Here is a 70,244-nt window from a genome sequence, read left to right as displayed (position 1 = left end):
CTCCACTAGTCTCTTTGTTTCGTATAATCTCGTGTAATCAATCCTGATTATGTTTATAGGGTTTCTGATAAAATTGACCGCCTCAGCGCCTTATGTATCCGATGCGATGCGCCATTGGTTGAGGTCTCTTAAAGCTCAGGACCGCAAGAAGATATTGGCCTACGAGCAGAAGGAGGCGGAGATGTTGGCCCTCATGGAGAAGGAGGCGGGGATGTTGGCCCGCATGGAGACGGCGAGGTTGGCCCGCCTGGATACGGCGAGGGAGATGGAGACTGGCGGCCCTGCTGGTGGCGCGTTTGGAGTGACCTCTTTCACTAACTTCTTCCCCAAAGAACGAGGTCTCATCTTCTATTCTACTCTGTTATCTTTCTCTCTCTCTCTCTAGTTACTGCCTCGTCTTAGCTTCTCAATTGTTTGTTTGTTTGTTTGCTTGTTATTTTTTCAGCATCAAAGATGCTGCAAGCTTGGCCTATGCTGGAATCTTCCTTACAAGACTTTGGCATTTCAAGCTCTCTCAATAGCGTATGTGTGTGTATATATATATATATATATATATATATATATATATATATATACTTTGCTTTTAAGTTTGTTTGTCTTCCTTTAATTGATTCAAACATTTCAACCTGTGATCAGGCAAACAATTCCATCACCGTTTCAACAACCGCAAGGACTAAGGACGCATATGCTATTGACAAGGCCCAGTGTCTGCTTGAACTTTTGTCTGCAACTGATGTTCCGCCGTCCATGGTATACATACTGAACATTCTTTGTTATTGTTAATTTGTTATCTCATCTTTAATAACTTTACATGTATATTTGATAATGTTGTTAAGGTGTACAAACCTTCTTCTTCCAATTTCATTCTATCACAGCACTTAGTAATATTGGTTGCTAGGTAGACAGTATTCGCATTTACTTTTAATAATTAGAATATTCATATTGTAAAACATTCAGTGTGTCTGCCTTCATTAGCCTCCTCTCTCCTTCTCATTTTTTTTATTTTAATTTTTATTCTCTTCTACCAATTTTCCGACTTGACTGTGCAAAAATTTGGATTTTAGGCATTAGAAACATTCACTGGCAGTAGGCAGTACAGCCTCGTTAAGATCGGGGACATATGCTCAAAATACGGGCTCCAAAAGGTGGGTGTTACAGGCATTTTCTTCTGTTTTTTCTTTTCATAGACCAAGTGTCTTCAACTTATTTTAAAAGCATGTTATATTGGAACCTTTCTTGAGCAAAGTCTCACACTTTTCCTTTGCTGGTGTCTTCTGTTATGTGCAGGCGCAATATCTTCAATGGTTGGAACGCCCCTTCCATTTCCTAGAGGTGTGTGAAGGGATAAATCATGCTTTGTTCATATACCTACTTAAAATATCAAATGGTAGAACGACAAGAGTTTAGAAAATATCTACAGCATTGCATTTCAATAGACGCGTCCATGTTAAATTCTGTTGTCTAGCTGTTTCTCTGAGTATTTCACAATTCAATTGGCATGCAGGTGCGTTCCACAGTGTATCCCTTTCATCTCTTTCTTAACGTAAGTTTGCAGATCCTTCGTTATTATTTTAAATTTCCTGTTCTTGTCTTCCCACATCCAGGGTGAGTGAGAATTCTTGAGTTTAATGGTTTATATTCTGCTTGTAAATGATAGGTAGACACAATTACTGCTGTGTCTGCCGTGGGCGATTCATCTACACTACCTCGCCTCAGCCCTGCGGAGTATTTAGAAATTTGCATTACCAGTATTTTGCCTTCAGTGGATGATATTGGGGACGAGATGGAGGAGTCTTGCCCTTTGATGAACGAAGGTGACCTGCTTGAAGCTTCCTCTCTATATTCCTTATTGGATGAAAAACAAGGTGCTTTTCTGTCTTGCTCTTATGTTGTTTTGTTTGTTGTTTGGCTGATCAGCTATTCTGATCCCTCATATCTATTATTATCATTATTAATTCCTTCTAATCAGTGATTGTAGACATAAGATGGAAATAAATAAATAAATTGCTTACATGAACTTTACACCTTTAGGTGTTAATTGGTTTGACATGAACCTTGAGTTACTGAACCTTTTTACTACTAATGAGTAAATTATATATGTTCTGACCAAAAAATGAAACTAATTACGTTCGAGTGAAATAGTCCCTTGTATGTTTAATTGTTTTTCAGTCTCTAGTAGAATCCATATCCATGTCCTCTTATGGAACAATTTTCCATCTTTAATATCACAACTAGATGCTGGTCTCGGTACTATTAATTTGTTATTGGGAATGTATTTGTTACTGATCGGTGTTTAAGTTATTTGCTATTATTCTTGCTATTATTCAAGAGAAGAGTTCTCCTTTCTTACCGGACTCTGCATTTTTGTGTTTTTCAGCAAAAAGGTTACAAGAGACTTGGACGTTGGTGGAGTCTTTCTTAAAAGAGTATGGTATTTCATGCTCTCTGAATGTGGTATGTCATGATAAATGCTTCTTATTATATATATATATATATATATATATATTTAAGTTTGTGAAATGGAAATCCTCTTTACTATGGTTTGATGTGTATATTGAAATCATTTGGGTAGGCTGAGCGTCACATGACATTCTCAACAAAAAGAAGGACCACAGAACCATATATTATTGACAAGGCTTGGTGTCTTCTTGAACTTTTGTCAACAACTCATGTTCCAGTGCCTGTGGTATGATTAAGGAGCTATTCTATGAGTTCAACAGTTTCGTTGTAGTTGCCTAGTTACTGGAGGGTATCTTAGACTGAAAGAATAGCATTTTGATTTCAGGCAATAGATATAATAGATGGCAGCGTGAAACATGATTACATCAAGATTGGTTTTCAAGAAGGTGGGCTTTGCTCAATACATGGGATCAAGGAGGTGCGTATTGCATAAATTTGGAGCAGTTGTTTGTCTATTTTTGTTTAAGCAAATCTAATTTGATAGTCAATTATAATTTATGTTGTGATGCTGGACCTTTTGATTTCAGCATTTTTAGTTTTGGAAGTTGGTGGGTTTAAATTTTTTGGGATGTTGTGGATTTCCCAGAGGATTTGAATTGCTTGTGTTTCAGGGGTTCTGTTTCCCACAAGAATTCTCATATTTTCATCCATCTCTCATATTCTTCTTAAAGAACTCAAAATAAAGCACCTCTGGAAGAGGAACATAAGGATTTGCACATGTTAACAACTCCCTTTTGGGTTAAAGCTTGGAATATACCGCGTGTCACTTTGAAATGATTAAAATAAGATAGTCTTAGCGTGCTAGTACGGAGCTAGGCCAAGTCGTCTTAATTAGTAATGCTGCAGATATGCTAAAGCTCACTTTTTTGGATGTTCTTATCTCTATTACGGTGTGCAGGAGGAGTACTGTAAACGATGGAATTGTCTTCGCTGGTCACTACATGCACTTTCAGAACTGAAGGGTTGTGATCTGTTTCTTAATGTAAGCGGTTAGCGGTTTGTTCAATTGCATTTGTGATTGTGTTGTACATTTCTTTTTCTTTTATTCTCACAAAATTTAGTGAGAAGTATACATTTATTGATTTTGAATGTGCCTACAAATGAATAGGCACACACTGTTACTGCTGTGGGGACTTCACGTGAAGTAAGTCGTTTGATCAGGTTGATTGTGGAAGACTGCATCATTTCCAATGTGTGTCCTGCAACTGCTGCCAGGAATGTGAGTGATAACTTATTCGAAACATACCGACCACCTGAAACCACAGAGGACCCACACGTCGCGCACATGAAGATGAAGTATGACGGCATGGCTGAGATCACCTGTTTCTGTAGGTTATACGCTAATGGTATGTTTCTCTGAAAGGCAAAACACACTTACAAATGGCCTGTGGCAGCAATTGTAGTTATCCAATGTATATTGGGTTCATCTCATATAAGTAAAATATTACTCTTGGATAGTAGATATCATATGGAAAAGGATAGTGATTGTGCATATAGGTTTAATATTCTGGTATGGGCTTTGACTACTCCCTCCAATGCTTTGTGTCACTGATAACAAAGTTTACAATGATAACCAAGTTTTGATGGTGACATTTGCCATCTTGGATCTCCGTCTCTTGAGCCTCCTTTTACAATATTAGCCGTTTTTAGACTTACACCTATAAGAACGTATCTACCGCTCGAGTCCACAAAATACGACCGTATTTTTTTGTGGTTTCCATGTTCTGTAATTATTTCTTTGTTTCATTTTTGCATGTGAGATTCCCTAGCTATTTGAAAATTTTGTGATTCAAGTAGAACACGTTCTCTGTTGCTCATGAGCCTTTGCATTGTCCTGCGCAGCGACCGTGTTGGAAAAAGATTGGCAGATGTTGCAGTCGTGTTTGAAGGATTACAGCAATATTTCATGCACACTGGTTGCGGTATGTCATGAAAAATGCTGTTTATTAGCAGTTATTATGTTTGGTTATGTCAATTTGTGTTTAATTCAATGCATTTCACATTATGGTCAGAACGACTGTGGCATGACGGTCTCAATAGTCAGAAGCATTGGGGATTCAGATATTGTTGGGAAGGCTTGGGATCTTCTTCGACTCATGTCAGCAAGTAAAGTTCCGGTTCTTTTGGTAGGAATTGTGATTCTTTGTTATGGTTATCTCTTATATATTAATGATCTATTCTATAAGTTCAAATGATTCAAGTAATTGCTTAGGTATAATCAGGGTTTCATTTTTTCCGCTTCTTCGTTTTGCTTGGAGTACTTCCAAGTGTATTTTTCAAAGGAATTGATTTTTTATTGGAGCTGTTTTGTATGAGTTCCTAATTTGAGATCACAACACTTTTATTTCAGGCAGAGATGATACTGAAAGGCACTCTGCAGTGTGTCTTCATCAAGACTGGGTATGACGGTGGCCTTTGCTCAAAAATTGGGATCGAGATGGTCAGTTGTATTGCCCTGCGTAATCTTCCATTTTTCTTTTTGCCTTGTATTTAAAACTGACTGGAATGTTTATTTGACCTCAGAAAGGGTTGGCAGTATTGAGTTGAGTAGATATTTAGATTGAAATGAATATGCTTTCAGTTTTAGACATCTTCATAGATACTGGATATGGGAACGGTCACTTTACAGAGTTTTCTGATGTCTACCGTTTGATGCAGCGTCAATTTTATCAAGTACTGCTGCCACGTCTTGAGTGCATCTTGAAGGTTGGTAGAGTGATATAAGTTTCGTTTTACTGCTTTTTCCACTCATACCAAAATAAAGCATGGAAAGATAAATGTCAAGGCAAATATCTTCACACATTCTATTCTTATATAAATGCTATTTGTGTTTGTTTTCCTCTGCTAACAACATAATTTTTGGATGCAGAATGCTGCAAGCCGAGCAGGTTGCAAGCTTTTGTTCAAGGTAAGGTGGATTCCTTTGTGATTCTGATGGATTCTTCATTGTGCTTGGTGGCTATGAATCTGATTTATTTCACTTTGTGGATAGGATGAAACTATAATTGTGTTGGGGAAAGATCCTGCAGTCTTAAATTTGTTCGAGATGAGTGCACGGAAATGGCTGGAAGAACACAAGGATGATAAGGATGATTATGAAAGTCGCAAAGATTGAAATAGTTGTTTTTATTATCTGCCTTTAACAATAGAAAGAGTTGTTTGTCTAGAGATGGCATTATGAATCTATGATTGTGTGCTTAATTTGTTACATGTCTCCTCGTCCATGCAACAATCCCTTAAGTAATCTGAGCATACCAGTGAGCTGTGAGAGCCAATGATAAATTTGGTATCCTACATGTTTTTCTTTCTTGTTTTTAAATTTTTCAAGAAGACATTAAGATTTCAAATGCTATTATTACTTTTTTTGGTGCTGCAATATACTTGGTTCAGGAAAGGGAAAGGGAAAGGGAAAAAAATTAATAAATATTTGTGGAAATGTCTACTCGGCTTTGTTGATATTTTGCCATTGTAAATAGGCCATAACTCCAAGCGAAAATGTTCACCTGGTCAGTTATTGACCAAGAAAATAATGCTCAACCACCCTTGAATGTAAATCCAATGGCACAAAGAATTATTATTAAGTTGAGGTGTTTTGTTTTCCACATTTCGATGTAAATCTAAGGGTTATTGAGCATAAATTCTTTAGTCAACAACTGACCAGGTGAAATGACCTAGCCCAGCCACCACATCGCTCAACCCAATAGATTGATTGATATGTACAATTGAGAAGCAATGGTTTATTCAGAAACCTGATACTTTTCTGTCTAATATTAATGGGTTTTGTGAGCGATTCCAACATATTCACACGATGCCCGCCCTTAAATTGCGTAGTCCTACATCTTTACTACTATAGAGCCAACTCCTCTCTTTTAGTGTCAAAGGATTCATCAAATTTTCAATTGCCAAAAAATACAAAAGTAGCAAAAAAACCTCAAAGATATAAAAATAATAGTTTCAATGGGCATGACCGTAAAACTCTACGGAAACACTGACATCAAATTCAAACCTACGATGAGAGAAAAAAGAGGAAAAACTGCTTTGTCAAAGAGAAAAACTGTCACATGCACGATCTCAAAGAAATTGGACGTTCTGGGAGTTTCATCCCTATCAACTTATCAAAAGAAGAGACGCAATGCAGAAATGGAAAATCAAATCTAGAAGAAGCAATAGAGAAAAATCAAATTCGGGTATGAAAATCCTTATTTGGTACAAAATTTGAAAGAATACATTCAGGGTGAGCCTAATTGTTCATTGGATGATGATAGAGTTTCATATTTCATTAATTTTTGTTCTTATTGGTTTTTTTTTTTTTTACTCGGTACTTTTAGATTTGAAGGGATCTTGAACATAGGAATTTATGTGTAACGTCTCCAGGTATGTTTTTTTTTTTTTTTGTGCACATGTTTGTTTTCTTTGTCTCTTCATTCTACCTCTTTATACAAAGCTTTGTCTCTGTCTATTTCTACTTCTTTATACATCCCTCTTTATTGTAGTCCTTGCATAATTTGATTGAGTTGATACTTCAGTTTCTAATGGCCGGGTTGATAGTTCATTATCAACTCATTTTACTATTAGTCGCATCTATAAAGTATTGTGTTCTCTTTTGTTTTCTTTTCTCTTTTTGGTTTTGTTTTGTATGTTGATATCATAATCTTGGTGGAAGCTTTGAGGTACTTTCTTGGTGACTTCCAGAAACATGTATTCACATAATCACATGCAGTGAAGGGGTCGTTCACTTCTTCTACAGTTGCCTTTGCTTTTTATTTTTCACATTCACTTATTTTCTTAGCATTAGATTCTTATATAATTTGTCAGTGTTTTCTACTTTTCTACATATGCTTATTAGTTGTTTGTTTCATAAACCTATTTAGTTTTCTTCCTTAGTCAATTATTTTACTTTCTTGCTTTGAGAGAGCTGGGGCAACCAAATTTGTTTTCCGAAAACAGGATTATTTGCATAATTTTTGTAACCTGATACTTTTAGGTCCATTAATGGCTTTTGTGAGCACAATCCAACCAATTCACACGAGCCCGCCCTTATTGCGTAGTCCCACTTAGAGAAATTAAAGTGCATCTATGATTCTCAATATTAAAACGGTTTTACCAAAACGAAAATATTTTTCTCCTTTTCCCCTAAATTTGAATTCGAACTGTCCAACATATTGCTAAACCATGAAGTTTGCGTGTTAATTCCTTGGAGGAAAGAGGGAAGGGAGCTGTGGGAACCAAATTTGTTTTCCAAAAACAAGATAAGATTAATTTGCGTAACTCGATACGTTTGAGTCCACTAATGGATTTTGTGAGCCCAATCCAACCAATTCACATGATGCCCACCCTTATGCGTTAATATCAACCGTTGGATGAAAAGTACTCATTTATTCAACGGTTGTGAATACTCATTTTCACCTCTTGTTATTGTGTCTTAAATATAAGGATAATCAAGTCAATGATCATATTTCCGACAAAAAATTTTTTATTTCTCCTTTTTTTATTCCTTTCGGTAATGAAAACGCGAAACGCAAATGATCTTGTTTCAGAAATATTGAAGCGGTTTTAACAAAATAGGATTTTTTTTTTTTTTTTCATTTCTATTTTTTCCTTTTTCCCTAAATTTGAACTCTAGCTGTCCAACATATTGTTAAACCTTGAAATTTGCGTGTTCATTTCTTGAAGGAAAAAGAGAGAGGGTTGTGGCAACCAAATTTCTTTTTTGGAAACAAGATAATTCGCGTTTCGCGTTTTCATTACCGAAAGGAATAAAAAAAGGAGAGATAAAAATTTGTTTGTCGGAAATATGATCAGTGACTTGATTATCCTTATATTTAAGATACAATTACAAGATGTGAAAATGAGTACTTTTCATCCAACGGTTTATATTAAAAGTCCAAACCCTAGCTCATAAAAGGATCATTGTTCCAAAGACCTTGTAATTATAATTCCTCATTTGAGACTCTAACTTCTTTTGCCGGTTGTTGAAATGGATAGAAGGGGTGAGTTTTGCGTTGTCACTAGCCGTTCGAGGCAACATAACCGCAGGTGAGTCTAGTTTAGTATGATTTTAATTTTGTTTTGGATAGGACTTAACTATTTGACTTGGATTCAACTTTGGACACAGGGAGTTGTCATTGATAGGATCGAAAGGGAAGAGGCGGATTTGCAAGAACATGCCGATGAGCAAACCTGCTATACTATTGACCAGAGACGCGCGCTGGCTGCATTGTTGGGGAGTGAGTCTCCAAATGTGGAAGACCGCTATGTGCCAAAGATTTGAATCGTTATCCATTGTAATGGTCATGCTCTATGCTTTTTTGTTTCTGAAATTAAAAATCGGTTTGTTCATTTTGATTAACCGAGATGAAAATGTGTAGGTTGGAATAGGCTAGGAAGAATGGCCGCAAGGTTGGCTCTCTTGAACGAAACTATCATGCTTGTAGCACAATTCACAAGACCTTCGACTTCGAGCACATTACATTGCAAGAAATGGTAAGTGTACTATTGGTTCTTTCCCGTTTCTGTTCTTAGGAGTATGAAATTAAGTAACATACTTGAAGTTGTTTAGGTACAATCCTTTGTGGATGATGAACCATGGGAGTCGACTATTAGCAGGGTCATTGAGAAAAAGGATGCTATTGTGTATGGGAACAAGTATGTCACTGTTATGACCATCAGGTACTGATTCAATAGTTTGTTATTTTTATTGTTATTGTGTGGTTGTGTTGGTTTGAATATTGTTTTCTTACTAAGGAAACGGATTACATCCGATGGGGGGACGTTGGTGCTCAATATGTTATCGAGACTGATCCATCCTACTATTCCCTAGAGAAGATACAGACTCACTTTGCTACAACAAAAAACCTCATTTGTTCCTCGCTGAAAACCAACATTTCATCGCTGTAGTATTTCCATGAGGAAATTTTTTTCGTCTTCAATTCTTTGGAAAAAGCTCGTCAAGAAAAGTTTCAGCGACGAAAAAACTATTTCCTCGCCAAACCTTTTTTGCTAGAAAATTAATTTTTCTTGCTGTTAATCCTTGGCGACAATATTTTTCCTCACTCACTCATACTTTTACCTCGCGAGTATGAGCTAGGGTCTAAACCCTAGCTTACAGGTGAATTTGACATTCCTGGTTGATTATCGTTTGGATTTTATTTTGTTATGGATTTTTTTTCTAACTCTTGCACTGTTCACCAGGGTGGTGCTCACAAAGTCATCTCTTGCATGAACTCAACCACACTACCACTGGTGGATCTAGGTACAACGTTGGAGGGACTTAAGCCCACCCCAAAAATTTGGGCTTTAAAAAAAGAAACTACATGTATTATTTCGTACATTTTCTGAACCTAACTCTAACCTAGCCTGAGATTTCTCTCTCTCCATTTTCTGGAAGCATTATTCCGTACGTGTACACAAAAAAAAACAAAAAAAAAACCATATGAACATTGAAAAGATAGAGTAAATTAACCCAGAAAATACAACCCATATGAACTGAACTGAACAAAACAAAACAAAACACACAAAAACCATATCAATAACAAACCATTTTCAAACATTACATCAACAAAGTTAACATACATAATCAGAAACAAAACGATTGACCATTTCCTACATACTAACTTTGAATTCCTACTTACTCAAGGGCTCACCCATCTTTGCTTTCCTCCGGATTTTGCTTCTTCACTGTTGCCTTTGCCACCATCTCTACGAGCTACCTCTCAAAATCACCTGAGCCAGGCCCAGAAGAAGCCATCATGACGACCATTGGACTCTTGATCTCCACTTCGAGCTTTTCTGCTATTGGTGCTTTGTTCGTCAGTACCCGCACTTCGTTCGGTCCCTGGTTGAGCACCTTCTCGGCCGTTGGTCCAGCGACAACCTTCAATACTCCCCCAAAAAGCTTGTAAACCATGGTACTCACTGACATACTCTACACTGGAGGATCTTGGTACAACTTTGGAGGGACTTAAGCCCACCCCAAAATTTTGGGCTTAAAAAAAAAAATACATGTATACTTTAAAAAAAACAAAACAAAACTGGGTATACCCTTAACTCAAGCCCACCCGAAATCTGGTCGAAATGTGACCCCAGCCCAAACTTTCTTCTTTTGGTATGCTGCTTGCCCCGAGGGAAACCCTCATTTTGTGTTGCTTGCCTCAGTTTTTAGTATGTATCCTTTGAATCTCTGATTACAGTTGAAGACTCGAAGTGCCATAATGAAGAACCTAGTTCTTTCATATCTGCACCTCCTACGAGTAAACGGTACAACCTTCTTTTAACGACCGATACAACAAGATAAAGAGTGAACGTACTGGTTCGAGTGTTCGGCGACCTAGTTTGAGTGTTCAGCGAATGCTGAGTGAACGTCTCTTGCCGTCTTCCATTCTCCACTTCTCTCAAAAAGATCAATTGATTCAATTCAATGTAAGTATAATTTCAATTTTGTTTAATTCAATCAATCCAATTTAGGGCAATTTTTAGGGTTAAAGATTGATCTCAAATTAAATTTCGTGGGTTGTAGACTTGTAGTTGATTGAAGATTACTGTCAAGGATCTGCCGTCTGCAATGTGGGTTTAATTGGCACTGGCAAGGTCAGTGGGTGTAGTCGTGTAGGTCTTAGGCACTGGCGGATCTAGGTACAACGTTGGAGGAACTAAAGCCCACCCCAAAAAGCTGGGCTTAAAAAAAAACTACATGTATACTTCTTTTATTGTTATTTTTTAAAACTCGGTATACTCTTAACTCAAGCCCACCTGAAGTCTGGTCGAAATGTGACCCTAGCCCAACTTTCTTCTTTCGGTATGCTGCTTCCCCCAAGCAAAACCCTCGTTTTGTGTTGCTTGCCTCAGTTTTCAGTATGTATCCTCTGAATCTCTGATTAAAGTCGAAGACTCGAAGTGCCATAACGAAGAACCTAGCTCTTCAATCATATCTACACCTCCAGCCTGTAAACGGACATGCTACAGCCTACAACCTTCTTTTGACGACATGTACAACTAAAGAGTGAACGTCATGGTTCGAGTGTTCAAGTGACCTAGTTCAAGTGTTCAGAGAATGCTGAGAGTGAACGTCTCTCACCGTCTGCCCTTCTCCACTTCTCTCAGAGATCAATGATCGATTCAATTCAATGTAAGTATAATTTCAATTTTGTTTAATCCAATCAATTCATCCAATTTGGGGCAATTTTTAGGGTTAAAGAATGATCTCAAATTCAATTTCGTGGGTTATAGACTTTTAATGGATTGAACATTGCGGTCAAGGATCTGTTGTCTGCTATGTGAGTTTAATTGATGTGAAAATCAATATATCAAGGTCAGTAGGTGTAGCCGTGTAGGTCTTAGGAGGCTTCTTGAGTTCTTTCAAACTACATCTTTAATTGGGTTTAATAGATGCAGTACCATTTACTTCTCTCTGCTTCTCTCTTTCTGTTTATTTAAATGTTTAATTGTGAATGAGTCATTGGTACTACGAACTAGAAGTTTAGAACTATGAACTGGAACAAAATGTTTGTTTTCTAATTTCTATATTTGTTTATGTGACTATAGTTAAATTATCTCAAATGTTATAGCATGGTTCAAATGCTCACTACGTCCCTCCTGACTAGGTGTATCTTTTTTTGTTTAAGAAATTCAAGCCCCCACCCCCCCCCCCCCCCCCCTCCCCCTAAGGTTTCAATATTTAAATATAACGAGATTGAACGAGATAGTGAATTATCTGATATATCATTCATCTCACAATGGAGATATATAAAGAGGATTACAGGAATACAATTGGCTTACGTCTCTATTCTCTACCACACAAAGAATACTGCTCTAGGTAGGCGGCGAGCTCCATGCTTTGTCAAATGGTCACTACCTCCTAGTGGCAGGGTGAGACTAAGTGTCGTCGGATTTATTTTTCGGCGGCAACATAGTAGGAAAGCTGTGCTAAAGCGGGTACTTATGTTATGTTGTTATCGGGTTACATATCGAGTTATCTTTCCACAATGTCACTGCTATGTTAAAGCAAATGGAGTAGCTAATTGTGCACTCTTTGCTAGTTGGTATTTGTTAGAATACAAGTCTCCTGTAGAGATTTCTGATATTATTTTGGAAAATACTCTAAATACTTATTGTAATAAGGGGTTTAGGCTCAATGTCCCCCCTTGTATTCGATAGTTTCATTAATCAAGGCTTGAGGGCAGCCGCACCAGCCCTTTATTCAAATAAAAAAAAGATAAGTACTACCTACAATATAATTACAATATATTTCATTCATAATATTATGTCATGACTCACGCTAACATCAATCTTAGATCCTGCGTAATGCACACTATCCATGTTTATAATTGGTGTCAATCACAGTGAGTACACTCCTGATATTGACGCTGTGTCAATTGGTGAACCATTGTTTCACTGCTATGCTCCTCTTGCAAAGGTTTTTTTTTTTTTTTTTTCTATTTCACTTTATCACAATTTTAACCAGAGTTGTTGCTTAATATGTTTTATTGTTTGACAAACTATCAGGTTATCAACGAGAAGCTTGGAATTGCCTTGGGTCAGTGGACCATTGTTTTCCCGGATGTGGGGCCCAACGTTGTTCCTATGAGATGTCCATCTGGATCTCCCCTGGTATTTCGTAACACCTTCCACAAATCACTTTTATTTTTAAACTTCAATGCATGAAGCTTGATTAAATGTGTTTTCCTTTTATGTATTTTGTTTTTTTTTCTTTGAAAGGGGGTTTGGAACCCAGCCTAGCTGGGTTTATATTATATTTTATTTAGTCCTATTAGAATTGACATCTTTGTTGATGATTCTAAGTTGGTGCTTATGCATTTTTTGTATAAGTTGCTTGTACAAGTAAATCGTGTATATATATAATCTGGTCAATATTATTGGAATTAGTTTGCCAATTAGTGTATGAAGTCCTAGTCCGGGGTATAAAATGATTTCTGGTAATTGAGTTACACTAGTATAGGTAAATTATTGATTTGAATATAACATACAAGAAGCACATGGGAAAGTCATAATGAGCATGAAGAAGCCAATATAAATTTAGCTAGTTTCCGATAAGCATATCACATTAGCAATATGTGAATCATTCTGCATACATAATTCTAGCTTATTAAAGCCTCTATCATCTTCACTTGCCTTGTACTTTTCTGATTGTGTATCAAGAAAAAAACAAAGCAAGTTAAGGTCTGGAAACTTTGATGAGGTACTGTTATTTTTGGCTTTAGTATAGCAACCACATGCAAGTATTAACTTTTGTTTTGTTCAGACTGTTCAAAACTATCTGCCAGTTCTCGACAGGAAATTGACTGGAGTGACCTTCTATACTCCCGACCCGCAACTTCTCTACATATGTGGAACTATGTGTCATGCTTCAGAATAATGCAACTTATGCCCAGATCAAAGATGTTATTAAGTATGTCTTGTAACAGATTTTTTTTTTTTTTGGTATAGTCCATTGCTGTTATATGCCAATGCACATGTTTTTGTCTCTGATATTATATTTACTTCCTTGATAGGCAAGAGTCTGATGGAGAGCTCAATGGAATCCTCAGATTCCGCGACGATCAGATTATGTCATTGGTGACAAGAGGTTAGTGGTTTGTTAATCATTTGTAGTTTGCATACATACCAACAGTTCTTTATCTTTTCAATACCCATATCTGGTTATCTCTTAGGTCCTGCATCTTTGATGCCCAATCTGGTACTGCAACGAGCAATAGATTTTTCAATCTTGTAGCCTGGTTCGACATGGAATGGGGTTTCTGGTAGGTAACTTTCTCTAGATTTTTACTGCTCATTAAAAATTTTGCTCTTCAACTTATTCAAACTTGATTTACAGAAATTTATTATTCTGTTTCGCAGTTCTCGTATGATGGACTTCATTTCATACATGGATTCACATCGCGTTTGAACCTGTGAAGATGCACTGCTAGTTAATATTTGAACTTTTAGTTAGTCTCCCCCCACCCCTTTTTGGCTGAGTTGTAGAAACGGGGCATTGCACTTTAGCTTTAGTAGTTTTGATATTCGGAGAAATTTGATGGGGTTTGATATATAATTATATATGTAGGAGTTGTTCTCTTGATCTGTTTGTGTTTTCCTTTCACTCAAACAGGGCGTTGCACTTTAGCTATAGTAGCTTTAGTAGTTAATTTTGATTTTGGGAGAAATTTGATGGGGTTGATATATAAGTATATATAGGAGTTGTTCTCTTGATCTGTTTGTGTTTTTCTTTCATTATACGCTCTTTAGTTTGTATTTTTCTTTCGCTTTACTCTTTGTTTGTTTAAAGATGCGGTAGTTGAAAAAGTCCGCAGTGCAACTTGAAGCATGCAAAGCCACCAAAGACCTTTAGACCTGCCTTGTTATTTTGTTAAAGGAATTCTTGGTATTTCATTAGTTCATTGCACGGTTAGCGCCCAAGTCCTCCATTTCCTCTTAACCATTTTTGGTGACCAATCCTTTTGATTTCTGGGTGGCTTTCAATTTTTTGCTTCTCATATTAAACCTCGGTTCTTATTTTGAAATTGCGAGTCAAAAGTAAGAAACAAAGGAATTCCTAACCGTTGCTCAGAGTTGGGACAATGTCCAGTTGTCCACTACTGAAATAGTCCATAAACTTTTGTATTTAACCCACTTCATGCTTTCTTCTCTAACATGGAATCCTGTCGAGTCCCTTGAACCGTTTCTCTCTGTTTACGTCATTGTCTTCATGTATTATCAGAACGTAGACATCAAAGTGTGCTTTCTCTAGGGAATCTTTTGCCTACGTATTTAGAGCTCTAGACTTGGGTTGGCAAGATGAGGCTCAATAATCCCAAAGGATAATACGTATATTCATTAATCAACGCCTAAGAAAGAGATCGCTTCAATTATATATATATATATATATATATATATATATATATATCCATCATAATTTTCCTCTTTTCAATGGCCCATGTTTAATGTGATCGGATGGTTCGATTCAAATAATATTGAATACATCTTTCAAACTACGTTCAAACTTCAATTCAATTGCACTTTCTATATTTTCTATTATCCTTTTTTCAAATGGGTGGTTAATTCTGTTAATGACGATCGCACATTTCTTACTTGAGACTTGTCTATATATCACGTGTGGAAACCCAGCACTGTTTCATATTCTTCATGGCTAGCTGGTTGCCATGTCTTATACGTAAATTACACATAAAAACATAGGGCTTTAATTTATTAAGCTTCCATTTGCAAGTGGTACTAATTTATTAGTAGTCATGAATTCTTCTAACTATCTCTAATTTCTGACCCTTCAATCTCCTTTTCTTTGAATTAGTGATTCAAATACAGATTCATCTTTGATTCTTTCTTCTGGAAAAGGTCTTGTCATTTGTCAACCTCATTTCTTTTTATTCCAAATTTTCTTCCTTTTGGTTGGACAAAGCACTGTTTCAATCACAAACACGTTTTGTTTTCTTGTTCGAAACCGCCATGTTGGGAATTTTAGGACTGTTTGGTCCAAATTTTGGTATCTCCACACGTTTTTGGTCATTTGACTGCACAAAGATTTGAGCTTTCTACTGATTTTCTTCACCAAAAATTGGATCTGTTTGAAAGTTGGAATTGGGTTTTTCATTTATTTTTTTTCAGATTTCTTGGCTCTGTGTTTGTTGGGGAGCTTGTTGCTGAAGAAAGATTGAGTTAGTTGAACTGGTGGTTGGGATTGGTTTTCAAGTTCACGGGAAGATTGGTTTGTTGTCACAGGAAAAGACCATTGAAAAGTTGAGTGATCCTCAACTGTTTAATTAAATGCCCTGCTGAACTTGTATGCTACTTTTCTCTGAAGCCAGTTCCAAGCCCAAGGTCTTGTTTTTGGTTGAGAAAGATAGAGAGCTTCCTGTTTCTTCTTCTTGTTTGTTTAAATTGATGTGCTTTTTGTTGAAAATTTGAAATGAGTCATTCTGGAGCAGCAGTTGTTGAAGTTACAAAAGACAAGAATGGAATCGATCAATTTCTCCTTCAAAATCCTCGAGGAGCTTCCGCTAGGGTAAACTAGACTCTTGTACCTCTTTATTTGCTTATTGTTTACATGCATTTTGATTTTGTTATGTGAATATAATCCAGGTTAGCTTATATGGAGGCCAGGTTTTGTCCTGGAGGAGTGAGCGTGGCGAAGAATTGTTGTTCATTAGCAGTAAGGTAAAGATCTTCAAAGTTTTCATTGTTGCCCCTTCATTGTGTAATTTGTGTTTCATAAAGAACGTGTACAATATGAACTATTCTTTCTTGTTGCAAATTACATAGATTAATTCTGTCAATCTCCCCTATTTATGTTTAAACAGGCAGTCTTTAAGCCACCAAAAGCAGTGAGAGGAGGAATTCCAATCTGTTTTCCACAGGTATACAATATATACACCTGTTCTTAACTTCCTATGCAGATTTTAGCATAGGAAATTTTGATTAATTCGGGCTTATGGGTTCATGCGATTTGTGCTTTAGTTTGGAAATGGATCATTGGAGCAGAATGGATTTGCCAGGAACAGGATTTGGGCAATCGACAATGAACCTCCACCTCTAAATCCTAATTATTCTAATGGCAAGGCCTACATTGACTTGCTACTCAAACCATCTGAGGATGATTTGAAGATTTGGCCACATAGGTTTGAGCTTGAATCCTGAAAGTATCATAGTATGATAGCGTGGCATATGCTTTATTAACTTCAAAAATATATGTCCTTTCTGAGAAGATGATTTGAATCATGTTTTTTTTCAGCTTTGAGTTTCGTCTTAGGGTCTCACTGGCAGCAGAGGGGAATCTAAACCTGATATCACGCATCAGGAACATCAATTGCAAGCCTTTCAGTTTTTCAATTGCTTATCACACATATTTCTCCATTTCTGATATCAGGTACAGATTAAGAGTTTAAAACTTATAAGCAAACCAAAAGCCAGCAGCTATAGTGCTAGTCATCTTACCTTTTCCCTTCCCTATAAATTTGGTAGATGGTAGACCACAGTTGGCCATATGTCCCCAAATTTACACCAAAATGGGGTTCAACTATTGGTTTAAAGTTCTAAACAATGTGATTAAGTGTTTATATCCATGTTATTCTGGTAGTAAATCTCTAACTATAATTTCTAGCTACTAACTAATCTCTTGCAGTTAAAATATTCCTCTAACATTTCACAAACAAAGAAAGAAGAGAAATCTGAAATATGAGAACTTCATAGGAATGTTGATCAATATTTTCTTTGTGACATATATGTCAAGTAGGTCAGAAACAAAAGCTATACAGATCACATCATGATCAATGTCAGATACCAGTCCAATTAGAAAGGAGTAAGTGGTATCATACTTTCGGTTGATTTAGAATAAAGTACAGCATGAGCTTTGTTCACCTTGTGTACCAATGAATAGGTAGTAGAGTGATTGTAAATTTTACATAGCTTTGAGAAATGAATTAGTATGATCTGAACTGACAGCGAAGTGAGGATTGAGGGCCTGGAGACTCTTGACTACCTAGACAATCTATGTGAAAAGGAGCGCTTTACAGAACAAGGGGATGCCTTAACATTTGAATCAGAGGTAAATCATGCTTTCCAAAACCTTCTCAACTTGTTAGTGAAGCAGAATGGTCCTCTTATGAAGTCTTCACTCTTGGACAGGTGGACCGAGCTTACCTTAGTTCTTCAGGTGCAATAGCTGTTTTTGATCATGAAAGAAAGAGGACATTTGTTGTACGAAAGGAGGGACTTCCAGATGTTGGTAAGATTCATGCCATTGACTTCAGTATTAAGAATTGCTATCAATAACTTTTAGCTTCCCCAGGAATAACAACTCTCCTTTGTCCTTAAGACATAGTTTGAGAAGTTCTGTTGTCACTTTAATAGTTAAAACAGCCACTTATGTGATCGCATATTTTTCATATATGTAGCACTTCGATTAACTAATGACTTCTGTGTTCTTCAACTTTACTTTTTCTTAGCGGTTTGGAACCCATGGGATAAAAAATCCAAATCCATAGTTGATCTTGGAGATGAAGAGTACAAACAAATGCTTTGTGTTGATGGAGCAGCAATTGAGAAGCCAATCACCTTGAAGCCCGGTGAGGAATGGACCGGCCGAGTGGAGCTCTCTGTTTTGGCTTCAAGTTAATGACCAAACGCTTGATCCTGACATGAGGGGTTTTCTGAAGACACCACACTCAAGAACTGAAGAATCACAAAACTAGTACAAGGGGGTAAACTTCATGTTAAGATTTCGTTTATTTGCAATAAGAAGTTGAATAAGAGCATGATCACCTTCTTTTAATTTGGTGATGCTTGCTAATTATTGAGGAAGTGGGAGATGTGTTTTTAGTTTCTCCCCCCATTGTAGCTATAGTGTAAAACCTACATGGGTGATATTCCTACCTATTGAAAGTGTACATTGAACTGTAGAGGCAGTAGCAAAATTAATCTATGTTGTTGCTTTAATTGTGAGGGAAAAAAAAAAGGGAGTAAAAATATTAAAAAAAACTATATGAATATCAGAGCCTAGTTTCGATCCAGGGACCTGTGGGTTATGGGCCCACCACGCTTCCGCTGCGCCACTCTGATTTGTTGTTTATGCTTGTTAAGATTTCGACTTATCAGAAGGTATGTATCTTCTTATTAGGCATTAGGACTCTCACTGACAATATCTGCTTATCAGTACTTTTCTTCTACTTTTACATCCTGGCTCACCACATTTGAAATTTTGAATCAATTTTTTGTTTCCACGAAAATGACATTTTTTTTTCTTTTCCATTACATGTCACATGCCTCACCCCATTTGAAATTTTGAATCAATTTTTTGTTCCACGATAATGACAAATGCTTTATTGATGCTTGTCAACAATTTAGTTTATAAAATATTGTGATAATCTCTTTAACTTCTGGAATTTTAATCCATCAATGTAACAATATTTGCAATTTTGTTATTATGATATTCAGAAACGAAGTTAGAATCATATAGTCCTATGGTACAAGAAAATATATATATATATATATATATTGTACATCCTTTCGTCATTATGAACAACAGAACAAATATTACTACACTTTGTTGAAATTGCAACTTGAACAAAAATACAATTCAGACATCTCAATTTGTTATTTGGACGTCTTCTAATTTTTGTAAACTCTTTTTTCCTATTTTACTCCTTCTATAAATGAGGTTGGGTTTTTTTTTTTTCTGTTCGTAGTCTCAAGTAACTAGAGAGGTCCTACATCTATTTTTTATAGTTGAGTGCTCTGCGAAAACAAGAGACAGAAACTAGGGTTTAGGAAACACAGGGGATTTTTCGGCACCTGTCTAGCGGCGCCCCCGCGTCGACCATGGTTTCTGGCCTCATCGACCAATGGCGGGTGTTGCTGGACTGGTCTGTGGGGTCTCGAGGCTTTAGGTTTTGCTTTTTCTTTATTGGTCTGGGCTCTGTAAGATGTTTCTCTCCTCTCAGGCGGCAGCGCAGGTGTGGATGATGAGCGATTGGCGATCAGCGGCGGCGCAAACATGGAGTAGGTAACCAGATCATGGCGGCGACATGCCATAGATCGTATGGTGTTGGTTACTGCTCTACGTTGTGTCAATAACCGGAGCCTTCGATGGTGGAGCTTTCAATGATGGTTTCAGGTTCTCAAGCCGGTGGAAGCAAATGGGCGATAGGGTACAATAAACTCCTTATGGGTTTTTGGTTTAGGTCCGTGGCTTTGACCAGGATCCCACCAAAAACAAGCAGGGGGTTCGGTGTGGATTGTTGTGTGGGTTGAAGTTCTTCGGCGAGGCGAGCTTGATTGATTTATGGTGGTGGTTTGCCAGCGGAGCACCTAGAGATAGAGAAGAGGTGCAGCGGCTAGTTTTTGTTTTTGTTTAAGGTAGTTTTTTTTGTTAGATTTTTCTGGTCTTTAGCATGTCCCTACTCATTTGAGCTAGGATTGGGTCAAATTGAGGTGCCATGGATGTGGTGTCTTTCCTAGGGACGAATCGGTTTATTGTCGGTTTTATCTTATGGTCAATGTGCTGACGAGCGATCCTTGCACGTGGTCTGGTATCTTTGGGACATGGTGTGGAAGAGGGCGTTGGTTTTTCTAGCGGTTCTCTATGAGGTAGTATTGATATTCTCGGGGTTCTATGCAGCCCGTGAAGTTGGGAGATATAGGTGGTTAGGGGTATTAGGAATTTGACCTAAAATTCCTCTTGCGGAAGCAAACAAGTGCAAAACAATATAGATAAATGATCAAGAAAACAAACACGAACTTGTTAACGAGGTTCAGCAAAGAACTTTGCCTACGTCCCCGGGCTGCTTGGGTTTCACTATAGAAGAAGAAGAATACACGAACAAGAATACAAGAATCTCTCACAAGAAGTTATCACCAACTCTCAAGACCTCACTTGCTCTCTCTGTTTAATGCTTCAAAGACTTGATCTACTACTACAACCTATGCCCTTATTTATAGATATCTAACTAGACCTTATAAGACATTGGAAACCTATTCCCAATAGACATAGAAACCATTACCAAGTAGGATTATGTAAGCAGGTAGGAAACAATCAAAACTCCTCTTTGATCAAGGATTAACAAATCCTTATCCTATGTGGAATCGGATCCACACACCTAACAATCTTCCACTTGGAGCCAATTACGCTAGTAGCTAACATTCTTTAATACTCTTCAATCATAGCCAACACAAAACTCATTATCACAGCCAACATCTCCTTCGTCAAACTTGGAGACCAACTGTAGCCAAGCACAACTTCAGTTTACTTATTAACACAGACTTAGTCAACATATCAGCATGATTCTCACTTTCTTGAATCTTCAATAATTGCAGCACTTCAGTCTCCACGAGTTCTCGTATGTAGTGATACTTCATAGGAATGTATTTAGTACTTGAATGAAAAGCAGGGTTCTTTGCCAAGTGAATTGCACTTTGACTATCACTGTGTAATGCACAATTCTCTTGCTTTTTACCCAATTCCTCCAACAGACCCTTTAGCCACACCATCTCCTTACCAGCCTCTGACACTGCTACATATTGGGACTCCGTTGTAGACAGGGCCACTTGCCCTTGCAAATTTGAGACCCAAGATACAGTAGCACCACCCATAGTATACACATAACCAGTAGTACTCCGACAAGTATCATGATCTCCTGCCAAGTCTGCATCAACATATCCTTGTAGTTCAGCACTACCTCTCTTGAAACAAAGAGACATATCAGTAGTACCCCGAAGATACCTCATGATCCACTTCACAGCCTCCCAATGTTGCTTTCCTGGATTACTCATGTACCTACTCACAACTCCAACTGCATGAGCAATATTGGGTCTAGTACACACCATAGCATACATTAAGCATCCAACTGCCGATGCATAAGGTACATTCTTCATATATTCTTTCTCTTTTTTGCTCTTGGGTGATTGTTCCTTGGACAATTTAAAGTGAGCCGACAACGGTGTTCCGACAGCCTTCGATTCATCCATATTGAATCGCTTAAGCACCTTCTCAACATACTCTGCTTGTGAAAGCTTCAGAGTACCAGCCACTTTATCACGGATAATCTTTATACATAAGATTTTCTTCGCCTCACCCAAATCCTTCATCGCGAACTGGTTTGACATCTCTCTCTTCAACTTCTCAATCTCATTGAAGTTTTCCCTAGCTATCAACATATCATCCACATATAGTAAAAGAATGATATAAGATTTGTCAAACCTCTTGAAGTAACAACAGTGATCGGATTGACATCTTGTGTAGCCACTCCCACACATGAAAGCATCAAACTTCTTATACCACTGTTTGGGGCTTGTTTCAAGCCATAAAGGCTCTTTTGCAGTTTGCATACCAAGTCCTCCTTACCAGGTGCTACAAAACCTTGTGGTTGCTTCATGTATATGACCTCCTTCAAATCACCATAAAGAAAAGCAGTCTTGACGTCTAGCTGCTCCAAATACAGACCTTTAGCTTCCACTAAACCAAGCACCACCCGGATTGTGGTATGTTTCACAACCGGCGAAAAGATCTCATCAAAATCAATTCCCCCCCCCCTTTGCTGAAAACCTTTCACAACCAACCTTGCCTTGTAACTTTTGCTCTCATCAACTTCTTGCTTAATCTTGTAAATCCACTTGTTATGCAATGCTTTCTTACCTGTTGGTAACTTAGCTAACTCCCAAGTATTGTTGGACATGAGAGAGTCCATCTTATCTTGCATGGCACCCTTCCACTTAGCAGAATCTTTATGTTGCATTGCCTCATCATAACTCACAGGTTCACCACAGTCAGTTAACAGCAAATAGTTAGCACAAGACAAGTATCTATCAGCTGGTATTCCTTTAGTACTTCTTGACGATACTCATGGCACAAAAGGAGGTGTCACTGGCTCATCACTAGGAACTTGTTCTTCAGGTTGTGCGACCTCAGGAGCTTCTTGTTGTTGTTGTTCCTCCCCATGATTTCCCTTAGACACATCTTCATTGGACAATTCTTCCAACCTTGCAAACTGCCGACCTTTTCTTACAGGACTTTTAGGCTCTGCTGCTTGCCTATTCTTGTACATCACCTCTTCATTAAACATGACATTCCTACTCCTTACAACTTTCTTATTCTACATATCCCAAAACCTATAGCCAAGCTCGTCACCGCCATAGCCTATGAATATGCACTTTTGAGAATTGGGATCCAACTTGCTTACCGGACTCAATGTGAACATATGCCACGCAACCAAACATTCTTAAATGTGATAGGCCTATCTCTTTTCCACTCCATTTTTCCTCAGGTAAGAGATGATTCAATGGTACTGATGGTCCACGGTTCATTAAATAAGTAGCAGTATTAACCGCATTAGCCCAAAACATGTCTGGCAATCCTACGTGTATCCTCATACTCCTTGCTCGCTCATTCAGAGTCCTATTCATGCGTTCAGCCACTCAATTCTGCTGTGGAGTTCCGGGAATTTTCTTCTCCATCCTAATCCCATTCTCTGCACAATACTCTTTGAAATCATTACCACAGTATTCACCTCCATTATCCGACCTCAGACATTTGATCTTCGACCCGGTTTCATTCTCTACGATCGCCTTCCACTTCTTGAAAGTATCAAATACTTCCCATTTATTTTTCAAGAAATAAACCCATACTTTCCTTGTGGAGTCATCAATATAAGTCACATAGTACTTTGAGACACCTAACGAAAGCTCCGGTGCAGGTCCCCACACGTCAATATGAACCAACTCTAGTTTTGTATCTTTTGGTGCCTTGCCACCCTTTGAGAAACTAACAACCTTTTGCTTCCCAAATATGCAGTCTTCACAAAGCCCAATCTTCACTGAGTCCACACCATGTAGTTTACCCTTCGACTGAAGTACACCTATACCTTTCTCACTGATGTGCCCAAGTCTACAATGCCATAAGTATGCATCTTCATTTTTCTCAACGATCGTAGTTGTGATGACCTGGATTTTCATTATGTAATTTTGGTAATTAATAATGGACCAGTTGTACGAATAATTGTTATTATGCTTTATTCGTAGGTTTTATGTGGAGTGGAATGATTTTCGTAAGTATAAATAAGTGAATTTCACAGTTTAGGGGTCGTGTGAAGTTTGACTTTTTATATGTTGGGATTCTCGGAAAACTTCCTTCACGAAAGTTGTAGAGCGCGTCGATACGAGTTCGTGGACATGCGGAACGCGTAAATCGGAGTTCGTATGAGGAAGTTATGGCTATGGAAAGAAGTTTCCATTTTGGTATATATAGGAAAAATCAGAAAAATACTTTCATTTTTCCTCATTTCCTTTTCCGGAAGCCACTCCCTCTCTCTCTCTTCTCTCTCGTCCGCGCCCTCAGTATCGAAGTTTTCCGCCTGACCCGACCCGAACCCGGCCGATCCGACCCGACTTTTCCGGCCGACTGCGGCGGTCTCCGGCCGTGAAACTTGGACAGACAGGATCGCCTCCGCCGTCTGGTCGTCCCTCTGGTGTTCTCTTACGGCGATTCTCCGTCTCGGTGGCAGTTCAAGGCGGTGCAGATCGAGGAATTCGGACCCGACCGGAAAACACAGTTCCGACGTCGGCGCGGCTTCGATTTTCTTGGGTTGAGTTCAGAACAAGCTCCCTGGTCGATCCTTGGTGTTTGTTTCGACCGGTTTACGTGAAAATTCGATCAACTCGGGTTGGATCACTGTTCACGGCTTGTGAGGTAGTTTTCGATCCCTTAAGCTTGTTTTATGACTTCGATCCAGTTATGAAAGTTCACAAGCATGCTTAGATGAAGCTTTTTGATGTTGGGAGTTTTGTGAGATTTTGAGTTTTGGCCGGAGGCGGTGCACCACCGTCTGTGGTGGCGTTCCGGCGGTGTTCCAGCCACTTAAGGAACTGTTTCTGGTATTATATGTCTTCTACTCGTCGATACGAGCGTTTCGATATATAATATGCAGATTTTGGAGTTCGTATGGATTTGTTATGATTTTTGCCGTTTCATATCGGTGAATTTATTCGATCCGTGAAGATATGAGCGTCCGATCGACTTGTGGTTTGGTCACATCGATCGTGGACGTATTCCGAAGACTTTGGGAGGTCTCGGATGTGGTTTTGCCTCGATTGGCACCACTTTGGGGTTTTTAGTTCAAAAACAGGGGTTTCGAACTTAAAACAAATATGAATCATTACTAAGTTGGAACCATATGTGATTAGGTACTTGACGAAGTATTCAGACGAGTGGTTGGTGATAGTTTTGGTTCGGTTCTGTATTGAAGACGCAGCAGGAATTCGAGGTGAGTAAATCTCACAAGGACCTTTATGAACATAAGTACCATTATTGTTTTGGCGTTAATTATTTAACTGCAAACTATAGTTGGTATTAGTAGGCATTCCTGAGCGAATGACTACATATATATATTTAGATGAAATATATATATCCTTGTGAATGATTGTGATGAATAATAATATGCATGATGGTGTTCATATTATTGTTGAATGCGACTTTTCAGGAAACGATATTATAGAAAAAGATGTTTTCTATTGTTTGAAAAGTATTGAGTTGGATGCTACATTTTGAGTCAAGCGTGACTCATTTTAGATGTATTGGTCTTTGTACCAAGGGTCACAGATGGTGAGCAAGAATTAGGAAAGCCGAAGCTAGGTGCTTGTAACGTTTTTAGGTCAGATGCGACTTACTTAACGTTGACCTTAAGACCAGATAGGGTCTAAGAAGATCTTACGTCACAGATGGTGATAGATCATAGATAGTAACAGGTTGCAGATGGTAACCTTGATGTTTGATTTCGTGACCAGATGAGGTCTGAAGATCATGCGTCACAGATGGTGAGCAGAGATAAGGAAAGCCGAAATTAGATAGTTGTAACGTTTTTAGGTCAGATGCGACTTACTTAACGTTGACCTTAAGACCAGATAGGGTCTAAGAAGATCTTACGTCACAGATGGTGATAGATCATAGATAGTAACAGGTTGCAGATGGTAACCTTGATGTTTGATTTCGTGACCAGATGAGGTCTGAAGATCATGCGTCACAGATGGTGAGCAGAGATAAGGAAAGCCGAAATTAGATAGTTGTAACGTTTTTAGGTCAGATGCGACTTACTTAACGTTGACCTTAAGACCAAATAGGGTCTAAGAAGATCTTACGTCACAGATGGTGATAGATCATAGATAGTAACAGGTTGCAGATGGTAACCTTGATGTTTGACTTCATGACCAGATGGGGTCTGAAGATCATGAATCACAGATGGTGATCAATGGTTGAGCTGAGACCAGATGGGGTCTAAAGATTATAGGTCACAGATGGTGGCAGGTTGCAGATGGCGACCTTGATGTTGATTTCCTGACTAGACGGAGTCTGAAATCATATGTCTCAGATGGTGACAGATCACAGATGGTGATAGATCACAGATGGTGATCAAGGCAGGAAATAGGTAATCACGTTCTGGTTAGGACGAGTGATTACAATTTCAATAGGGTTCTAGTTTATCTGCCATGATAGCTTATGGGAGTAACAATCGAGGTTGCTTGAGACTCATAGGTTCGCGGCTTAAAGGAGAGTTCAGATGGCATTCTTCTTTAATTGTCTAGATGAGACTTGAATTGCTACTTGATGGTTAAGTTAGCAAATAAGGCATGGTCATAGTGGTGACTCATGTTGTCCTTTCTGTGGGAAGGATATTGAATGTTAGGAGGATTCATGGCTGCATGTTTCCTTGAGTAGATTGATGTGAGTTGTTGATTGATGTTCATGAGTTACTCATACGAGCTTGAAGAAGCTTACCGGGTTTGTTGTTTGGCAACCCCGGTGCATCATTGTAAATGGTGTAGGGGCTAATCCTGCAGGTCAGGAAAATCGTGGCTGAAGCTGAAGGAGCTTGTTGGCAGCAGAACGGGTAGGAAGCAATTTTTGTTGGCTTTGCCAATATATGACTTCCGCTATGCAGTAAGCTCTGAGGAGCAATTTACGTTTTATTGTGATGACAATCTAATTCGTAAATTTGTGTAATATATAACTCTGTGGAGCGAGTGTATGTTATTTTGGATGATTCAGTGTATCAGTAAGTACTTGTTTTAAGGGAAAGATGTTCCAGGTATTTGTATTGATGACTGAATATTCACGCATGTATAATTATGGGATTATATATATCGATTTTTATTGTTGTAAAAATCAGGGGCGTGACAGATTGGTATCAGAGCGTAAGGTACATATTTGGTGACACAATCAATACTCCTCGAGTGATGGCCCGTCTGCAGCGGATCCCCATCATATGCTCTTCGGTATTGATATAGTCATTGGGTATGTAGTGAACGGTAGGATGTGAGTCTTCAGGGTAGTGTCGGCTCAGGAGATGAAGTGTAGGAGCTAGATGTAGCTTCTATGAGTTAAAGACTTTTAAGGAATGATGACCTTTAGTCTAACTCAAGATATACGTAGGGGATGGAATTGTATCCTTTGACGTAGCATTGTGGTTGATTTAGTCATAGCGTTGACTTATACTTGTGTTTGAGAGCTATACATGTATTAACCACATGTTGTTATACTCCTAAGGTGATGGACCCTCGAGGAGGCAGAGCTAGGGGTCGAGGTAGACCCAGAGGCAGAGGTAGAGCCCGAGGTAGAGGCGGGATTCCTCCTCCTGTTGAGGAGATGTTTGAGAATGATGTGGAGGCATCAAATGTTGAGTTGCCTGTTCCACCTGTGGTGGAGGTTGCTAACGTTGTAGATCCTACTTGTTTGTCGAAGTTGGCAAAGGAGATTTCGAGATTGGGAGGAGTTCCATTTCAGGGAGGTACGGATCACATGTTGGCAGACCAATGGATTGAGAATATGAAGACCTACTTCGAGATGGTCGTCTGTGACGACATTGAGAAGAGGAAGATTTCCACATTTATGCTCCAAGGCGATGCACGGGTTTGGTGGAATGGCACACAGAGGGTGATGGACGTGTCCACCATGACCTGGAATGAGTTTGTGGAACTGTTCAGGAAGAAGTACTTTCCGCCTTCAGTGAAGGAGCAGATGGAAAAGGAATTCATCTCGTTAGTCCAAGGGACTAAGAGTGTGAGGGAGTATGAAGCTGAGTTCTCAAGGTTGTATCGCTTTGTGAGGCAGATGGATGCTGAGAGCTTAGCTATGAAGTTTCAGTGGGGACTGAATGCTTCAATCCGGCGCGATGTCGCTGTTCTGGAACTGAAAACAGTAGAGCTCATTTTCGTTAAGGCTATGGCCATTGAGCAGGAGAACTTGACTCTCCAAGAACACGAATCGGCTGAGAGGGATTTCCAAAGAAAGGGAAAGGCAACTGCGGGGAGCAGTAAAGCATCTGGGAATCGAGGTGGATTCTGGAAAAGACAGAGGACTAATCAGCAGGCACCAGCTAGGGCTGCAGCTGCACCTGCTAGGGTTGCACCTAATAGGCCAGTGGTGAACCCGAAGTGTTTCAATTGCAATGAGATGGGCCATGTTGCTCGAGATTGCACGAAACCTAAGAACTTGGCATGCTTCACATGTGGCCAGACGGGGCACTTCTCAAGGGATTGTACCCAGCAGCGTAGGGGACAAGGGAATCAGCAGAGGCATCTACCTCCGGGAAATGCTAGGGTGTTTGCTATTGGTCAGCAGAATGCCGGAGTGGAAGGTACCTTATCCTTATTTGATTTCTTTGCTAGGGTGTTATTTGATACGGGAGCGTCCCACTCTTTCATATCTAGTTCTGTGGTTGATATGTTAGGTTTAACTCCTAGGCCTCTTGCTAGATCCTTGTGTGTTATTTCCCCACTTGGTGTTTCCCTTGAGCTTGATAAGTTTTGTGATGCTTGTCCAATTGTGATTGGTGGTAAGGAGTTTACCGCGGCCTTGATTGTGTTAGCAGATCATAAGTATGATGTCATTTTGGGTATTGATTGGCTGAGGCCAAATCATGCTATGATTGATTGCTTTGAAATGGTAGTGTCATTTCATATACCTGGGCAACCGGTGTTTCGTTATCGGTGTCTTAGGTCAGATACTGCTTTAAGGGCAGGATTCTTAGCTCATGTGGAGTCAGTGAGTTGTACGGCGGTTATGGCAGAGATTTCTGTGGTTTCCGAGTACAGTGATGTATTTCAGGAGATACCAGGATTACCTCCGAGGAGGGAAGTGGATTTTGCTATTGATGTGATACCAGGTACTGCACCTGTATCTATGACACCATTTCGGATGGCACCAACTGAACTTAAAGAGTTGAAGGAGCAAATTGATGGTTTACTTGAGCAAGGGTTCATTAGACCTAGTACTTCTCCTTGGGGTGCACCTGTGGTGTTTGCGAAGAAGAAGGATGGTTCACTGAGGTTGTGTGTGGATTATCGGCAGTTGAACAAGGTGACGATTAAGAATAGGTACCCTTTACCTAGGATTGATGACTTGTTCGACCAGCTTAAGGAAGCTGCTGTATTCTCGAAGATTGATTTGAGATCCGGATATCACCAGTTGAGGGTGAAAGATGATGATGTTCCTAAGACTGCTTTTAGGACTAGGTATGGACACTTTGAGTTTGTTGTCATGCCTTTTGGTTTAACCAATGCACCTGCAGCCTTTATGGACTTGATGAACCGTATGTTCAGTCCGTACATGGATAAGTTTGTGGTAGTGTTCGTGGATGATATTTTGGTTTATTCCAAGACGTTGGAGGACCATGATAAGCATCTGCGGATTGTGCTACAACTTTTGAGAGAAAAGGAATTGTTTGCGAAATTCGAGAAGTGCGAATTTTGGCAAAGGGAGGTCAAGTTCCTTGGTCATGTAATTTCGAAGGATGGAATCTCTGTGGATCCTTCTAAGGTGGAAGCAGTGATGAACTGGGGCCAACCCACTACAGTTACTGAGGTACGTAGTTTTCTGGGTTTGGCAGGTTATTATCGGAGATTCATTGAGGGATTTTCTAGCATTGCTTCGGCTTTGACCAAGTTGACAAGGAAGAATGTCCAGTTTGTGTGGACTGAGGAATGTGAACGAGCATTCAATGAGTTGAAGGCTAGATTGACCACAGCCCCAGTATTGACTATTCCCACAAGCGGTGGTGGTTTAGTCATCTATAGTGATGCGTCTCATCAAGGTTTGGGATGTGTATTGATGCAGCATGGCGGTGTTGTCGCTTATGGTTCTAGACAGTTGAAGGTGCATGAGCGTAATTACCCCACTCATGATTTGGAGTTGGCTGCGGTTGTGTTTGCCTTGAAGATTTGGAGGCATTACTTGTATGGGGAGAAGTTCGAACTCTTTTCGGATCATAAGAGTTTGAAGTATCTGTTCTCTCAGAAGGAGTTGAACATGAGACAGAGAAGGTGGATGGAACTCATAAAGGACTATGATTTCACCTTGGAGTATCATCCAGGAAAGGCCAATGTGGTGGCGGATGCTTTGAGTAGAAAGCCCAGGGGTATTGTTGCTTCTGTTATGGTTCAGGAGTGGCTTATGTTGGAGACTGCATCTGAGTTTGACCTTGTGCAAGTAGGAATTGAAAATGGGAGTTTCCTTGGAAGTATCACGGTACAGCCTGCCCTGATTTCCAGGAACATTCAAGGTCAGACAGAGGATGAGTTCTCAAGTGCGAAGTTGGTAGAGTTATGCAGATTTGAGAAGGAGACATGTTGAGTTTAAAGAGGGTGATCATGTGTTCTTGAAGGTCTCGCCCATGAAGGGTGTGGTGAGATTTGGCAAGAAAGGAAAGTTATCACCAAGGTTTGTCGGACCTTTTGAAATTCTGGAAAGGGTAGGAGAGTTGGCTTATAGGCTTGCCTTACCTCCTACTATGTCTGGTGTGCATAATGTTTTCCATGTGTCTATGTTGAGGAAGTATGTTCAGGATGAGTCACATGTGATTGATTATGGTACGATTGAAGTGCACGCGGATACGACCTTTGTTGTTGAACCTGTTAGAATTTTGGATAGGTCAACAAAGCAACTTCGAAGGAAGGAAGTTGACTTGGTCAAAATATTGTGGAGTCACCATGACGAGGGTGATGCTTCTTGGGAATTGGAGTCGGATATGAGAGCGAAGTACCCACAGTTGTTTGTTGATGAGCAAGCGTGAATTTCGGGACGAAATTCTTTTAAGGAGGGTAGACTGTGATGACCTGGATTTTCATTATGTAATTTTGGTAATTAATAATGGACCAGTTGTACGAATAATTGTTATTATGCTTTATTCGTAGGTTTTATGTGGAGTGGAATGATTTTCGTAAGTATAAATAAGTGAATTTCACAGTTTAGGGGTCGTGTGAAGTTTGACTTTTTATATGTTGGGATTCTCGGAAAACTTCCTTCACGAAAGTTGTAGAGCGCGTCGATACGAGTTCGTGGACATGCGGAACGCGTAAATCGGAGTTCGTATGAGGAAGTTATGGCTATGGAAAGAAGTTTCCATTTTGATATATATAGGAAAAATCAGAAAAATACTTTCATTTTTCCTCATTTCCTTTTCCGGAAGCCACTCCCTCTCTCTCTCTTCTCTCTCGTCCGCGCCATCAGTATCGAAGTTTTCCGCCTGACCCGACCCGAACCCGGCCGATCCGACCCGACTTTTCCGGCCGACTGCGGCGGTCTCCGGCCGTGAAACTTGGACAGACAGGATCGCCTCCGCCGTCTGGTCGTCCCTCTGGTGTTCTCTTACGGCGATTCTCCGTCTCGGTGGCAGTTCAAGGCGGTGCAGATCGAGGAATTCGGACCCGACCGGAAAACACAGTTCCGACGTCGGCGCGGCTTCGATTTTCTTGGGTTGAGTTCAGAACAAGCTCCCTGGTCGATCCTTGGTGTTTGTTTCGACCGGTTTACGTGAAAATTCGATCAACTCGGGTTGGATCACTGTTCACGGCTTGTGAGGTAGTTTTCGATCCCTTAAGCTTGTTTTATGACTTCGATCCAGTTATGAAAGTTCACAAGCATGCTTAGATGAAGCTTTTTGATGTTGGGAGTTTTGTGAGATTTTGAGTTTTGGCCGGCGGCGGTGCACCACCGTCTGTGGTGGCGTTCCGGCGGTGTTCCAGCCACTTAAGGAACTGTTTCTGGTATTATATGTCTTCTACTCGTCGATACGAGCGTTTCGATATATAATATGCAGATTTTGGAGTTCGTATGGATTTGTTATGATTTTTGCCGTTTCATATCGGTGAATTTATTCGATCCGTGAAGATATGAGCGTCCGATCGACTTGTGGTTTGGTCACATCGATCGTGGACGTATTCCGAAGACTTTGGGAGGTCTCGGATGTGGTTTTGCCTCGATTGGCACCACTTTGGGGTTTTTAGTTCAAAAACAGGGGTTTCGAACTTAAAACAAATATGAATCATTACTAAGTTGGAACCATATGTGATTAGGTACTTGACGAAGTATTCAGACGAGTGGTTGGTGATAGTTTTGGTTCGGTTCTGTATTGAAGACGCAGCAGGAATTCGAGGTGAGTAAATCTCACAAGGACCTTTATGAACATAAGTACCATTATTGTTTTGGCGTTAATTATTTAACTGCAAACTATAGTTGGTATTAGTAGGCATTCCTGAGCGAATGACTACATATATATATTTAGATGAAATATATATATCCTTGTGAATGATTGTGATGAATAATAATATGCATGATGGTGTTCATATTATTGTTGAATGCGACTTTTCAGGAAACGATATTATAGAAAAAGATGTTTTCTATTGTTTGAAAAGTATTGAGTTGGATGCTACATTTTGAGTCAAGCGTGACTCATTTTAGATGTATTGGTCTTTGTACCAAGGGTCACAGATGGTGAGCAAGAATTAGGAAAGCCGAAGCTAGGTGCTTGTAACGTTTTTAGGTCAGATGCGACTTACTTAACGTTGACCTTAAGACCAGATAGGGTCTAAGAAGATCTTACGTCACAGATGGTGATAGATCATAGATAGTAACAGGTTGCAGATGGTAACCTTGATGTTTGATTTCGTGACCAGATGAGGTCTGAAGATCATGCGTCACAGATGGTGAGCAGAGATAAGGAAAGCCGAAATTAGATAGTTGTAACGTTTTTAGGTCAGATGCGACTTACTTAACGTTGACCTTAAGACCAGATAGGGTCTAAGAAGATCTTACGTCACAGATGGTGATAGATCATAGATAGTAACAGGTTGCAGATGGTAACCTTGATGTTTGATTTCGTGACCAGATGAGGTCTGAAGATCATGCGTCACAGATGGTGAGCAGAGATAAGGAAAGCCGAAATTAGATAGTTGTAACGTTTTTAGGTCAGATGCGACTTACTTAACGTTGACCTTAAGACCAGATAGGGTCTAAGAAGATCTTACGTCACAGATGGTGATAGATCATAGATAGTAACAGGTTGCAGATGGTAACCTTGATGTTTGACTTCATGACCAGATGGGGTCTGAAGATCATGAATCACAGATGGTGATCAATGGTTGAGCTGAGACCAGATGGGGTCTAAAGATTATAGGTCACAGATGGTGGCAGGTTGCAGATGGCGACCTTGATGTTGATTTCCTGACTAGACGGAGTCTGAAATCATATGTCTCAGATGGTGACAGATCACAGATGGTGATAGATCACAGATGGTGATCAAGGCAGGAAATAGGTAATCACGTTCTGGTTAGGACGAGTGATTACAATTTCAATAGGGTTCTAGTTTATCTGCCATGATAGCTTATGGGAGTAACAGTCGAGGTTGCTTGAGACTCATAGGTTCGCGGCTTAAAGGAGAGTTCAGATGGCATTCTTCTTTAATTGTCTAGATGAGACTTGAATTGCTACTTGATGGTTAAGTTAGCAAATAAGGCATGGTCATAGTGGTGACTCATGTTGTCCTTTCTGTGGGAAGGATATTGAATGTTAGGAGGATTCATGGCTGCATGTTTCCTTAAGTAGATTGATGTGAGTTGTTGATTGATGTTCATGAGTTACTCATACGAGCTTGAAGAAGCTTACCGGGTTTGTTGTTTGGCAACCCCGGTGCATCATTGTAAATGGTGTAGGGGCTAATCCTGCAGGTCAGGAAAATCGTGGCTGAAGCTGAAGGAGCTTGTTGGCAGCAGAACGGGTATGAAGCAATTTTTGTTGGCTTTGCCAATATATGACTTCCGCTATGCAGTAAGCTCTGAGGAGCAATTTACGTTTTATTGTGATGACAATCTAATTCGTAAATTTGTGTAATATATAACTCTGTGGAGCGAGTGTATGTTATTTTGGATGATTCAGTGTATCAGTAAGTACTTGTTTTAAGGGAAAGATGTTCCAGGTATTTGTATTGATGACTGAATATTCACGCATGTATAATTATGGGATTATATATATCGATTTTTATTGTTGTAAAAATCAGGGGCGTGACAGTAGTGTCTTCATTGTTCTCAACAATAGCAACAATATTCAAGGTTGTATAAAGTGTTCCTGTCTTGATTCCACGTGCTAACACCATAGCTCCTTTACACACCTTCCACGTACCTTTGCCAAAGGTAGTGCGACATCCTTCATCATCCAACTAACCCACAGAGATCAAATTCCTCTTCAACCGAGGTATGTGTCTAACATTGGTCAAGGTCCATGTTCCACCATTTGTCAGCAAAATCTTCACATCACCCCTTCCCACAATCTCCAAGGCTCCACCATCAGCAAGAAATACTTTGCCAAAATGACCACGTCGGTAATTCACCATGAGCTATTGTTGTGAAGTTGAGTGAAATGACGCTCCAGAGTCTACGATCCATGACTCCAATGGTGCTTCAGTAACGCTTAGTACAAGTGCATCCGAATCACACTCAGTTGTGTTTGCCATTTTCATTGTCTCCTTCCACTGGTTACAAACCCTCTTGACATGTCCAGATTTCCCACAATGCCAACACCCATCGGACCACTTTCCTGACTTGGACACGCTTCGACCTTTTTCAGGTGCCCTAGATTTGGACCTTCCACGATTGTTGTTTGAGTTCTTGTTGAACGTTCTACCTCTATTTTCTACAGAGAGCGCAGAACTTGAAGGATCTTCAAGGTTATTTTGTTTTCGCTTCTCTTCATTCAGAAGAATGTCACGCACATCATTAAACTTCAGCTTCTTCGTAGTCCCAGCTCCACTACAAATTGAGTTCACAGTCACATCCCAATTCGAAGGCATGGAAGTCAACAACACCAAAGCTTTGATGTGTTCGTAGAATTTAACATCCACCGATGCTAGTTGCTCGATAATATCACCAACTATCCCAACTTGCTGGCGAACAGATATACCCTTACCCATCTTCAAAGTGAACAGCCGCCTCATCAAGTACAACTGTTGAACGGCATTTGGCTTCTCATACATGTTGGACAAACTATCCATCATCCCCTTCAACGTAGTCTCCTTGATAATAAATCACCGTACATCATTCGAAAGCGATAGTCGAACGGCTCCAAGGGCCATCCTATCCATTTGGACAAATTCTTCCTCCTTCATATCTTTTGGGAGCTTGCCCTCTAAAGTCTTAGCAAGCTTCTTCATATTTAAGTAGTCCTCAATTTGTGACCTCCATAGGCTAAACTCATTACCGACGAACTTATCGACCCTCTTCTCAAAGTCTTTTATGCTCATTGTTTCCACTCTAGAGCCTAAGCTCTGATACCACTTTGTTAGGAATTTGACATAAAATTTCTCTTGCGGAAGCAAACAAGTGCAAAACAATATAGATAAACGATCGAGAAAACAAACACGAACTTGTTAATGAGGTTCAGCAAAGAACTTTGCCTACGTCCCCGGGCTGCTTGGGTTTCACTATAGAAGAAGAAGAATACACGAACAAGAATACAAGAATCTCTCACAAGAAGTTATCACCAACTCTCAAGACCTCACTTGCTCTCTCTGTTTAATGCTTCAAAGACTTGATCTACTACTACAACCTATGCCCTTATTTATAGATATCTAACTAGACCCTATAAGACATTGGAAACATATTCCCAATAGACATAGAAACCATTACCAAGTCGGATTATGTAAGCAGGTAGGAAACAATCAAAACTCCTCTTTGATCAAGGATTAACAAATCCTTATCCTATGTGGAATCAGATCCACACACCCAACAAGGGTTGGGCCCTTTCGGCTCATAGAGATTATTCATGATGACGGACCCGTAACTAGTTTAGGTTTCAGGGAGGAGAGTGGGGAATTCTTGTCCACCATCGGTCTTTCCGGTATTATGTAATCTTGTTTATCTTTAATAAAGGTTTCTTATTCTAAAAAAAAAAAAAAAAAAAAAAAAAAAAAAAAAAAAAAAAAACTTGAACAAAAATACAATGAGAAACCAGAACCAACCTCAGAAATTGCATGACATTGCACAATAGACACCTTGTGTTCCATATATACTTAATACTAAAATCAATGTAGCTGCAAAAATGGTTCATGGTTGAGGACTTAAGGACAATATGCAGAAACATATGCTCCAACATGCTCGTGAAGTTGATAACAACCTTGATGTGTTGGTATGGGGATAAGGAGGAACAACGAAAAGCATCCCTCAACAACTCACTTCACTCCTAAATCAATGAAAAAAGTTGGTTTCAATGAGAATAAAACCATGAGGTCCCTCCCAAAAACTCATCTATACACTCCTTCATGAACAATAACAGACCACTTCATAAGTGATTAATAGTCTTGGAATTATTCAGTTTCCAAGTGAAAAACACCATACACTCCTTCTCTTGTAAAGTGTTTTTAGTTTCATACTCCACCTGTTATCATCTAGTTATTATAAATACATACTAGTAGGACTCACCCATTATGTGTATGGAGAGAAGTTAAAAGTAGTGGAGAAACTTCTCGTACAACCACCACATTTTATGCTTTTTTTTTTCTATTTTACAATTTATCATATTATCCCTATTGATTAATTATATTTCATAATTTTTTAATAAATAAATATTAAATTGATAAAAATGAAATAAACAAACTCTCTTCTCTTAATAATAGTATAGATAATACCTTTCAAAAAAATTAAAATAGTATAAATAATAATCCCAAATTTTCTTTAGCCAAGACCCAAGCAAATAATGAACAATAACAGACCACTTCATAAGTGATTAATAGTCTTGGCATGATTCAGTTTCCAAGTGAAAAACAAAGTTTGACATGTCCGCCCTTAAGTTACAAAGCTCCACAGGCTGCGGTGTAAAGTTTAGTAAATTAAGAGAAAATACTATATGATAGCACACAGTGATCATGTCCAGTATCATGAAACTCTAGAAACAAATTCATATGCATTAATTAGAGCACTCTTCAATTCCTTAATGCATGGCCCTAGGCAATATCTTCTTCACCTCACTTGCCAAACAACAGCAACAAACTAAACAATGCTACGTACAATCACTACAATGCTTGATATTGAGTTTGGTTCGTTGGTTCGATATTAAAATGACTCGATTTCTCTAAAGTGAGATAAACAAACCCAAATGGGTTAAAGGGTTTCAATTTCCTCTATTTTCAACCATCATTTTTCTTAAGGTCTTATTAAATGTACCCAGCAAATCTCTTAATACACCTAACAATTAATTTATTCTAAATACTCTTTATATATAGCAATTACCTTCTCCAAAATGCCCTCACCTTCACTACCCAGCAAAGAAAATAAAGCCTATTTCAGATATGCGTACCCAACCGAAGCAAACCCACGGTGTACGACAACTTCATTCAGTGATTTGGGTCTACTATTCAACACATACTAAAACGCGACATGATTATACTCCATATTCATAAAGAAAGCTTGTGAATATGGTCTTACACTCCTCTTATGAGTAAAGGCCAGAGTTCATGTGTTATGGGAGATGGATGACAAAGGTTTTGATCAGCAAACAGAAATAATATTAACATTGCAAACTCAGCAGTACACACAACATATTAAACATGTAAAGTTTCATGGATTAATATCCACGATCGTACTAGAATAGTTTCCTTCTACCAATAAGAATTGTCACCCAACAAAAAACGATGGATCAAAGAAAGGGTCGCAGTAATCGATGGCAAAATTCACTAAACCACTCGCCCTAGCCAACTCAACATGGAGAGCACGATTGTGAGATTGTGAGATTGCTGTTAATAAATGAGTTGGGTGTGTTTTTCTGAAGAACACCCAAATTTGCTAGGTACAAGGATGAGGGTTTTATGGAGAAGTTAGCTAGAAATATATAAAAATACTTACAATAAATTAGTTGCTGGGTGTGTTAAGAGATTTGCTGGGTACATTTAGAAAGACTATTTTTCTTATATATGTTCTTTTTCTTAAGTTAAAACATGAAACGGAATTTGTTTTTTTTTTCCCCTCTATTCCAAACTCTAATTTATATATCAGCCTATCAAGTGAGACCAAATAGTTTTTTATTATTTTTTAATAAGAACTGGTGCGGCTGCCCTCAAAACTTGATTAATGAAATCGCAGAATACATGAAGGGACATGGAACCTATACCCCAAATAACAATACGCATAAAAAGAACTTCCTGAGATAATAACAGGAGTTTCAACTAAAACAATGTATTATAACAAACACCAACTAGCGAAGAGACCCGATAGTTATAAGTTGACTAATGTTTAAGTAATCAGCGCATGATACAACTTATATGAGTCTTAAAAGAGGTCAAATATCACTCAACCTAATCCAATGAAGCTATAGCTAGTGTCTCACTCAGAGTCATGCTCACTGAAGGAGATATAGTACTAGCCTATTCCATAAATTAATATTCCCAATCCAAAGCGTATGAAGCCAGATTTAGCAAATCAAAAAGCTAAACATGAATTAGACAGCTGCATATGATCTGTATCTTCATGCAATCCCAAAACACTACAAAAGGAATGCAAGCCAAATCAAAGCACAAACAAAAGGTTTAGGTGCTATATATTGGATCATATTTTGCAAACTTCCAATTACTACACGAACCCAATTTGCTTTAATAATTGGATTCTCCCTATAAAACTATAAAAGAGTCTGCAAATAAATGAGAGTAGCTCTTGGAGACTATGCATAATCGATGCATGATTCATTGCCTGATATGGGTGCCCACCACACAAGCTATAGCTAAGCTTTAAAACTGAACCATAAACTAAGCATTTTGCACCAACCCAGTATGGACATTAACAATGGCCAATGGAGACGTGAAGCATTTGTGATTGAAAAAGAAATGCTGGTTCAAAGTTGGTTGAAGCTATAAAGTTAGAGACATGCATTAAGACAAGGGTGGTTGTGTTCCTAGAGTAGAAACTCAAGAATCAAATCAATAACATTTAATTTGTATCTGTGCACATGATTATACTGTTAACAACCTAGATTTGGTCATCAAATAATGGTCTGTGTTTAAATTACTATATACTATTCCAACAAACGTAAGCTGTGGGAATCAATGAAAAAAAAAAATGAGGAAGAAAACAAATGAATAAGAGCAAGAGAAACCAGGAAGATAATGAGAGACTGATGGCTTTGTGTACTGGTTTTCAAGGGGAAGAGTTTTCTAAATGCTTTTCAGATAATTTTCAGCTTCTTCTTTAATTTTAGGATTTGATGCTGGGCACAGTGGTGGTTGGGTATGATGGATATAGATTTAATTGTATGTAATTATTTATGGTTATGATTAAATAATGGTGAAATGGGACCATTGCTTAGAGTGGTAACAGTAGCAGGTGCTGAGATAGAAGAGTGCTTTTGGGTAATGCCGTAATGGAAGCTTAGCTGGTTGAAAACATAGTGAATTGCATTGACTTATAACACCCAATTCTATGAAAATAAAAGGTTGTTAGTAGATTCCTGTAGTTCTGACTTTGTTCATCTTTTCCAGTAATGATTATAGTCAGAGTTAATCTGCTAATTACTTTCAGAAAATCAGGATTTGGTGGTGGATTTCAAGTGGGGGCAAATCCTTACTATATAATCTAAAAAAGTGATTCGATGATTTGATGCTAATTACTTGTAATACAGGTTCTGAGTCTGTAGAAAAACCTCCCAAAGTGGATCGAATGTAATATATTTCTCTTATAAGTTCTTGTTTGTCATGTGTATGACAAATTGCCTTAAAAAAAAACCTGTAGTTGGTAATCAGAACGAATTAGCGTGAGAACTACTACCATCTCTCTCTCAAACAAAAGATGCAAAACCGCAAGTTGTGGAAATGGAGTGTAACATTTGATAAAAGTAGGAGTTTGGTACTATAGGAGAAAAAAACAATTGAATCATTTTTGGGCCACGAACAAGTAGTTGATTGTTTATTACATATGATAACAAAAGAAAGTTACTTCTAGAGTGTTACACATGATTGAGATGTATCTTATTTGAAATGGACTGAGGGTTGAGACAAAAGGAAAACACTAGTTTATGGTGTTTTAATTATCTTCACTTTTTCTATGTAAGGAGTGCTACATAGAGGTTCTATGTGGGATCATATGTTTAAAATTGAATAGCATCGCAACACTTGAGTGTATTATATACTTATATGCACCTTTTCAACTTCTAAAATTGAACTCAGTTTAATGTATCAAATCACAAGGGACACTTTGTAATTCTATTTTTATCATGATTTCTTTAAAAGTTAACTCACACTAATAATAAGTTGTGATACTACTATTGACGTCTTAAGCCATAGTATCCTTCATGTCTTTGCTTTTTATCAAGTCAGCATATAGATGCCCTAGTTTGAAATCTAATTTTTGCTGTAGAATTAATCATAAGATGAAAGTGCAAAATGAAAAATGAGGGTGTACTGATACTTAACAAACAAGTCGTCGTGATTCATATTACATTTCCTTTAAACCTTTACCAATCAAAATCCTTTCTTTAATTTCTTGATAAATTCCATATCTAATGAGATAGCTAACTACTAAATGTAGCACATGATTTACTTTTAATTTGGTAATCAATCTACGGTACATTAATTAATAGGATCAATGTGTTTAACAACCCACAGCAAATCTCCTTTCACACAAATATTGAAACAAAGAGAAAGTCAAAGAGCCGCCGTCGTCCAATCCAACGATCCCCAATCCACCCATCCAAATCCCGACCCCCAAAATCAACGGCCAGAATCAACCGTAGACCTCGCCGTTACCGTTATCAAAACGACAGCGCAGTACGAGAAGCACGTTCAAAAAATTAAGAACACACCCCACAGGCCCACATGTCTGCCAATAAACGACAACCACGTCACCATCTCAACCACACCCCAACACCATTAACGGCGTTCCGTCACGACCTCCCCGCTCCACTTTATAACCGCCTCCCCCCAATACCTCTTCCGCCATATTAGGCTCGTTTTCACGGCAAAGCTCTACTCAGCAAACAAAAAAGCTTCACGCTTTCTCGCGGTTTTCTCTGTTCATTTCAACCACGCTTCTAAAACCGTAACAAGGGGGCGTTTGGTAACAGCTTTATAATTTTGCTTAGCCACTTGTTTGTTTGTTCAGTTTGGGTGGCAGTTTCAGTGAGCCATCATCATAACTTGTACGTTTCTCCACTGCCCAATGTGTTTGCTGTGAGCCAAACACAGTCTTCATTTTTGGTACAATTACTTACTCAATGCTTCCACGTTTTGCTCTGTTTCTGAATAGTGGTTTCTTTGGATTGTTTTGGTCACAGAGGCATAGTTCTGTCTACGTTTTTGTACTTGGGTTGGCTCCAAAAATCCAGAGGACGTTCTTGGGTCAGATCTGGAAAATTCAAAGGAAGGGTCTTTACTGTTTAGCTAGGTAAGTTGAGCTTTCTGGGTACTTTTTTTTTTTTTTTTTCATTTCTGAGTTAAGAATTTTTTTTTTGAAATTTTCTGTGTAGGAATTTTGGTATTGGGTTGTGCTATTTCTTTTGAAAATTTAAACCAAAAAGTTGGAGAAACAAAGAACAAAAAGAGAAGCTCGGTTTCTGGTGGTACTGACTTTGCTTTTGTGCATTATATAAAATAAGGACCTTTTTGACTAAAACACATTATTCAAAGCCTGCAAGAAGCAAAGCTCAAATTATATTTCTTTTCTTTGACAGCTTGAGTTTCTCAGGGTCACCTCAACTTTTTCCAGACAATTGCCTTGGAATCTGATCATTTTTCCCCCTTTCTCTTTTCCCTTTACATTCTGTCTTTTGTTTGAACTCCAAATTTACTCTCTTTTTTTTTTTTTTCTATATTTGTTTTTAGTTCGTCTCCAGCCAAGAACCACAGAGCAATGAAAAAAGTGAAGCCTTGCAGAAGAAACAGCTCACTCTCTGCTTGAAGAAGTTCTTGGGTTTTTGTTTTTGAGGGGTAGAAAAAAAAAATGACGGGTCTTTGGATTCTGCATTGGTTTTTCTTGCTGGGTTTTGTTTTCTTGATTCATGGAAATGCAGACCCAGTTGAAGATAAGCAAGCTTTGCTTGACTTTGTGAACAACCATCCTCACTCTCGCTCCCTCAATTGGGATAGCAACACTCCTGTCTGCGACCACTGGACTGGAGTGACTTGCAGTGCAGATAAGTCCCATGTTATAGCCGTCAGATTGCCCGGAATCGGATTGAGCGGCCCGATACCGCCCAATACTCTCAGTAGGGTTTCAGGGCTTCAGATTCTGAGCCTTAGATCCAATGTGATTATTGGGCACTTCCCTTCTGATTTCTCCAATCTAAAGAACCTGTCTTTATTGTACCTCCAGTTCAACAACTTTTCTGGGCCATTGCCTGACTTCTCAGCTTGGAACAACCTCACCATTGTCAATCTGGCCAACAATCACTTCAATGGGAGCATTCCTGAGTCGATTTCCAATCTGACTCAGCTTTCGGCTTTGAATCTTGCCAACAACTCACTTTCGGGTGAAATTCCTGACATTGAAGTGCCCAAGTTGCAGTTGCTGAATTTGTCCAACAATAATCTGAGTGGTATTGTGCCTAAATCTCTGCAGAGGTTTTCAAGGGCAGTGTTTGGGGGTAACAACGACCTTTCTTTTACCAATTTTCCGGCTGAGGTTCCTCCTGTTGCTCCACCCTCTAAGCCGAATCAGAAGTCTGGGAAGCTTGGTGAGACTGCATTGCTGGGAATTATTATTGCAGCGGCTGTTTTGGGCATTGTGGCGTTTGCATGTCTGATACTTGTTGTCTGCTTAAGAAGGAAAAGAGAAGATGGGCTTTCCGGGAAGTTACAGAAGGGGGAAATGTCGCCGGAGAAGGTGATTTCGAGGAGTCAAGATGTGAATAATAGGCTGGTTTTCTTTGAGGGATGTCATTATGCATTTGATCTGGAGGATTTGTTGAGGGCTTCAGCTGAGGTACTCGGAAAGGGGACATTTGGTACAGCGTATAAGGCAATATTGGAGGATGCAACGATTGTGGTGGTGAAGAGGTTGAAGGATGTTAATGTGGGGAAGAAGGACTTTGAGCAGCATATGGAGATTGTTGGCAATATTAAGCATGAAAATGTGGTTGAACTCAAGGCATATTATTATTCCAAAGATGAGAAGCTGATGGTATATGACTACCATACTCAGGGGAGCTTCTCAGCTATGTTACACGGTACGTTTGCTGTCTTCATTCTTTGATGAATCTGTCTGCTGTCTTCATTCTTTGATGAGTCTGTCTATTGAAATTTTTTAAATGCAAATAGCTTATTGCTGTAATCTTATTTTGGAGTTTGAATCCTATACATCATAGAGGTTGTCTGTTTATCAGTACATTGCTCTCGCTTTGGTGGAGTATTAATAGGAGAGGCAAAGCTTATAAAGAATTCCGTTTGTTTGCACAATTTATTGGAACTGTCATAAGAATGTGATAGATTGCAACCCAAAACCTAGATGAATGCTACGAGGGTTTGCTTCAGCTGTTTTGAATGGTTTTTGATGTGTCAAATATAACTGTGTCTTTGCTGTCTGGATGTATTACTGGTCAAACCTTAATATGATCCTGGTCCATGATCTATACTTTGTAGAATCTACTTTACTTCCTGCTTAAAGTGCTAATATTCTTCTGGCTTTAGAATCTTTCCAAACTTGAATTTTGAATTGTGAAGGTTAACCATGACTTGGTTATTAAAGGATTGCTTTTGAGTCCAATTGTGATAAACGCATGAAAATATCTAGTAGGTACCAATAGGGTGTAAAGTTTTGTGGTTTATTACCCGCTATACCCCATCATCAAGGGAAAGTACCTTCATTCTTTGCACCCACACACCAATGTTATTTTGCCGGCAGGGTATGAAGTTTTGTGGTACATCCCCTACTACTTTGGCCATCAAGGGAAACTAGCTTTATGAGCGTACATGCACACACATAGATGTTGTTTTGTCCGAGACTTATAAGGCATCAATATCTTTGACCAAGGAATAGGAGTTTGAAACTAGGATAATCCATGGTTAATCTATACAAAATAGATCAACATCGAGGAGTCGTACAGGGTCAAACCTTGATGTGATCCTAGTATATGAGTTGACTTTTGTAGAATCAACTTTACTTGTTTCATCTCTTCTAAGAACAGGCATCAATGTTTTCCATTCCCATTCCAATATCTGATTTCAAGCATCATATGTTATTCTATTGTGAACCCCTACTTATATCTTCATCATGGAACTTCAAACCCCTATGTTCAAATAAACAAACCTTTTTTTGTGGTTGGTAATTGAGAGGAACTCAATCTTACTTAGCATTGACATGTCTTGAAGGGCAATTTTCCTTTGACCTTGCTCTGCTAAACACTCTTTCCATTTTCAGGTAGAAGAGGAGAGGACAGAATTCCTTTAGATTGGGATACCCGACTAAGAATAGCTATTGGAGCAGCAAGAGGAATCGCTCATATACATACAGAGAATGGAGGGAAGCTTGTCCATGGAAACGTCAAAGCCTCAAATATCTTTCTCAATCCACAACAGTATGGCTGTGTTTCTGATATTGGCCTGACAACTATAATGAGCTCACTGGCTCCACCCATCTCCCGTGCAGCTGGTTACCGAGCTCCAGAAGTGACAGACACCCGAAAAGCAGCACAGCCTGCTGATGTGTACAGCTTTGGGGTTGTGTTACTCGAACTCCTCACTGGAAAATCCCCCATCCATACTACTGCTGGTGATGAGATTGTCCACTTGGTCAGGTGGGTTCATTCAGTTGTTCGTGAGGAGTGGACTGCGGAAGTATTTGACTTAGAACTGATGAGGTATCCAGGCATCGAGGAAGAAATGGTGGAGATGTTACAGATAGCTATGTCTTGCGTGGTAAGAATGCCAGATCAGCGACCTAAGATGCTGGATGTAGTGAAGATGATAGAAAACGTGCAGCGGATGGATAATGAGAATCGTCCATCTTCTGGAAACAGATCAGAAAGCACAACACCCCTCGGATCAACACCGCCGCCAGTAGTTGGAACACCACAATTGACCTCACAAGAGTGAGCCATTTGGCAGATTTCTCATCTGGTCATGAATTTCATTTTATCTCAAAATGTCGTCCTGCTCCAGTTAATGAACAAGTCTGTGATTTTTTTTCTTTATCAACTTAATTGATTCCATTTAGGTAAGAGTTAGGTCACATGTATCGGTGTATTAGTGAGACTGTTGATGCCGAAATGGCATTTCTTTTGGTGCTTTCTTACTCTCTCTTTCTCTCGCTCTCTAACCATTTACTCTTCAGTTCTGGACAAAGCCTTTAGAGCTTTGTCATTCTCCTATCGCCCCTGAAGCTTTCAGAGCTGCCTAGCTGACGTCGGTTGCTTAACATGGAAAAAGCTTTATCAGAGTGCAGAATGTGAAATCAAACTCTAACATAAATTTGTGTTTGCTTTCCTGATAGCTTTCAAATGTTGTACATACTCGACATTGTTTCTGAATTCTGCAACCTGTCATGGGAAGACAATATTTGGTGCTCCAAATGAGTCAACGACTGATATCAGGAATGAAAGAAAGAAAGAAAAAAAAAATCATTTCGGATTTATCATAGAAAAGTAAAGAATATAGACTAGGGAAATCTTGAACCTTAGATCTTAACTAGTGAAGAAAATACATTTTTAAGGCAGTGCTTGGTCAGTTGACTCCTATAAAGAGCGAAAATTCTCCATTGTAAACGCAAAATGCTCAAATAAAGTCCGTATTAGAGCATTTGCCATGGTAAAGTAAATCCTTACTGAATATGGCTTTCCAAAAAGGGAATATACCAGGAATATTCTAATTTGCCATTTCATAGTTTCCCACCGTAAGCTATATTTCATATGCCATTTTCTAAACCCAGCTTGTTTTTGGCCACTAAACAACTACAAGATTTCTATATCTTTTGCACACTAACAGCTAAAAAAAAGACTCATATAAATTGAGTTATATAAAAGTTAATTTTCAAATCTCCTACAAAATTTTCATAATTATATACTAAATTAAATTTATCTAAATGTATTTAATATTAGCCTCAAATAAAAGACCTCATTGAGATCTTTGTAATGTTATCATAAAAAAATATATAAGTACAAAATTAGAGAAGAATAAAGATTAGGAGCTAAAAATAATAAAGGACACAAACCGAATTAAAACTCAATGTGTTTGAAATTGTTTGAGCAAAATAGAAACAATGAGAAGAAATAATAAAGAAATAGAAAGATATGGCATATGAATATGTAAGCCATATTATGGGGTGCATCTGGGTGGTAAGACAATTTTTTTTTTGATCTCCGTGTATATGGGTTACGATGGGAGCGAATTATATCCCATATTTGGCTTTTTGGCTTACCGTGGCAGATGGTCTTATGCAATCTCTAAATTATGAGGCATAATTTAGCCACAATCGAACACTCAAATCATACTCTTACTATTTAAATGAATAGTAACTTCGGAGGGCCCCCTCTCACCAGAAATCAATGACCAGGGACGGTCAGAAACGACATGTCGACATGATGACTCTACGTAGGGAGAGAAATTTACAATCTTATCCCCCCCCGGGGTTGGGGTTTGCGTAGGATATATAAACTCAATCGTGAGTGGTGGTTGGAGCGCTACACCCACCTTCGCAACAAAAAGAGAGGGAGGCAAAAAGACCAAAACCAAAATACGTAGAAACAAAACAGGAGGGTCTTTCAGGTAATTTCTCCACCTCTCTCTCGCTTTCTGCGACTTGCAGCAAAAAAAAAAAAAAGGGAATTTTGGGGGTTATATTATTTGTGGGAGCGTTTTAGATTTGGGGGTGAGTTTGATCAATCTAGGGTTTGTCGTCTGTGTTTCGTTTTTTGTGAAGGTGATGGCGTCCAAGCGGATCTTGAAGGAGCTCAAGGATCTCCAGAAAGATCCTCCTACCTCTTGCAGCGCTGGTATTTCCGATTTCCAATCCCGATCTGTTCTTTTCTCTGGTTTTGATTTTCAGATTTTTGTGTCTGCTGCTGACTTTGTTCGATTTGAATTGTATTTGTTGGTGAATATTGATGCCAAAGTTTGTATCTTGCTAGCTCTTTAAAGATTTTGGCTCCGATTTGAGCTTTTCATTTTGCTCTAATTAGGTCTGCATCGATTTGGTTTTCGTATCGATTAGTGATCAATTATATATATATATATATATATATATATATATATATATATATATGAAGGAATTGTGTTTGTTTGTTGGACAATTGAATCGCGTTGCTAAATACTAGAGATGATATAGGAAATAATGAATGTTGTAGGATGGTAAAGGCGATACCTTTGTGAAGGAAGGTGGTATCTTTGGCAAGCCCTGTTCTGGTTTTACTGATATAGGTAATATGCATATCATTTAACATCTTGGGACTCATTTGCAGGGTCCCATGAGGATCCAATTATGAGTTTTTTCTTCACATATGGTTATCGTCGTACTCTAGAGCAAGTGATTCTCTTTCTGAGTGTAAAAGGGTGTTGGAAGTCACCTAGCTGCTAAGACCACATTAGGAGGGAGTTTTGTTATGCATTGAGGTGAGTCGTTTGGACACTGAAAAGGAATTAGAAAGAGGGAGGTTGCGGCTGTCAAAGAAGTTAAATGGGACATTGGGGAATCTGCAGATGAGATAATATCCAGCTTTTGGTGGGTTGGTAGTTGCTCGTGGTAGTGGTCATGGTGGGAAGGGCCTCACTTTTGTTCTAGGTTTCTTCATGAATCTTCAAAATGGCTTGTCTGCTAGTGGAGGTTGAAAGCTTTGTTCTTTTTTTGTTTTTTAACACAAATTTGCATTACATGACTCTCGATTAACTGAATTATAATAGTTCCTCCCCTTCTTTAGATACTTAGCTAGGTACATGCAAATGATGTAAAGTTCAAATGCCACTTTAGGTGCTATATCATTGATTATGTACTGTATTCTTTACTAGTTAATTTGAAGATTAGCATTACCATTATATGTAATGAATGCAAGAATTCATGCTTTTGAGGAGAGTTTGGACCTATTTATGGAAACAGCAGATCCATCTGCTGTATGCAGTGAAACTATTTGGAGTGCAAGACTTCAGACCGTTGAGGAATTTTTTTACTCTTTTATTTAATGTTCTTAATTAATTGGTAACTTAATGACTTGATTTTCCTTTGTTGGAGAAATATGCTCGATGAAACACTGCTGATAAAAATTTTATTAACATTTGTTCTATATTCAATTTAACTGTCTTTGCTTTTCGGAATATCTTTAGGCCCAGTTGCAGAAGACATGTTTCACTGGCAGGCGACAATCATGGGTCCTGCAGACAGTCCCTACGCAGGTGGAGTTTTTCTTGTCACCATACACTTTCCTCCAGACTATCCTTTTAAGCCACCAAAGGTACATCCTAGCATCCTATTAGCTCCAACTCGAAGTGTTATTCTGTTTACTTGGGACTCCCATTCTTTATTGCTCCTTTGTTTCCCATAGAAGTTCATCTCCAGGCCATTATTTGTAGCAAGATATGTTGCTTGCATAGTGCATGATCTGGGATCTGGTGTGAAAAGCTATAGCAAATCTTTACTCAATGCTTGAACTCTATATTCAAGCATATACTGTACAATCCACACGCGATAGAACTTATTAGCCAATTTCAATTTGGTGTACTGTAATAGTTATGACCTTAAATGAATGCCTATCATGTACGGATCATTGTCAAGTAGGATTCAACAGGTATACCCTTTTAGCTTGTATAATTTAGTCTGAATTCAAGAAAGTCCCAATTGTTAACAAGTGAACTTCTGCATACTGTCTGCTTTCATATAGTTATGTTGATTGAAAACAATCTGGCATGGAGTTATAAATATTCTGTTGCCTAGTTTCTCAGTATCACGGTCTGTGCTACTTCTCTGATGTCTATTCTACTTGTTTTATGCAGGTTGCATTCAGGACAAAGGTGTTTCACCCAAACATTAATAGCAATGGCAGCATTTGCCTTGACATTTTGAAGGAACAGTGGAGTCCTGCGCTGACCATATCGAAGGTAAAATGTTTAAGTTCAGTTTCTTTTAGTGTGTGGCAACTAGATTATCAACTTTTCTTATGGAGTATATACTGAAAAGGAAACAGAACCACGTGCTGCTATGTTATTTGTGTAACTGAAGCATAAAACTTATTTTGCTTCTTTTGTTTTTCTCCAGGTATTGCTTTCGATTTGCTCCCTGTTGACAGACCCAAATCCTGATGATCCTTTGGTGCCAGAGATTGCCCATATGTACAAGACCGACAAGAACAAGTATGAGACCACTGCAAGGAGCTGGACCCAGAAGTACGCCATGGGCTAGTGTGCTGCTAGGACTCTGTGAGGACGGCATCTTTCCCGTTGGCATTGATCTTTTGATCAGACGTATGAATGGTATTGTTGTGATCTGTTCTTCACATAAATGGACCAAAAGGGAGAGTTTTCCGCCCTCGGAACAGAAATTGCTTTGAATTGTTATGCGAAATTTAAGTTATGACTATGAAACACATCCCTTGTGTCTGATACTCTACTCTAAAATGAAATCACCTCTATCGTTGTCTGATACTCTAAATCTTTTGCACTAGATAATGGCAGAGTAGATACTGAATTAACAAAATAGATCATAGAAATGTGGCATGTTTGCCTTTTTTGTGAAAATGCGTTGCAAATAGCCCCCAGATGTGCTTTACACTTCAGAATATGGATTATGAGAGCTGACACTGCAGAAGAAAATATATTATATGAACCGACAGAAGTATGCATGGGTTGCCTGTCAACAAAGATTGAGAGCGGAAGCTTGTACCAGTATAGCCTTGACGAAACCCAAAAAGAGAGCTTAGAACTCCCCCAGACGTGCTTTCCGCTTAAGAATATGGATTACGGGGGCTGACATTCCTATACTGCAGAAGAAAATATTTTGTATGAACACAGAAGTATGCATTGGGTGCCTGTCAACAAAGAGTTGAGAGCGGAAGCTGTACCAGTATAGCCTTCATTAAACTGAAAAAGATTAAACCGAAAAGGAGAGCTTAGAACTCCCCTGGCCGAGGCAGACTCGTTGGTAATTCCTTCACCATTGAAAAAATCATTGCGAAAACCATCCATATAAATGGGCACCTACGCCAACGAAATTTCCCTTGTAGTCCAGAAGCTGTTCCAATCTGAAGGGATTCTATCCTCTGCTCTTCTACCTGAAAATGGGAAAGTGTTTAGCAGTGCAGTACAGAACTACAGACAATGGACAAGCTCCAGCGAAAATTGAGTACCTCTCAGTTACCAACCACAACTTTAAAAAGTTTCAATATAACATAGACGTTTGAGTTTCGTGGTGAACATAAAATTAGGGGTTCACATCAGGAAAACACATGATGCCTCGACTACAATATTTACGCTACCCAAATACTTTCTTGTAAAACGAAGAGGGTTTGGAATTTTGTATATATCATTAAGAAGTCAGCTGGAGAAGTAGACTTGCCACATCAGTTTCGTGGAGACGATGCCATAATCACATTTGGATCTTCTTCTTTTTTTTTCTTTTTTTCTTTTTGCTTTTACCAACATTTGGATCTGTTTGATTCTGCATTGTTTGTTATTTATTCATTTTGTTCATGTCGAGCAGACGGAGCAGCGTTCTTTGTTTACTTTATTTAGATGGAAATCATCGAAGCAACCCTTTAAGAACTCATATATTTTTCTCTGCCAAACTCTATTATCCCCAATGTATTTTATCTGTATATTATCACTCTGGAGGAATGTTCTATTCCAACAAGAAGGTTGCCATTGACTTGATGCATATGCTCTCGCAAATGTACGAATCGTTGTCAAGGGAAGTATTAGAACCTTGATTATCATACCTCGGGGATTAGGTGTTGGACCTAACCGAGGTAATTAGCACTAAAATAACTTAAAAGCACACAATGAGATGAAAATAAAAATAAAAATAAAAATAAAATATTCACAAGGCACCAAGCCTCGGCAATGCTTGGCTTAGCTCACACTAAGCCTAATCAAAGCCACTAACTTGTAGCCCAAATGAGTTACGCACAGTTGAGTAGATGGATTCAATATTTGAGAGTTTATTTGAACTTAACAAAAAGTAATAAAATGCAAAGCGATTAATAAAAATGCAAGGAAATTAAACTAGAAAAGTGTGAACAATATAATGAGAATGTCGGGTGCTAGGGAGGTTCCTTCACCCAAATCTCATGTGTCGGAAGCTAATCTAATGTAGATGCAAATTTCCTACTTTGGCGGTAGTCGTATCCAAGGCAATTCAAGGCTCAATGACCGAAATTCCCTTTCATGGTATTCCTACTCCGGTTCAAGAGCTGTAGGAACTCACTTGGCATGAATTAGAGCCGGTTCAAGGGTCTCTAATTCACATAAAGAGGCCTAAAGATCGAGGAATTAGACTACTAAGCGACCTTCCAGCACAATCACGCAACGGGTGTAAATCACCATGCTTATAACCCCTCGAATACGAAATTGAAGGTTTATAGCTTAGGAATTAGAGGGGGTCAAGCCTCCAACTCCATCCTACACATGCTCAAAATACACACCCTAGAGTTTACTAGGCTCCTAGACATGCATTTTAACCCAACAAAAATATATATAAACATCCATCATATGAAAATTGCATCATTACATTAAAATAAGCATCTTTTACACAAAATTTGGACTAGGGCACACAATCCTAGCCCCCAACAACAAAACTACTCACTACCCATCATTAAACAAACATCAATATACATAATTTAAAGAGGAACAAAGTGAAGAGAAGTAGGAGTAACAAGAACAAGCCATAAATTGCTATAAAGCTTAATTTTCGTTTTCATTTCCAGGAAGGCCTTGGGTTTAAGCCCAAATACATATTTTGATGTGAAATATGTAAACCACTACCTATGGAAAACCACACAGTTTAGGGAGAGGGCGAGATACATATATACGAGTCATGCTTAGGAATAGTACCCCTAGTGACTAAGAACATTTTTCTTCACACTACAAAAACTTGAGTTGAAATATATTGCACCTAAACATTGCTTAAAATTAAAAAGTTATGATACTTGATATTTTCTGTTGTTAAGGTGGAAAACTGAACCAGAAATTCATTTTCTTTATCACCAATTAAATCACTGTTCAAGACCCATGATTCTTTTTTATCATCAATCCAATCACCGTTCACGTTTTTTGTAGTCCTAGTCATGGAGTCATGGGCATAGCAAGGGGTGGTTGAGAATTGATCTCTATGAAAACTTATTGTTAGAAATAGTTACTCATAGGATCAATCCTCAAGAAACATAACGTTGTTACTTGTTCGTAAGTCGTAACCAAAATTTATACATTTATGACAAGGATTGCAAGTGATGTTTCAATCCTAAAAAATAACAACATGTAAAGAACAGATGAAAGAATATCAAGCAATGAGAAGTCGAATTCATTAACTTGAATCTTTGAGAGAGACTTGCTTTGGTGCAATGTCCTAAGATAAAAATACATCCCTACACATTTGTTGTAGATCTTCATGGACATCTGTCTTGTAGGATACAACTCTCAATCCAAGGTTACCAGTGTGTCTTGGATTCTATCGCGGATGCCAAATTGTGTTTTCTCTCAAAAGATTTTATGGAAGATATGTGAGTCTCAAAACTAATGTATTTTTGAAATTAGTTTTTGTACGTCTTTTATAGAATTCAGATTGAACGGTTGTAAAAGAAGTTACAACTATTCAAATTGAACATATATATTTTTTGTAATTGCTGTCATATTTATCTGAAACAAAAAAAAAACGCATTTTCCTTTCAAAAAAAAATACGCCTTTTTCTTTTAGAACAATAGAAAGATGCTCAAGTGCTTAGAGCCTGAGACCCAAGGCTCAAGGCCTAGTCTTTAATCACAAAGTTCCAAGTCCACACACCTTGCAAAGTTTTCATTGACCCATTTGGTTCTTCATATTTTTCACTTTCCACTATTTCTTGTTTACCAATAAAACCTCTAAAATTCTAATATATATATATATATATATATATATATATATGTAGCACGAGCACGGGACGGGCCCGGCACGATTAAAAGCAGCTCGGCACGGCCTAAGCTCGTTAGTGGCCCGGCACGACCCGAGCACGTTAGAATAACGGGTCGAGCTAGGCCTAAGAATATTGGCCCATTGGCCCGGCCCGAGCACGACATATTGTGGGCTGGCCTGTTACAAACACAAAATTTCATTTTTTAAAAAAAAATATTAAAAAACTATAATGATGAGATTTGAATATGAGACATTTTTATTTAAAATCTCATGACAATTCCACCAATGCTTTCTTTTATATTGTCAAAATAATGAAACAAAAAATTATATCCTTATTTTGACATAAGTATTTTTTCTAAATATTAAATATATGTTTATTAATAAAGACTAATCTCATAATAATACAACTATAAAATGAAGGAAAGAATATATTTTGAGTTTTTTTTTCTTTCTTTCTTATAGTGGAATATAAAAAAATATTAGAAATCTAATCTTAAAAAACTAAGATTAAGAAAAACGTTGTAGAACTTAATTTATTTTAATTTTCTAAATAGTTAAATAAAATTAATTTTTATTTGTTCAAATTAAGATTTTAAAATCATGCTTTATAGTAAGTAGACACGAGCACGGCCCGTTATTGACCAGACACAAGCACGGCCCGGCACAATATGGGCTCAGGCCATGGGCCGGGTTGGGCTTAATGTTTAAGTAAATTGGCTGGCACTAGCCCGACACGATAATAAATGGGCCGACCCAAACACTGCACGAAGTACGACTAGACCCGCTTAAAATAGACAGGGCTGACCCATTTAAAATGGGCCGGGCCGGCCCTTTTGCCACCTCTAGACCGGAGTCTAAATCCCTTACACCCAAACATGGCTTGACATTAAGAAGTCATGTCACACTCAAGACTGAGTTGAAAATTGGGTTAAGATGGGATTACAAAATCTCGATCTACTTTTTCCACGAACCATATCATTCATAGGGGTACAGGTCTAGAAACCTTTTGAAGATTTCCTTAGCAAAGTGAAAAAAATACGGAGAAATGACAGTACGTGGTAAAGCATCTTTTAACCCTTACCACAATATCACCTCCTTTATCAAAGAAGATATCTTGGGGTTCTAACTTTCTATAACTCAGGCCGGCCAAAGTAACAGCAAGTAGTTTACAAGTGGAACGTGGTAAAAAGTATAAACTACCCAGATAATTCAACCTCGTGTTAATTAATAATATGCACCAGTCCCTCTCTCTCTCTCTCTCTCTCTCTGGTGAAAACCAGACCCAAGTGGCTGAATAGGACATGGCTGAAAAATTGCGTTCTTGTCGACATGTTTACCATATCTGATAATCTGATATCCTTCGCACAGAGACAACACTCTTCCTGGAGAAGAAACAAACGTAGGGCTACAAATCTAAGCCAGGACCCTAAAGAGATAGTCCTACAGCTACAGGCCTAACCCTTTACCTCTTTGTTTCTTTTAACCCTAGCTAGTCTTTTAATGTGGGCATATATCCCAGCTAGTTGTTCTGGTGGGCTATGGAGGGCTCTCTCAGCTCTCGCTTTCTTTACTCGGAGACAATATATGGTTCTGTAGCTTTAACTTTTAGGGCTTTGGCTTTGGCCTGGCTTTTTTACACCTCTGTGTGTTATTGAAAAGTCGTCTGATACTCTTCTCTCTTCCCACATGAAGCTTGGATTTTAAATATGGATATGGAATTTTTAGGGTTTAAAGTCAGAACGTAGAGACAGCTTTGAAGAACATCTGCGTATCTATTGGACCCAATCTAGGGTGGTGGCAGTGACCAGCCAGTGCGAAAGTGACACGTAGCATGTGCTCTATCACGTGACGATATCACGTGTGCTCGCGCTTGATGAATTAACCTACAAAACTATTAAATGGTGTCTGAGATATTGTATGTAGACCATACCTTACCAAGGTTCATGCACAATGTTCAAATTTGAATTATACTATTATGTACAATGGAAAATAATCAAAATATGTCCCAAAATGAGGGAGATTGAAACCATAGCTAGTTTATTACTAACGAAATTAATGTAGCATTACATTAACATGTTTAAGGAAAATCATCAACTTTTTACATTTGATATTTCTTTTTTCAACAAAACATTATATCATATAACTAAAAGCTAGCTATAAGAAAATAGAAATTTTGATAGAGACTTACAAAGAATTTAGATTGAAAACTCCAAACAAAAGATAAATTCTTGCAATTACAAATTTAAACCACCGTTGGTCGTTGATCTAGAAAGGTACCCATGCATAAAGCCAGCAAAGTTCAACTTATTTTGTGATGGGATATTAATATTAGAACATGATCTGAGTTTACAAGACTACCTACCTAAACCTCAAGAACCAGAAACCATGGAGTCAAGAACTGTGGCCTGTGCCCTGTGACAATCGTATTTAATTAGGCCTTGTTCCCCATAAAACCAAATAAATTTGCGTAGTTGTATCTCAGGCTATAGTTTCGTTTACATTATATATATTGTACACAGGGATCCATGTCTTTCTATGTCTAGCAACTTTGCACTTGCACTAATTAATTCGCAATTGACCAACTTCTTTTTTTCAAAAAAAAAAAAAAAAAACTTGAATTGCACGTGGAAAGCTTAATGCAGAAAGGGGAAGAGAAATTTCAAATAATGAGTCGTGCACAGGAGTTGTAAAGGACCCTGGCCCCAGAAAATCAGGCCGTTAATTACTACTATAATCAAAATTAGTAGTGTGCTTTCTGAGGGCTAATTGTCTCTACTGAGGACAAAGAGTGAGTTATCTCTACCTGCTTTGATCCCCACTCAAATCATATGATGTGGCCATTGTCGAGCTTGGTCGCCATTTTCATGGACTTCAAGCCGTTTGATGAAGTGGACTTGACCTAAAAGTTTTGGTTTAAGTATTATTACGGGTCTCTTTAATCACTTGTTGCTTATAACCTAATCATCTAACCATATATTAGTGCTAATTATTCATTGTAGTCTGATCGTGTAACCATTTATTAGTGCTAATCATTCCTTGATCAATCGCTTTCGAGTTACTTAGTCAAATACTATAGACATACAACTCTAAACTTCTATAAACATGTATCTTATCAAAAAAACTTCTATAAACATGTACTAAAGCATGTGGAAGTGTGAAGGTATATGCACATAAGCGATTATCAACCTGTCAGCATGATGTGTGTTATCAGAAGTTTAGAACTATAACTATATGCAAATATTCATGGACTTGAGACTGTTAGAGTGAGGGAAACGATCAAAAACCACTGCATTGGAGAAAACGGAAGTTGAGACTAATGTTTGACCAAGTAAATATGGGGTGCTCAAAGAGTTTTTATTATAAATTGACCTGGACACCTTGAGATATTTCAAGCTCGAGGTAATTAATTGTCTGATACTCTGATTAGTAAGTTCCTCTAACTCCGACTTTAAATGCACAATAACAATTTCTAATCGGTGGATGCAGTAACGACTAACGATCATTCATGTATGCATATAAGGATTGAAACAGCTAATCAAGATGTGAACCAGTAGCATGTTGTTTATCACAGAAGAAAAAAAATGCCACTACTCTTTCTTTCATGGAAAGTAAAACACTTCATTTGCATGACTATGCACTATAGTTGTGAACGTGCAAGCATTGAAGAGGGATATTATTCTGTTCCAAGTTATGGTTGGGTACCAAACATGCATGTAATCATATAGATAGACAATGACCCAATAATCAAACAGACAACTTGCGATCTAAGTCAAGGGATGAATAAAAGTGATGGTCGGAATCAGGAAAGAACAGAGTCAATAATGATGGTCCAAGAGTGAAGTTGGTGTGGTTTTATTTATGGTAGACCTAAAGGCATTAAATCAAGTTTACTAGGCTTGTTGTTTCAATTTCCAACCTTGATTTTGTTCCCTATTAATGTTTTCTGTTGCAATTCTTTTAATGTTAGTTTGCACACTTTATTATTCCTACCTACACCATAAAACCCTCAATTTCTGGGTTTAAAACATTGCTTTTCCAAAGAGAAACAAAGGAAGATTAGGAAGTTGGTATTATTAGTCAATAGTATGTACTCGTACTGTTCTTCGAGCACTTGAAGTTGATGTCCAACTATACCCGGGAAACAAAAAGAAATGCCACAATATACGAATATTGTAAGCCTATTTGTTATAGTTGCAGAAAAGAAATTTGATTCTATAGTAGACTTTTCAAACTAGTTAGTTTCAATTTTTTTTTTTTTTTTTCATACAACCGTGAACCGTTTACTCCCTAAAATTCATTAAACTTGTACAGTTCTACTGAATAAGTCAATAATGTTATCAACTTTTGTTATGGCTGTTTGGTGTGGGGTGTCCATAGTTGTAGTTTTGAGCTTTTGTTAGGCTTGCATGAAGCTCTGTTTTCCTTTCCTTTTTGTATTTGGGAAGGTTTGTGTCTTCCCCTTCTTCTTAGCTTGTACGTTTTCTTTTGTTTATTAATAAAATAACAAATAGAGGGAAGGGTGGTGGGTTCCTGGAGAGTGGCAGACCCTTTTCATTCAGGATCAAAAGGGTGAGCTTCGTGCCCTATAGTGTTTGTACGAGGAGCTAATATCTCATAATTCCTTATTTGAATTTTCAACAAAAAAAAAAACAATATTAGCAATTTAATTAGCTATATGTAGTTGTTCCACAATATCGTTGGGAGCCAGTTTCTTGAGGTGTTTTGGAGATAATGTTGATGCTGGGTATAAACCCAGCTACTATTGGGGTGGAGCAACTATTAACACATATATTGACATTACACAGTATAGGAGCAACTGTACAAGAATGATAAAAGAAAATTGATTGAAATTTGCATAAAACAGAAGCGACGAAGGAACATGAAACAAGAAATAAGTTAGAACGTACAAGGAAAAAATAATGAGATAATGTAATACGGCAATTACTTTTCTTGGTTTTTATACTCACTAAAATAATTATTAAAAAAACCAACATATAACTCTGAATTGAGAGTAGAGAATATTACATCAACAAATTTCTGTCCCTAAAAAACACCAATTTTTCTGTTTCGGGAGGAGGGGGATAGATATTTTCTCATGTTTCATAAACATCATGATTGTCGAATAACAATAACTCGAAACCGAGTAAAAGTTATGTGCTTGATTAATAAGAACATAGGGATAGGTTAATTCGCAATGGACCAAAATCTGATAAAATTAATACTAATACTGGGAATTCTCTCTAAGTTTTTCGTGGCTCAAAGAATGCAGCACAACCACAACTAGCTAGAAATATATATCTAGGAGATGATGATGATGCTGATTGACTTGTCTATCTCTCTCGAGGTTAAGCAACAGCACAATTATCAAATAACAAAGTGTTTAAATTTAGTGGTTTGAGAAGCCAAAACAAAATTAGAACATGAATATGATTTGTTTTTGTTTGGTTTTGTTTTGTTAATATGTATAGCTCAGAGACCAGGACCTCTCTCATGGATTTGTCGAATCCCATGTAGTCTTTGCTAATTGTTTTTTTATGAGTGGTTTCACACGGCCTTCTTCCTCTCCTAATTATAAGCAAATCAAACCAAACCAAGGCAGACTCCAAGAAAGCTACTACGTACAGCTTTTCTTTTTGCTTCTTCTTTGCGAATCCAAATGCCCCCATTTTCTCTTCTCTTGTTAATCATCCACTGGATCTCAAAACACAAGTTTCAATATTAGTGGGAAGAAAATAAATAAAATTATTACGAATCCCTTTTTATTATATGATTCAAATTTCAAGATATCATTAGTGTGATGGTTTCAGTATAATTCAGGAATTTTTTTTTAATGAGGTTGAAGTACAAAATTTCTCACATTGACTCTGCTTGTCTAGTTGCTATCAGTTTAACCTCTTGCAAGTAATTTGTTGAACATTTTATTCTCACACTTATAAATAAAATATCTGAACATATAGAAAGGTGAAAATAAATTTGAGTTGACGCAACCATGGTCACTAGAAGCACCTTAGAGTTGATAGTGTAACGGTGTAAGTATGCTACTCTATTCCCTTCCTATTATATCGAAAAGAAATTTTGTTAATGGAGGAATAATTTTCCTAAAAGTGGTTGCACAAGATTTGATAAAAATCTTGGCCGGATAAAGTGCATGGCAAAATTCAGGTTAAATAACAAAGTTCCATGCAATTTATAATTAATGACAAAATCAAATGAGCTATACAAAATCGTGATGAGGATGAGATAACAACCATATGAAAGATAACAACTTACAATGATATCACTTCATCCTCGAAATTAAATTTTCTTTGATAAAAAAAATGATGGATATTCGTTTTAGGATCAAATTAATTTCATGAGTATATTTATCCTTTTCTTTTTTTGGTAGATAGCATAATAGGATCACTAAGTAGTGACAATTTTGGGATTTGACCATAAAAATAATAGCATAGAATAATCTGCCGCCATGGCAACTCGTCTCCATTTGTTATAGTTGTGAAGCTGGGTATATTTGTATTGTAGTTTATGCACCAATTTTGTGTCTATATTGTTGAGACAAAATTCCTAATAGTTTTGCTTGGTTACCCAAAATCCAAATTCCTACTGTGGTTGCCACTCTTCCAGGTATTTCTTTGTTAATATATATTGCAAATTTGGACCTGTTCAATTCCTTCATGCTGATTAGCACCCACTGGTTTTGTTTTCTTGCTTGCGATCACATCACTACAACAATGTTGCTATCCATCATAATTGGAAGAGAGTCCATTAAGGCAAAATCTAAAGCACTAGGAGCTGGTAAGCAATCCAAATCTGGTTGTGCAACAAAGCGGCAAAATTATTGGAAAATGACGAATTTCCATTCCATTTTCCTGATTTGAAATTCCTTTGACATAAATCTACGGAGAAGAGCCTTGCATGGTGGTTGTGATGATCCAACTACCAAATGATTAGTGACGAAGAGGAGATTGGAATGTAACATATGTAATTAGTGTTGTTTTTCGAGTGTCAATTCAACACTCATTCATCATGTTATGAAAATTATAATTTACGAAAACTAATCATGCTCTAAGTGAATAATATGATGATTACAGATAAGTGTTTGAAAGCGGATTAGGAATTTTCACTTGAAAGTTGGACATGATAGTTAATCTAGCTCAAATACTCATGCATGACGTACACCCTAGAATCTCTTATCGCAATCATAAAAAATTGTAGTCTAAAAATAAGTTATGTTTTATCTAATCAATAATATAATAATTCACGATTTGAACTAATTTTAATTAACTCCCAAATCAAATCAATATGATGATCTCGTCATCACAATAAAACATTACAATATCACATTCTTCCTCCAAATATCATCTTCGGAAATCAATTAGCACCTTGGAATCCCATATTATAAGTTACATGCAATACCGACGTCCACTCCATTCAAATTTACGATCAATACATTCTTACCGAAATACATAAGATGTGAAACTCTTTCACGACAAACCTGAAATCCGACTGGGGCAATACCCCACTGGAAAACAAATAGTAAAGAAAGAGAGCAAGTTGCCCCATAATAAGACTGCTAAATTTGTTCCCAGTGCAAAAGAAACAAATTTGTCCCTCGACCAAATAATTAATTTTCTGGAATTAAAATATTCAGGGTATAAAATTGCAAAAGAAACAAGCGGGACGGCTCTGATATTGTCTGACACGTTGTTCGAGGTCACCGTGGCAGCAAATCTCACAATATGGGCTGCTTGGCCCATGCCACCGCTTCTGCCATTAGCCCAGTTTTTCTGCCGGATGCAATGACTATATTGCCCTTGTGCGTTTTCGCTGTCACTGCTCCATTCAACATCTAAAGCCAATATTTTGAGAAAACAAAAATATAGATCTGAAAATAGGTGCATGAAATGCATTTACTACCTAAAATTTCCACATGATAATGTCATAAAAACAACAAGCATTATGATTGGAATTTTGGATATGATCAGCATATGAACAATGTGGCTTCACAAAATTTTAATGATAAGATTTTATTTCTGTCCCAGTCTATTATATGTTTAGAAAGATGTTATGTCCGATAAATTGTACATTGAGAATAATACACAAGGACAAAGATGAACACATGATTAACGTAATTTGAATTGTGAAACTGTGCAATACTTAATATAAATAGAAGATATGCGTTATTTCCACTTTTAAAAAATTATTAAAATTTTAAATCTTGAATTAAGAAACTATCATTTTCGTCAAAGATTTTACTTGAAAAAAGAAGAAGAAGAAGAAGAAGACATAATTAGTTTACAAATGTGGCCGAAATAAAGGGAGATTCACCGTATGAAATCACTTTGTTTTTTTTTTTTTTGAATAATCATCACTTTGTTTATATATGCATGAAGAATATGAGAGGAAACAAATTGTCACGAGCCTGACAGATTTTCATTAATGTGCATGCTTTTAGTGGCTACCTTACAATTGAAAATGACAGTACTTCACCCAATACGTTCATCTTATATATTCATATTAGTACACCTCGAGCTAACTAGAAACATATAGTCATATATAACGTACACTAGAGTCATTTATGAGCTACCAAATATTTACCTATCTATATAAATCCCTCTGTACTACATGATTGTTTTTTCCAAACTAGCACCCACCCAGCTTTGCTCCATCTTTGAACCTTTCAAAAACATGTCTCAATTCTTCGTACAAACTTTAATGAGAAATTTCTTTTTTTTTTAGAAAAGAAAAAACATTAATTAAAAAAAAATACACTGTATGCGAATGTTCATAAACCGCAAAATTTCATATTACAACGGTTACCCACTTGAGAACCTATTTATTATATTAGAATGAACAACTTAATAATTATCCACACTTATACGAGACATTTTAAAATAAAGTAAGAATAATTTTAAATATGAAAAGAGATATAAAAAGTGAGTAACTATTTAGTCACCTTGACAATCACGCAAGGTATAATCAGGGGATAACCAGACAAAGGGACTCCAATAACCTGCCATCTAAACCACTGAGATTAATCCAAACCAATCAAACATAACACCCAAAACCACACATTATTACTACCTGGTTTGCTCTACCCCATAATAATAGCCCAAATTAAGACATGCCTAAAAAGGAAAAAGATTTGTGAAAAAAAAAAAAAAAAAACTCGTGCCCCTTCCTCCTCTTTAATTTGTTCACATTGAATTCCACCACGTCCGTTTCAAGCACCAGCATCTAACTAGTGGCGCAAGACAAAAACACCATCTTTATGATCCAACGCCTACAATGTTCAATTTCCCCCAAATTTTGAATGCTGGGGCCATTACTTATTGCCAAGAAAAGCATGCCTTGCCCCAAAAGAAAAAAAAAACCACAAAAAAAAAAATTCGAAATCAGAATTTTCTTCTTAGGCTTGCTACTTGGGCACCAAGCAAAGATGTTTTTCTCCGTGCGATCACGGACTTGGCCCTATCATCTCTCGACAGGTGTCGGCATGTTGATATCTGAAAGAGGGGCAGACAATACATGGTTAAGGAGATGAAAACGTAATTAAAAAAAAAAACAAAAATGGCCACAAAATTCGAGGCTGCCTGCCACGTTAAACTTAGCTATAAAAAGATAAGGGGAAGGGGGTGAAAATTTTTTAAATGGTAAATAAAATAACCCCAACGACACCACCAACACCACCCACCTCCGCAGAGTCCACAGATAACTTATAGTCCTTATAGTCATAGATTTAGCGGAATGACGGAAATGCCCCGAGTACAAACTTCCATAACCGAAGGTTAAGAAGTAATTACTGCTCATTCAACGGGTCATTAACCTCATTAATTAATCCTTACTCCCCAGTCAAACCAACGCATGTGTCGTCTCACGTGACCCGAATCCCAAATTCCGAGAATGAAAATATGAATTTTTTCTTTTATTTGTTTTCACCACTAGCTGACTCAGCACCGGGCCCGTCTGCCCCACACCTAGAGCAACCCTCTCATTGGATCTCCTTCTCTCACCGACCCCACTTGCCCGACAGGCGCGGCGCCTCGTAAAATATCTCCGACTCTCGCCACTGAAAGCTCGAGAGCTCCACCACCGGGAAGCGGGCCCCACCCGGTTTAACGGTGGATGATAAGTAAAAAAAATAAAAGAAACAGAGAAGCAAAAACAAATTTTTAAATGTGGCTCTTAAACCGGGTTTACCGATTTCGGCTGTTGGGATCGTCCTATAAAAGTAGGTAGTTTTGGTATCCAGCGAATACTGTGCTTCTTTCTCTCTGCGTGTGTTATCTATCTTCAAGACTCCTCTCCTCACTCACTCTCTCTAATTTTTCTCAGTACAGAGCAAAAACCCAGTACTCACAGTCCTCTCTTTCCCAAAAGCCAAACAGAAAATCGTAGTCTTTCGGAGGCCGATTCCGGACATTTATTCCCTCTCCCTTTCCGGTTAAAAGCCACTCCACTCACTCCTATCTCTGCTTTTTTTCGGGTTTGAGCTTTACGGTCTCGTCACTAAGGTGGGGGGTAAGGTTTAAACTTTCTGAGAAATTTCTCGTCCTTTGATGGAGCTTTTTCTGCTTGTGACTATTTAATTCCTTCCAAGATTTTTTTTTTTTTTTGGGTTTGGGGTTAGCTTCTCTCCGTTTCGAGGCTTCTCTTTAACGTGTTCCTCCTGAATCGCTCAGGCTTTCCTTTTTATCTTCTTCTTTATTCTCTTCTCCCAAAGAATCTCTCCCACCTTTTTCCAATTTCTAGCTATTTGACGCTCCCACTGGGGGGGGCTCTCTGACTCACTCACCTCGCTTTCAATGCGAATGAGCTGCGGTAGAATCTGAAGATTATTTCCGAGTCTATCTAGCCATGAATCCAGCCGTCAAGTACTCGCAGCACCGGAACCTCACCAAGCTCGTCTCTAATTCCGAAGCCGAGGCGGTGCGGCCCAGGATTGTACGGATTTCCGTCACTGACGGCGACGCCACCGATTCCTCCAGCGACGACGAGCCCGAGGCGTTCTTCGGCCGCCAGAGAGTGAAGAAGTATGTGAATGAGATTTCGATTGAGTCGTGTTCCAGGGAGGCCGAGGAGTCGGCGGCGGCGGCGGTCTGGAAGAGCAGGACGTCCAGGACGGTGAGGAAGAAGGCCGCCGGAAAAACCGTGGTTCCGGCGACTCACCGGACTTTGAAGCCCGCGCCCGGGAAGAAGTTCCGGGGAGTGAGGCAGAGGCCGTGGGGGAAATGGGCGGCGGAAATCAGAGACCCGTTCAGGCGTGTACGGCTCTGGTTGGGTACGTACGATACGGCTGAGGAAGCGGCTATGGTGTACGACAACGCCGCCATCCAGCTGCGTGGACCTCACGCGCTCACCAACTTCCACTCTCCTCCGGCGGTCAAGTCAGAGGGGGAGGAGCGCGAGGCAGACATTATGTCCAACGTTAAGCCGGTCGTCAGTTACGGCTACAATTCCGGCGAGGAGTCACACAACACTATCTGCTCCCCAACCTCCGTGCTCCGCTGTCCCTCGCCGTCAAACGAAGACGACTCTTCGTCGCCGAGTCCCAAACAACAACCTCAACAACAACTCGAAGTCCGGGAAGACTCTTGTGTTTCCGAGAACTTCTCGGAGCTCTCCGACCACACCAGCTTCGAGAGCTTCATTCCAAACGACATCTTCGATTTCCAGACGACAATACCTGACTTCTTGGAAGAGAGCAGTGTTTTCAAAGAAAGCTTCTGCGATTTCGGAAATTTCGGCGACATCTTCGCCGATTCGGCTGTGGATTTCGGGTTCGGATCCTCCGCCACCACAACCTGCGACTATTTCCAAGACATCGGCGACCTCTTTGCCTCCGACCCTCTTGTCGCTTTATGAGTTTGTAATAATAACTACCACCGCTTGGTTTTTTCTGTTCTCGGTTGTTGCCGGTTTGTCGGCAAATTTTGTATCGGCGGGAATGAAAAATATCGGTGGCTTTTTTATTTATTTATATTATTAATTTTGTAATTTCAGTTTTTTGGTTTGTATTAATTATTTATATTTATTAACGGTGAAATGAGACCGAGTTCGGCTAATACGGTACGGTGTCGCTCTGTTCTTTTTGGGTCTATCTTTAAGTTAGTCACGTGCCCTGGCAGTATAAACTGTATAATCCGTTTAAAATGTAAACCGTGAACCGTCCCCCGGTTATTTTTATGAGACACGTTTGCAGGGCTACACGTGCTGTCAGTCCAGTAGTATCTATGAATTTATCACTTTTCCTCATAAAGGTAATTTTATTTGAAGGAATAGAATAAGAAATTTTGACCAAATTAAACAAAAATTTGACTGGGTTTAAGATGTTAATCACTGCTTAATGTGTCTCACCCAAAAGATTACTAAGATTGTGGCATAACAGGTGGATGTTATTTGACTAATGAACCTCTAGGGGTTTAGCTTAGCTGGTGTAGCTAATTATGGTGGTGTTTAGGATAAGTGCTCAACTTAACTAGCTTAACAGTCGTAATTAAATCGAAAACCAGGTCATTAACAGGTGGCAGAACCACTCTTCCTGCCCCTTCAAAATCAGTTGGGGAATTATCGCCAAATTTTTTTTTTTTTTTTTTAAACTTGGGGGCTTCTATTTTTTGCTAAACATTAACATATAGATGTCAATGACATTAAGTGGCACTGGCATCACTTCTTACGTTAAAAAACAACACGGAAAATTCCACGGTTTTGAGGGTACGTGGCCTCTGTTAGATGGAATTAATAGCACTTTTATGTATGAGTATGAATAAAAATACCTCTCGAATTGTTATTTGGACCCCCTCTCTTAATTTAAATAATTGAACTTCTTATTTTGCCCTTGTATGCATATTACCCTTTACATCTGCATAGGATCAAACGCCCACACCATTCACTATCCACTATCAATTTACTGGTTAATTTCTTTGATACAATAGGAGCTGAAGAATGAATTTTCATCTTCAATGACAACGAGGATGGTTAATTCTTAATTAATAGATAGAAGAGCTTAATTTATTCCACTGTAGCCTACCACCCAGACAAAAGAAAAATAAAGCGAGAGAGAAATATTAATCCACACGAGCAAACTATTTCTTCAAGGTTGAAGCTGAAGCTAAAACTTCTTTAATCATACAAAGTCACCCACCCGAGGAATTATTAGGTGGTCATGAAGTACCACGTGGCACTGTCATGTGTTGGTCCCAACCAATAATATCACTAGAATGTGGTGGGGTCCATGCAGGGGTAAAAAAAGAAAAGAAAAATTAATTTAAGAGACCAATCAGAAATCACTACAAGTCACATGGGTCAATAATATCATTCCGGACCATCACGTGTACTATAGTCCAGGACCATATAATAATTTCCCCACCCTCAGATGCCAAGTTTTCCCAGTTCCTCTCATGATTAGCGAAGGTCAATTAAGCACCAGAAGCCTATAACTTTTTATGCAAGCTTCAACAAGAAGAAAATAGTAAATTTCTTCCATTGAGTTTGAAATCCCAAAAAGAATGGTATTTAGCAACGGATCAACTTCCACCTTTCAATGAAAAATTAAGTTTCAAAAAGAGAATGGGAAGAGAAGGAAGATTGTTGTGGTGCGTCTCTTCCATTAGTCTTCATTTTTTTTTTGTTAGAGAGGGAGATAATGGGAATTAAATTTTTATAAAAAATTGGAGAGGTCTAAAAAGCAAATTAAGAGGTTTGAATGAGAAAAATTATAAGTCGGTGATAACTGAAATGGAGAGGGAATGAATAAGTATGAGAATATTTTATTTTCATTAAAATGTTTACTTACCATATGAAACCGAATACGAATACAACTCAATATATTCATGAATTAAAATTAAAACTAGTTCGATTATTACATTACCCTTACAAAAATAAATGTTCATGATATATATATATATATATATTTCTAGGGCTATCAGTAATTTAGGGTTATTCAAAACGGCTACCTCACTTTGTTCTCCTGAAGGTTGACTCTGGTTACAAAAAATTACATTTAAAATTTTTTTTAAATCTGAAATAGTTGCTTCACTTTGCCATCTCTCTTGAATTACGATTGGTTCTGAATGAGCAAACTGACTTTGCAGATGTTATCGACCAAATCAGTTTCTACCCGTTCGGTACACAAGTTGAAGAGCATCTCCAACAGTATAATTTATTTTTTAGTTAAATTTAGCTAAACTTGTGAAATATAGCTATTGATTTAACAATATTGCTCAATCAATGATAGCTATTTGTAAGTGATATATTATGTTTCATCGAATCGTAAACTGACATGTGGACAAAAGATAAGAGAGAAATATAACTTTTGCTTTAGCTATGTAGGATTCTCTAACTAAATATAGCTAGCCAATTTAGCTAAAGTTAAATATAGCTAAGCTATAGCTAGTCTGTTGGAGTTGAATTTTGCTTCAAAAATAGTTAAATATAGCTAAAAATTAAATTTAGCTACTCTGTTGGAGATGCTTAAAGGATCTCATCTCTTATTATGCGACCCTAAAATGCTGTTTAAGGATAAATTAAAAGTTAAGATACACCATTATGGCATTATCACCACAAAATATTTGATTAAGCAATTTTTTCCAACTCAATAAACAAAAGAAATGAGTGGGATTCTGGCAAAGAATCCGGGAATCAACACGTGTCGAGCTCAAATGGAATTAAGGAAGTGACTACCATGTTCGTAGCCGTGTTGGTTATGGAAGATTTAATTTGTTGGAGACTTATTATTCAAGGCGACCTAGTTCATATCCTAGCTTTTCATGTTCAATTGGAATTGGGGACGTTATGATTAGCACAGAGACACTTGGAGATATATATATATATATAATTTGCTAGTGGAGCAAGTGAGACCAAAACCAGCAATTGGAATGTTAATATTTTTCACTGCGGAACTAAAAGCTTTCTTGGGCAAAAAGCTTGTCCTTATTTTGGTCACAGTTAAAGAAAATATTAATTACTCTTGGCAAAATGACAGAAAATAATTTGCTGTAAAAGCGAGATTGCAAAGGGATGCCAATTATTGGAGTCTATCTTTTACATGAAGGACAAGTTTCTTGAACAGTGAAAGAAGGGTACTGGGTCATTCTTGTGTTAATGACTAGTGTTTAGGTGATGTCCTGTGTTTGTCTGTTGGTGAGATTTGGTAAGTTCCGTTAAAAGTGAAGATCATCATGTATAGATTGAGATGGGAAGACTAGGAGATGTCCTTCTAAAAAGGACATGTTGTAGCTCATAGTCAATGTTTCAATTGACTCTATTTAGTAAACATAAAAGATAAAAAGTAAGGGCACGTTTACTTACTTGGAATGATAGAAAATAATTACGGAATAAAATTATTTCTACATTTATTAATACATAAAAGAATCAGAATGATTTCAGGTAAAAATATTCGCGTTTATTAACACATGAAAAAATCGAAATGAGTGTAGGTCTCACCTCCTTATAAGGAATCGATTCCTGAATACTCAGGAATTTAATTACGAAATGAGAAGATGGGTTTAGGAATCAATACTGATTCATTTATTCTCTCATTCCAATTGTCTCCGATTTATTATTATTTTACATTCCAAGTAAGTAAACGTGTCATAAATATTTTTGTTGTTTCGGTGCTCAATGATGCTGATTCATGGATTTAAATTTGGTTTTGATGCAGAATCCACTAGGATTGAAATAGAGGGTGATGCACAAATGGTTATTCTTACCTGGGATGCAATGGAGCGAGGGTTAGTGATGAAGGAGTTTAAACCAGTTGATGAGTTACTGGTCCGGTTCCAGTGCCTTGAGTTTGTTTCTAGGAGATTTAGTCATTACGATTCTAATAGAGCCCGTCCATTTCGTGGGTAGGGTGGCATTATCAGTTGCTCAATCTCCCGTTGTACTGGTAGGAAGATGGGATGCCTGGCTTACTAGCTTCCATCCTTTATTGAAGAAGTTTCGTAGTCCTGCTTATTGGAAGTGCGACACTCATTATGTTTCTAACAGAGCTCGTCCATTATGTAGCTAGGGCAGCATTATAAGTTGCTCAATCACCGGTTATTGTACTGGTCGGAAGATGGGCATCCTTGGCTAGGTTACCAGTTTCTATCGCTATTGAAGACGGCAAGACGCCTTCCTACTCTTCCTAGTCTTGTTTGTTGGAGTGTGGCAACATTTTTTGTTGTTGTTGCTCTTTTGTGGTCAAGACTTTTGAAGATTGAAGTTATTTGCTTATCAGATTATCGTTCTATACCTATAGTTACAATTAATGTAGGTATAATAGCATAAAAAATAATGTAAGAAGTGAAAATTTCTCACCATCTTAACTTAAAATATAACAATAAGGGGTGGGGGACCTTAGTTGTGTTTTCTTGGTCTCCGAAAATAATCAACGGGACTTCAACTAAAATTTATGTAACAAAAGGGACTTCACTTGGGGCTGAATCACTGACCATATAATCGACGGTCAGGGTCGTGAGTAATCCAATCAAGTGGTCCTGAATATGATCTGGAAAGCAAAGATATTTTCCACACTTGTGGCTCGCTGAGCCCTACTGCAGCAGAAGAAAACTATGTTTCAAATGGCCAACATTAGATGCCAAACCTAGAGCTAGCTTATTCCTCAAACAAGCGCCAAAAACCCTATTAAATATGTTTGGTGTAAACCTGAAGATACCACCACCTTAGTTTTGCATCCATTTGCTACCTTGCTTCATACATACCTAATGTGACAAACATGCTCTCTGAGACGGATTCAGTCTCATCCTCTGTTTTGTTGCGTATCGTATTACGTACTATTTTACTAGGCGAAACTTTCTGTGACGAATTCCAGGCATGCTTGTTTAAGTTGCATGAATGAATTGTATTTATGGGGGAGAACCGAGGTGTCATTTTCTGGTAGATCATGACGTTCTTCAAGTGTTGCAGATCGGTAGCTAGCGAAGCTGGTTCTGTGTAATAATGGAGCATAGTGAAAATTAGGTTTCTGATAT

The 70,244-nt window shown here is 38.2% G+C and overlaps 7 protein-coding genes across 8 annotated transcripts in view; all 7 read left to right on the top strand.

The window, feature by feature from the left end:
* LOC112176957 overlaps window positions 1-5,816 on the top strand; it is a 6,154-nt gene extending 338 nt beyond the window's left edge. The window contains exons 2-19 of the mRNA XM_024315102.2: window positions 87-338; window positions 446-522; window positions 637-750; window positions 1,065-1,145; window positions 1,288-1,332; window positions 1,505-1,543; window positions 1,658-1,865; window positions 2,378-2,454; window positions 2,573-2,686; window positions 2,786-2,878; window positions 3,359-3,442; window positions 3,569-3,806; window positions 4,303-4,382; window positions 4,473-4,586; window positions 4,811-4,900; window positions 5,119-5,166; window positions 5,330-5,368; window positions 5,453-5,816. Of these exons, the coding sequence (XP_024170870.1) occupies window positions 87-338; window positions 446-522; window positions 637-750; window positions 1,065-1,145; window positions 1,288-1,332; window positions 1,505-1,543; window positions 1,658-1,865; window positions 2,378-2,454; window positions 2,573-2,686; window positions 2,786-2,878; window positions 3,359-3,442; window positions 3,569-3,806; window positions 4,303-4,382; window positions 4,473-4,586; window positions 4,811-4,900; window positions 5,119-5,166; window positions 5,330-5,368; window positions 5,453-5,575 (1,916 nt within the window). The 3' untranslated portion in view covers window positions 5,576-5,816. The remainder of the gene's footprint in view (window positions 1-86; window positions 339-445; window positions 523-636; window positions 751-1,064; window positions 1,146-1,287; window positions 1,333-1,504; window positions 1,544-1,657; window positions 1,866-2,377; window positions 2,455-2,572; window positions 2,687-2,785; window positions 2,879-3,358; window positions 3,443-3,568; window positions 3,807-4,302; window positions 4,383-4,472; window positions 4,587-4,810; window positions 4,901-5,118; window positions 5,167-5,329; window positions 5,369-5,452) is intronic.
* A 6,956-nt stretch (window positions 5,817-12,772) lies between these two features.
* Window positions 12,773-14,188, top strand: LOC121050604 (glyceraldehyde-3-phosphate dehydrogenase, cytosolic-like). The gene is made up of 5 exons (XM_040511336.1): window positions 12,773-12,871; window positions 12,961-13,065; window positions 13,827-13,864; window positions 13,968-14,041; window positions 14,127-14,188. The coding sequence occupies exons 1-5, from the start codon at window positions 12,773-12,775 to the stop codon at window positions 14,186-14,188; spliced, it is 378 nt and encodes a 125-aa protein (XP_040367270.1).
* A 1,474-nt stretch (window positions 14,189-15,662) lies between these two features.
* LOC112176960 (putative glucose-6-phosphate 1-epimerase) lies at window positions 15,663-18,922 on the top strand. The gene is made up of 8 exons (XM_024315106.2): window positions 15,663-16,474; window positions 16,552-16,626; window positions 16,770-16,826; window positions 16,927-17,087; window positions 17,201-17,335; window positions 17,911-18,013; window positions 18,094-18,193; window positions 18,414-18,922. The coding sequence occupies exons 1-8, from the start codon at window positions 16,379-16,381 to the stop codon at window positions 18,581-18,583; spliced, it is 897 nt and encodes a 298-aa protein (XP_024170874.1). The 5' UTR covers window positions 15,663-16,378; the 3' UTR covers window positions 18,584-18,922.
* A 9,249-nt stretch (window positions 18,923-28,171) lies between these two features.
* Window positions 28,172-30,580, top strand: LOC112177433. Its single transcript, XM_040511335.1, has 5 exons — window positions 28,172-28,562; window positions 28,680-28,827; window positions 28,948-29,125; window positions 29,273-29,695; window positions 30,392-30,580. Exons 1-5 carry the CDS (start codon window positions 28,172-28,174, stop codon window positions 30,578-30,580), a joined length of 1,329 nt encoding a protein of 442 aa, XP_040367269.1.
* A 10,615-nt stretch (window positions 30,581-41,195) lies between these two features.
* On the top strand, window positions 41,196-45,493 carry LOC112179137 (probable inactive receptor kinase At4g23740). The gene is made up of 4 exons (XM_024317467.2): window positions 41,196-41,395; window positions 41,531-41,640; window positions 42,078-43,420; window positions 44,611-45,493. Exons 3-4 carry the CDS (start codon window positions 42,196-42,198, stop codon window positions 45,282-45,284), a joined length of 1,899 nt encoding a protein of 632 aa, XP_024173235.1. The 5' UTR covers window positions 41,196-41,395; window positions 41,531-41,640; window positions 42,078-42,195; the 3' UTR covers window positions 45,285-45,493.
* Window positions 45,494-46,868: 1,375 nt separating this feature from the next.
* Window positions 46,869-49,821, top strand: LOC112178637 (ubiquitin-conjugating enzyme E2 10). 2 transcript variants are annotated; one of them, XM_024316802.2, is made up of 5 exons: window positions 46,869-46,952; window positions 47,107-47,179; window positions 48,501-48,628; window positions 49,167-49,271; window positions 49,429-49,821. In XM_024316802.2, exons 2-5 carry the CDS (start codon window positions 47,110-47,112, stop codon window positions 49,570-49,572), a joined length of 447 nt encoding a protein of 148 aa, XP_024172570.1. In that variant the 5' UTR covers window positions 46,869-46,952; window positions 47,107-47,109; the 3' UTR covers window positions 49,573-49,821. The 2 variants fall into 2 exon arrangements, with proteins under 2 accessions (XP_024172570.1, XP_024172569.1); XM_024316801.2 differs by lacking the exon at window positions 46,869-46,952 and having other exon boundaries at window positions 47,010-47,179.
* Window positions 49,822-63,499: 13,678 nt separating this feature from the next.
* LOC112178917 (ethylene-responsive transcription factor CRF2) lies at window positions 63,500-65,333 on the top strand. Its single transcript, XM_024317189.2, has one exon. The coding sequence runs from the start codon at window positions 64,126-64,128 to the stop codon at window positions 65,131-65,133; it is 1,008 nt and encodes a 335-aa protein (XP_024172957.1). The 5' UTR covers window positions 63,500-64,125; the 3' UTR covers window positions 65,134-65,333.
* Window positions 65,334-70,244: the final 4,911 nt, after the last annotated feature.

Source organism: Rosa chinensis, chromosome 7 (genome assembly GCF_002994745.2).
Source record: "Rosa chinensis cultivar Old Blush chromosome 7, RchiOBHm-V2, whole genome shotgun sequence".
NCBI classification, from domain to species: domain Eukaryota; kingdom Viridiplantae; phylum Streptophyta; class Magnoliopsida; order Rosales; family Rosaceae; genus Rosa; species Rosa chinensis.
This window is presented reverse-complemented; position numbering and strand designations above follow the sequence as displayed.

Excerpts from the sequence above, each read along its gene's own strand:
- LOC121050604 (XM_040511336.1), top strand. The coding sequence starts at position 12,773 with ATGTTTATAATTGGTGTCAATCACAGTGAGTACACTCCTGATATTGAC. Across the intron at positions 12,872-12,960 it reads GCTATGCTCCTCTTGCAAAG|GTTATCAACGAGAAGCTTGG; the intron begins GTTTTTTTTTTT and ends ACAAACTATCAG. Across the intron at positions 14,042-14,126 it reads TATGTCATTGGTGACAAGAG|GTCCTGCATCTTTGATGCCC; the intron begins GTTAGTGGTTTG and ends GTTATCTCTTAG.
- LOC112176960 (XM_024315106.2), top strand. The coding sequence starts at position 16,379 with ATGAGTCATTCTGGAGCAGCAGTTGTTGAAGTTACAAAAGACAAGAAT. Across the intron at positions 16,627-16,769 it reads TGTTGTTCATTAGCAGTAAG|GCAGTCTTTAAGCCACCAAA; the intron begins GTAAAGATCTTC and ends ATGTTTAAACAG. Across the intron at positions 17,336-17,910 it reads TTCTCCATTTCTGATATCAG|CGAAGTGAGGATTGAGGGCC; the intron begins GTACAGATTAAG and ends CTGAACTGACAG.
- LOC112177433 (XM_040511335.1), top strand. The coding sequence starts at position 28,172 with ATGGCCATTGAGCAGGAGAACTTGACTCTCCAAGAACACGAATCGGCT. Across the intron at positions 28,563-28,679 it reads TGCTAGGGTGTTTGCTATTG|GTTTAACTCCTAGGCCTCTT; the intron begins GTCAGCAGAATG and ends TTGATATGTTAG. Across the intron at positions 28,828-28,947 it reads ATTGTGTTAGCAGATCATAA|GTCAGATACTGCTTTAAGGG; the intron begins GTATGATGTCAT and ends TCGGTGTCTTAG.
- LOC112179137 (XM_024317467.2), top strand. The coding sequence starts at position 42,196 with ATGACGGGTCTTTGGATTCTGCATTGGTTTTTCTTGCTGGGTTTTGTT. Across the intron at positions 43,421-44,610 it reads CTTCTCAGCTATGTTACACG|GTAGAAGAGGAGAGGACAGA; the intron begins GTACGTTTGCTG and ends TTCCATTTTCAG.
- LOC112178637 (XM_024316802.2), top strand. The coding sequence starts at position 47,110 with ATGGCGTCCAAGCGGATCTTGAAGGAGCTCAAGGATCTCCAGAAAGAT. Across the intron at positions 47,180-48,500 it reads TCCTACCTCTTGCAGCGCTG|GCCCAGTTGCAGAAGACATG; the intron begins GTATTTCCGATT and ends GAATATCTTTAG. Across the intron at positions 48,629-49,166 it reads ATCCTTTTAAGCCACCAAAG|GTTGCATTCAGGACAAAGGT; the intron begins GTACATCCTAGC and ends TGTTTTATGCAG.
- LOC112178917 (XM_024317189.2), top strand. The coding sequence starts at position 64,126 with ATGAATCCAGCCGTCAAGTACTCGCAGCACCGGAACCTCACCAAGCTC.